The 66,207-nt window shown below is 36.5% G+C and overlaps 1 protein-coding gene across 2 annotated transcripts; it reads right to left on the minus strand.

Annotated features, from left to right (window-relative positions):
* Window positions 1-2,467: 2,467 nt before the first annotated feature.
* LOC136846500 (SID1 transmembrane family member 1-like) lies at window positions 2,468-59,729 on the minus strand. 2 transcript variants are annotated; one of them, XM_067117345.1, is made up of 15 exons: window positions 58,638-59,729; window positions 53,759-53,892; window positions 51,909-52,079; window positions 48,849-48,993; window positions 48,140-48,223; window positions 46,404-46,633; window positions 38,084-38,202; window positions 31,106-31,220; window positions 27,797-27,944; window positions 24,533-24,730; window positions 24,043-24,160; window positions 19,845-20,084; window positions 12,086-12,321; window positions 9,625-9,849; window positions 2,468-3,406 (listed from the first exon to the last, which is right to left on the minus strand). In XM_067117345.1, the coding sequence occupies exons 1-15, from the start codon at window positions 59,310-59,312 to the stop codon at window positions 3,344-3,346; spliced, it is 2,901 nt and encodes a 966-aa protein (XP_066973446.1). In that variant the 5' UTR covers window positions 59,313-59,729; the 3' UTR covers window positions 2,468-3,343. The 2 variants fall into 2 exon arrangements, 1 of the variants encoding a protein (XP_066973446.1); XR_010855415.1 differs by lacking the exon at window positions 2,468-3,406 and adding an exon at window positions 4,470-5,947 and having other exon boundaries at window positions 8,996-9,849.
* Window positions 59,730-66,207: the final 6,478 nt, after the last annotated feature.

A 66,207-nucleotide genomic window follows, 5' to 3' on the forward strand; every position in this document is an offset into this window, starting at 1 on the left:
TTTATTCATAAATATTAAAACTGATGATGCCTGGTTATCATAAGAGTTTAAAGTTATGAGCAAAAACAAAGGCTGTGTGCAAAAAAGGATGTGATTTGCTCAAAGTAACTATAACAATAATAGTTTTTCAAGCAGATTCTTTGCACTACACAGTATTTCCAAAAGAGAGCATACACTTCCTAAAGAATGTGTTTTTTATACAGTAGCACAAAACTTTTACGAGGGAAAAATTACTCTCCTTGGTAGAACAATGCAAATTCTGCACATGCATGAAATCATAACAATATAAAAGAAAAGGTACAACACTGAAAAAAATTCAGTAGTGGTACAAGAATTCAGTCTGGTAAGATCAGGAAGTCTGTAATATATAAAACAATTTCATTTTTCATTATATTTATGTTGCCCTTCTTGGTCTTAACAAGCTTTTTACTCATAGCTATAGGAGACTGCTTGTTAACTGAATTTAACATTAAGTACAGTATTCCACAGTACGTCATAGTTCATCTGAACATATTTTCTTTACCTTTTTATAAGTTATCTTATTTGCCTTAGTCTGTCCTTGCCATTTTTTGCTCAAGGTTTACAGCTATTACTTCCATACTTTGGCCAAGTTATGTCAATCTCTTCTGTGTGCATTATCATTCTGAGTTATTCACATTTCATTACCCTGGTTCATGTGTTTCATGTCTTGTGGCAATATAAACATATATAAAATACAACAACACAGACAGCACAGACACAAATTATGCACTTACACCTAAAATCTGTTTAACAAATATATCCAGAGGCTTGAGGAGGAATGCTGTTTTCAAGACCTTTCGAAAACTATCTTCCTAACTGACAGTTTAAAGTTATTTAGAAAGGGAAACGAATGTTCAAGGACTGTAAAGAAACAGCACAAATAATAATGGTAAAAAGAAGAATGATGCAGAACCATTAGTGGACCTAAAATTACAACCAAATAGCTGAACCCTTATGCAATATTTCATCAAATATTTTACACCCTAACTCATGAAAATCAGCAAAAACGCTGGCAAAACAGACCCTTCTCTATCTTCATCTATTACCGTATAAAAAAAAAAGACTCAGTATTCACAAACTTTTATCACTTGTTCCCAAGTTCAGTCCATAAGCGAGAAGAGTATCCTTTCAAATGCAAGAAGAAGAAAATATGGAGAATCACACAGAATTGCTCATTCATTAAAAACAATATATTACTTTCTTGTGAAAGCATGCCTGTTTTCTGTACAGTATATATCACTTGTTAATGACAAAAACCAATATGGTATAAAGGATTCAAGAACAGTACCATCCTTCCAGCAGACAAAGCAACACTGTCTCATGTGACCTGCTCCCAATGAAGCCCGATTAATTGTTACTTGCCTTTTGCTACAAAATGTTATTTTGTTATTTCTCTGAGTTCTGCGCTGCATCCCTTTTACCTTCCATTGGTTGTATTTAAGCTCTTCTATTTAACTGTCCATCTTCTTTAACTTTAATTGCTCAATTTTCAACTCTCATTACGGAACAAATACTAAGAGCAAGCATGTCAACTTATCAGATGCTTCAGGGGTCAATCCTTATGACAAGAGGCAAAACCTATGGTTCTTCCATCCATCACTTGGACATTCAAGGTCCCATGAAAATAAGTAATTCCATGTAATTTCTGTCCTAAGCTAGGCTTTAATCTATACTGATACTATTAAATTTAACAGAATTTACCTGCAAAATGCATCAATTTTAAAACGGCAGCCTAACAGAATACCACCAAAATAATGTAGCTGAGTAGAGAAATCTGGTAAGTTAAGAGGCTACTGCTACTGTACTGCCATTCTCACCAGTTTCCAGAACAGACTAGAGGATCCCAAGCTGAATAACATATGGACAAAGCATGGCACATACAGAATAAAGGAAACACAGGTATATAAAATTTTACAAAATACATGAATAGATGTAATGAGGGCTACTGGGACTAAAGGGTCTGAGAAGTAGAAAAAGGAGTAATTCATAATCCTCCCTAAAGTGACTAATTACTGACCTTAAACTTTCATTCACAATTATTCCTCTACAATATTGAAGTAAAGTTCGAACAAATTTATAGGGCATTAAATAATCATTACAGCATGCAAAAAAGTGGCCCCCACTAGAATTTCCGCTTTTAGTCTACCGATGTGAGCACTACAGTACAATGGACAATTTCAGTACAATTCACTCAGGGAATGTGATAGCCTTCTAAGTCACAATACTCAGTAAAATGGCCACCAAAACCTGAGAGAACCAAAACAGAGAAGACAGTAATTTCATTATATTTTTTCAGATAACTAAGGATAAAACTTAAGTTAAATGGGACTATTAACATCAGCTTTAACAAACCTGATAATTTTGCTTCCTTAAAAAAAAAAAATTATGCTTTACCCAAACATACAACAGGTTAAGTTACTTAACAATGACTGTTACCAGGAAGTTAAAGTTTTCTTTTTATTTCAGCTCCTTTCCTCTACAATTACTTATGGCTTACTGTTTGCATTTACTTTTGATCAGCAATATCAATTATTGTTTTGTATAATTAGTTTTTATAAGGCTTCGTTTTCGTATGCTCCAAGTACAGAAAGCAGAGCCTCAAATTTCTTTAATATTGGAATGTATACTCAATTATGGCAAGAAACCACAGATGCAATTCCCAAACCTTGACAAGGTAAAGATATTACCAACTTTTCTTTTTCTGCTCTTAGTAGTACTCCCTTGTATATCACTTGCAGAAATATGCTTGTCCAAACTCAGAAAAGGATTCAGATCACACCTGAAGCAAATAATACATTAAATACTAAATTTAAGGTTGGACTGACATCAATTTGAAGATTAAATAAAGTTGTAAGACCCTTAAAATGAGGTGAAGTATATGAAATGTATAGGCTTTTGCACTCCTCAGTGCTTTCTCATAGTGTATGCATTTAGATTTGCTTGCAGCCATTTTAAAATTTTCAACCTTACTATTTCATCTCTTGTATGCCATAGTTTCTCTGAAATTTTGCAGTTTTTTTCAAAGTCCAACTGAATGTGGGCAAACAGTACAAGACAAATTCACATACTGATGAAATTCATATATACACTAAATATGCATGAAAAAACCAAAGCCAATGCAGAAAAAGTCTAGCTATGAACTAGAAAAATAAAGATTGCTTGATATGTCATGTATGTACACTTGTACAAAGATCCAGAAAATGAAAACCCTCCCATTCTGGCAAAAGACTTATGTAAACAATATATTTCTGTTTTTCTATTACAAAGAAGATATCAGAAACAAATATACAATAAAAATTGAAACCAAGATGGAAAACTTAACTTAAAAGACTGGAATCTTTTCTCTGGGAATCTGAGCTCTATCATCATCCAAAGTGAGGAGAAGCTGAAAAGAGAAAAGGGCAATGTTTAGGATCTTCATGCTCTAAAAAGACAAGCCTCTCAGTGTACTTATGTTATATATATGCTTAGTCGGGGTGTCATCAACAGGCAAAAGAAATCAAGTCATTAATGGCAAGTGTCTCTCACTAGAGGGAGTTTTTAGCGCCGTTTTATCAGATTTTTGGCGACAAGTTTTTAGCCTTTTTTGTTGCCCAAATTTTCACCAAAATAAGAATGAAAATATCAAGAGGATTACATTAAAATAAGAAGAAAATTTGAATGTTCCATCAAGTCCAGGAAAGTTGATCGACCATTGTCACCAATTAAAAAGTTTTCATGCTCACCATTGTTTTTCATATAAAGTTTGTATTCATCTAGGATCTAATTCACAAACATTGACAAGATTAGGAGGAGCGAGGCTCAACTGATTTCTCCTTCTCTTTATTATTTGCATTAAATCTAAAAGAAATATACAAGAACTTATAAGAGGAAGGCTGATCTTGGCAGTCTTCAATAACTCTTTTAAACTAGTTTTGCAGCTACTTCTACACTTGCTTTATGAATGTTCATTTATTTCATTTATCATTTCATTGTCTTGAGTTAATTCTTATTTTCACATCAGTATCTTTTGCTATGCTTATCGAACACATAAAGATATCCATTATGATTTGGGATTTTTCTTAGTTTACCATTTTCTGTAGATGGGTTCAACTCAACTATTCTTAAATTTTAATTTTCTAGTTAAAAGCAGTATTTCAGATAAATAAGCAATGATTTCAGAAATTGAGAATTATTTTCTTATTTTTGGCGCCAAAAATATTTAAAAACCCTGGAGCCCAAAAAAAACCTAAATAGAACCATTTCACCAAGTTCCCTTTATTCTCTTGATTTTCAGGAAGGCACATCTAATAAAAGTATACATATATGATTTAAATCTGGTTTTCCTTTTAATCAGTATCTTTTGCTGTGGGGTCAGCTGATTCAGAAGTTAAAATACTGTTCTTCAGCAGTATTTCAGCTATAATTTTTCTGCGTAACCACTTTCCAATGATTTTCAAACAATTTCATTTTTTTTTTTTTTTTTTATTTTTGCATACTAATGTTTCTGCTATCCTTTTGAACTCTAAAAGCTCATCTTCCATCAGCACAATTTCAGTCATTACTTTTGAGACACTCTACAACCCCATTTTGGAAGCCCTGTAAGTCCAGAAATGTAATCTGTCTTCTCAATGTAATTTTTAATAATTATCAGTATTAACATAGTCCTTGTGAACAACTAGCCATAAACATCATACTAATTAATTTCTCAGGATCTCCACAATTTCCACTCGATATTTCAACTATACTTTTTTTGAATTTTCCACTTTGGTTTTTCATTATGTTTACTCAGTTTACCATACTTCAAATTTAATTATCAACCATATGGTCAAGACTGGATTAAGAAATTTAGGCTTAAAGATCTGCACTTTATTGTTAGAATTTTTTTATTTTTGTCTCCAACCTCAAGTACCTGGTTTTCAGTTCCATCAACTTACAAAAGTTGCTCAAACAAATGACATCTGTGTACACAGTGACACCCATTGGAACTGTGTGCCAACGTCAGACCATGTTTATGCATGTAAACCCTGTCCGATCATATCAGCTCTTGTCACAGCAAAGTGTGAATAAGGGACAACATAAAATTTTGGTGATTCCACCACATGCAAAACACATCACCTGAGGTGTGTCATAGTGATTAACTACACTCCCAGCTGCATGTATCTCTGCTATAATGACCACTGGCCTTCTGTGACCTGTAGAGGGAACAAGGTTTGATGGCTTGACACTATGCTCAGCCACCAGAGCCAAGATGTTCTTTATTGCTTCATTATTTAAGGAGAGAAGGCAAAGTTTTGTAAATAATCAATACTTGTTCGTCCTAAGAAACCTGAAAGGCTGCGTTAGTGTGACACTCAGACCCAGTAAGAAAACTGAATTTCTGCCACAGAGCCAGTGGAACTGACTAACTTTAGCAACTCAGTCCTTTTACATGTTCACATAAAGTGTCCACTTATGCCATGCACTTATCAAACTGCACTTTCTCTAGCCCTAACAAAGAAAAGGGAGTGTGAAAATACTTAAGCAACTTGCATTACTAACTTGTTTTTATATCTAAACATTACATGAGACACAGAACATGTATGGTTTAAACTAAGTTTTTTCTAAGCTAGCTAGGTTCAAATATGATAATGCAGTTAGATATAAAACTAAACAGTTTCATGAAGCTAAACTAATTTGTTTAGCAATTAACTGGCTTAGAAAGGGGGGAAAAAGTCAGCAACATGGTGGCCATACCAATGCTGAGTAATTATCCTCAGGCCTACATAAGAATAAAGACTTTATCCTCAAAATACAACATGCATAATTACATACAAATAGTATATTATGTATTTCACATAATACATGTGTAATACAGGTATACATAAGCTTTTATAATCACTGTATAATCTGGCCAGTTGGCAAAGAAAATTAGAGCAACTTTAATGCTGCCATATATTTAATTAACCTTAACCGACTGGATCGTATCATCGTCGACTACAAAAATTTCAACCTTCGGTCAACTTTTTGGACTTGACTGAAATGGCTGAAAAACGCAATTGTAAGCTAAAACTCTTACATTCTAGTAATATTCAATCATTTACCTTCATTTTGCAACAAATTGGAAGTCTCTAGCACAATATTTCGATTTATGGTGAATTTTTGAAAAAAATCTTTTCCTTATGCCCACTGCTGTAACTCGGCCGAAAATTTCAGAAATTCTTTCGTCATTTTGTCGTAATTTTACCAATCAGTTTGGTTTCCCCTCATCAGGGGTAGTGTTGTGAATTCCTCACCCTAACTTTCTATCTACAATTGAAGGTCCTCATTTCGGTGGTCACCTTGGAAAGTACTCCCCTTTTACAAGGTCTGTTTCTGTGTCCAGTTTTCTTCTTGCAGGCTTTTTAGACAGGACCTCCTAATTTTGTCAGGTCTCTCCTTTAAAAAGGGGGGGCACTGTCATTGGGTCTGCTTTTAGGCAGGAAGTATTTTCTTAATACAAGCCTATTCAGGTGCTGTTCTAAGCTCATGATCTTAGACGGTGACCACTTACATTATTTTCATTACATGAACTTAGAGGACCTTACTTATGTTCAGGGTAGAATTCTCTAGTTTTCAACATTTCTATTTAAGTCTTTAATAGCATAAGAATGATGTTTATTTCTCTGTTACTATTTCACCGGGTGACACGGGACCCCGATCCAGAAAAGGGATTTTGACAAAGGAAAAATCTATTTCTGGAGAGGGGCCCGTGTCACCCGGTGACCCACCCCTGTTTTTCATTCTCTCCCTCCCTTGTTAAACTTCATTCTAGTGAGGTGGGTGCTAACATGGAATGCGGCTAGTGTTGCCTTGTATACAGTCCATGAGTAGTGCATGGGCTTGTATCGGCACCTCTCGTTGGGACTTTTGACATTGGGAATCTCTATAGGATAAGGTTCCGTGTTTTGTAGTTCACCCTTTTCCATACACGACTCCATCTAGTGGAGCTCGCTCTGGGGGTAGTAACTCCAGCATTTCATTTAGCTTTCTCTGGTATCTAGCAACGGAATTACCTAGAAATAAGTGCTGAATGGACTATTTCACCGGGTGACACGGGCCCCTCTCCAGAAATAGATTTTTCCTTTGTCAAAATCCCTTTTATATTAGCCGATACATAAAAGTTTTATATATGAAAATGCGCAATTTCATGTAAAATACAGCAAAATACAACCCATGGTTGTAGCTTTTATCAGTTTGGAAATATTTTCATATAAACCACGATAACTGCCAAAATTTCAACCTTTGGTCAACTTTGACTCGACCGAAATGGTAAAAAATGCAATTGTAAGCTAAAACTCTTACATTCTAGTAATATTCAATCATTTACCTTCATTTTGCAACAAATTGGAAGTCTCTAGCACAATATTTCGATTTATGGTGAATTTTTGAAAAAACTTTTTCATATGTCCGCGCCAGAAATTCTTTAAATCCACGTTGTCGTAATGTTTGCACCGTTTTATATTAGTCGTTACATAAAGTTTTATATATGGAAATGTGTGCGATTTCATGTAGAATACAACAGAAAATAACTCATGTTGTAGCTTTTATCAGTTTTGAAATATTTTCATATAAATCACGATAACTGCCAAAATTTCAACCTTGGTCAACTTTAACTCGACCGAAATGGTAAAAAAACACAATTATAAGCTAAAACTCTTACATTCTACTAATATTCCTCTTACATGCTAGTAATATTCAATCATGTACCTTCATTTTCAACAAACTGGAAGTCTCTAGCACAATATTTCGATTTATGGTGAATTTCTGAAAAAAACTTTTTCGCTACGTCTGCGCGCATGGTAACTCGGCCGAACATCTCAGAAATTCTTTCGTCTTGTTGTTGTAATGTTTGCATCGTTTTACATTAGTCGTTACATAAACTTTTATATATGAAAATGCGCAATTTCATGTACAATACAACAGAAAATAGCTCATGGTTGTAGCTTTTATCAGTTTTGAAATATTTTCACATAAATCACGATAACTGCCAAAATTTCAACCTTGGTCAACTTTAACTCGACCAAAATGGTCGAAAAAAACGCAATTGTAAGCTAAAACTCTTACATTCTAGTAATATTCAATCATTTACCTTCATTTTGCAATAAATTGGAAGTCTCTACCACAATATTTCGATTTATGGTGAATTTTTGAAAAAACATTTTCCTTATGTCCGCGCGGTAACTCAGCCAAACATCTCAGAAATTCTTTCGTCACGTTGTCGTAATGTTTGCACCGTTTTATATTAGTCGTTACATAAACTTTTATATATGAAAATGTGCGCTATTTCATGTACAATACAACAGAAAATAACTCATGGTTGTAGCTTTCATCAGTTTTGAAATATTTTCATATAAATCAAGATAAATAGAAACAATTTGACTTTCGGTCAATTTTAACTAGACCGAAATGGTCGAAAACTGCAATTGTAAGCTAAAACACTTACAGTCTAGTAATATTCAATCAATTAGCTTCATTTTTCAACAAACGAGAAGTCTCTAGCACAATATTTCAATTTATGGTGAATTTTTGAAAAAAAAATTTTTTTACGTCCGCGCATTACGAATTCATGCATCATTTTGTGATAATATTTTCTCTGTGTTGCTTTGATCGTTTTACAATTTGTTATATACCAAAATCATCGCAATTTAGTGTACAATACAAAGAAAAAAATAACCCATTAGCTTTAACCGTTTTGCTCACAGCGCGATTTGTATAAAATTATATATGAAAATTTTTTTTTTGCGCTGTCATATATTTCAATATTTATATATGATAATGATATTTTTTTTCATTTCTGATGGTTGCATACTAAACTTCAGCAATGACAAAAAAGGAGCCAAAATTGAACTCTTAATCTTAAAAACTAAGCGTGCTGTGATTTTTGAAAAACTTTTTTCCGCGGCGCTAACTCCCGAACGCCGCCAGCATACGGGAGACGTTTTTGTAAATAGAGGCTCGGCGTTAGAGGGTTAACGTAAGCAAATACAACATCCTTTTTCCCTTTCATAGTAAACCTGAATTTACACAGTAATGATATGATCTGACTCCTATATCCTGTCATAGTAATAAGAACAAACTCTCAATACAAGCATTATTTGCAATTGGCTGTATTAAAGTAAAAAATGGTAGGCTACAAATAATACCCCTAATAGACATCTGCATCATATGAAAGTTGGAGCAGGAATGTATCTGCTATGTGACAAGTAGGGACACACTTTTTAAAAGCTTCCAACATAAAGAAATTTAGGTAAGTAGATATCAACTAAACTTTAAAATTTCCTAACAAAATATACAGTACTGTACATACACATATATAATCATCAGCCAACAAGCCCATATAATTGAGATATTCAGTGTGTAACTGGTCACCTACAAAAAAGTACTCTGCTTCCTAATTACCATAAAAATATTGACTAACAACATATCTTTCATTTTTCTATATCCATTACAATATAGTAGAAATAAAAACGAATTATTCCCCATACGACAAAATGTTAAAAAATCTTGGAACTGAGACACTCAAAACTGTCAAAGTATGTTGGTCAAAAATTCAACAATTCAAAATATTAAAGTTGAAGCTTGAAACTTCATAACATGACTTACCATAAATCCAAAGAACATTGCTCCAGCTGATAAGAAGTGCCATACATCGTGGGTGTCATAAAAGTGAAGCAGCAAGCATTCTTGATTGTACTGTCTACTATGTGCAGGCGTTAATGCCCAAGTGGTAGTGTGGTGCAAGTAAAAGAAAATGGCTGCACCCCATCCTAACAGACACAATACGAGGTACACAACTGACTGCAAAAGGAGACGTTCTCCATGACGTAACTGAAAAGACACGCATACAAACACTGTCAGTATGACAAATACAAATATCGTCAATATGAAGCACAGCTGCAGCTCTTCCATGAGTTCAACCTTCATATTCATAACAGCTCTAAAGATTAGCTTAAACCTATCAGTGCTGCATACTGAAGCACTTGGAAACTGAATACAGTATCTACGTTACTTCATCAGAAGTTAAGAAAATCAGAAGACAGGAAATCTCCAAGCAAATTATATCAGGAAGTTGTCATAAAAATAAACTCTGTGATATAATTTAATTCTCAGGAAGACTGTGACTACAAACTAATTTTTCATGTTACTAGCCTCTGTGAATATCAGAAAAGTTCTCCAACTTATGATAAAAACCAATAAAAGATAAGAAAATGACATCGTACTTAATTCTCTGACAAAACTTACCAATACCAATATTTCTCACTGCATATTAAAGCAGCTAAAGGGCTACAATGCTAAAGAAATGTAAACTCAAAAGTAGTGGCCATTTTATACTATAAATATGGAATTTATTTTAATCATGTTACAGATTATATGAGCAATATGAAGTATATACTTCATATACAATAAACAGTGCTAGTAGTCTTATAAGACTAAGAGGATTGGACATCAAATATAGGGATAAGAGTGCTTATCAAAATTCTTATGTGTCTGTACCTCTGTTTTTTCTTAATGCACATCCTGCATTAGCATATTTAGTACAACATTCCAAGTGAAACAAGAAATTCTATTTTATTTTTGGCCAAAAACTTGCATTATAGGTTGAAGGCATCCCTATCTTTCCAATGATGAGAATGATATACGACATATCCCTTTGCAAGTGGTAAAGGAGGACTGCATAACATGGTTGTTAACTTTACTATAATTCTGTCAAGCTAGTCAAATACTTGTCTTCATCCTGTCCATTGTTTCTATTGCCAACAAGAGCTCAGCTGAGTCTGCCAATTCTATATACCATCCCTGTAGGCAATGGGACCCAGATCTCTTTCACCACATCTACAGACAGTTTCCATTGTGCAGGTAACTTTTTCCATGTCCAAGTATAAGTTGTGTCTCACTCTTTTAACTTTTGCTGCTGTCTACATGCATCACATGTCTTTCTTGTTTATAAGTTTCACTGGTGAATTCAAGGCCTGACAAAGATGCCATGTCTATCTCCTTTCAGTCCATTCTACTCTGCTATGCCTGCATACTCTATTGGCCACCTTTGCAGCCAAACAATCTTGAACAAACTGCACGATCAGGAACACTGCAATGCTCCCTTCTACCATTTCCTGCCAGGCTTACAACACTATCCAAGTTACATACACAGGAACATGGCCATATTTACCAGCTCTCTTAGTCATCTTTGTTATTTACAGTGACCCATTGGTTTTGGCAGATATGTTCATCCTTCTGCCTGTCATACTTATAGGGTTCACCACCCTAGCTATGCTTCAGGAATCAGACTGCTAATACTGCTCTATCAGTCTTCATAGATTCCAGGATCCCACTTCATATTCAAAGCCTAGGCCAACAATGAAGTCTGCCTCTTCTGACAGTCATTCTACCATGTAACCAAAAGTGCCTAAGCAGGTTTGGGACCAAGATAATGTCTGCCCTTTTGCATACTCCAACAGCCATCTTTGCAAGGCTTGAGACACCAGCCACTTTGCAGTCCTGGGACAATGACTATGTATCTCTATTCTGTAAGTTGAACTAACTGTTGACATTTTGTTGGGCATGTTAAGAATTCAAATTTCCTACTATAGGCTATTCTAAACACCTGTCAAATTCTGATAGCTTATTTCCTTGTGTCTGGTCTCAGGTCTTCTATTTCTCAATTCCTTAACACACACATACACGCCATTAAATTCTATATAATGTTGCATAAAAAAAATTACAAAAACAAAACATGCCAATTTTCTATCACTGAAGTATAACTTTATCAAAATTTTCAAGATTACATGGCAAATCTCTGAAACAATTTTGAATTCACATTTAACAAAGAGTGTTTGTTCCTTCCACTGACTTTTCTTGCAAGAAAAGCACAAGTCAAGAGCATTAAAGCTGAACCAGTGTAGTTATGTTTTCCTGAAAACTTTTGAAGATGTGTCTTAGAATCATAAAGACCACAACTGCTTGTTAATGTAATATATGAGTTTGTTGTGAAGCAAGGGAGCCTTTAAGTATAAAAATAATCAAATGTTTTTAACATAATTAAATAAAACAAAAGACAAAGATTTACCTTCATGATAATATAAAATGCAATGTACAGGAGAAGATTTGTGAGGAAAATGATGAGGAGGTATGATGCAAAATCCGATGGTGTCGAAACCATGCCATAAATTGCTAAACCCCAATTAGCAGCATTTCCAAGGAGTAAGAGCACCATGCGATCACAATACATTGGGCGTAACATGCCCCAAGGGTAACTAAGCTCGCTTAAAAACCAGGACTTGAAGCGTCTGAAAACACTCAAATCTGAAACAGACATAACATTTTTAACTCTGTAATGAAAGAAAATTACAATCTGGGACATAGCTAACAGTACAAAATTATATAACTGGCACAGATACTCAGAGGCCCTTGAAAAATTGACATAAATACCAAGAAGAATATAATCAAAGTTCCAATCATCCATGAATGATTTTCAACACTACTATAAACTTAAGCATTTACTATTAATGAAATCTGATGTGACCAATTTAACAATCTTAGACTTTTCCTTTATTTACTTTTCTATTTGATCACAAAGATGAACTAATAGAACAATAAATCCATGAATGGCTGAAATCATAAAAATAGAGGACTGGTCATACAAGAAGCCACAGGAAAAGAATAAATTTTATAATACTAAAGATCTTAAATGACAAAAATAATTTTTGATTTCAAAGGGCAGTCTTAAATGGGAATAAATATTGTCACTGCAAAACAGTTTTATTTGGATAATTCCTAAAAGACCCTAACAAAAGCTAACAATAATATAAAAAAAATCAAAATTCTTTTTATCTGAGAGATACCTGACATTCACATTTATTTTGAAGCTGAATTATCTGCCAATTAGTGAGAGAAGTGGAAGTGCAACATTCAGCTATTGAAAATAATTGTAGAATTCTACCAGTGGTTACCTAAATTACCTCCTAATTAGAGGTTGGTACCTGTGCTAACACAGTGTACATCTTCTTTCAGCTGTTTGTCAGATTACATCCAAATAATAGAATTTAGAAATCCATTTAAATACAATACCTAAAACTTTGTTGCTACACAGATACAAGGTTAATTTGTATTACACTAATTTTAATACTGTACATTCTAGTTTTGAAAAGGGTTTTATGTAATCAGTTTGTACAGAAGACATTTTTTTCTAAAAAAAATTCTTTTATGTGAACTAGTATACTTCAATATAACTTGTATGGACAAAGCTAGAATAGCTTCTGTGGGCATCATCATATCAAGGGCAATTTTTATATTAATCACTTCATTCTATCTTTCGGTGGCTAGCAGAGCATTGATTATTTATGGAGGATGTATGAGAAACTATATTTTTACACAGTAAAACAAGTTCTCCTAGCTGCACCAACTTGCTAAAGCCTTTGAGACAAAGACCCCACTGAGTATGCCCAGACCATGCCTTACCATCCTAAAACTTAGAGTTGAAATGGTAAAACCCATATTTATGAAGATGTTATAATATGAGAGAGAGAGAGAGATAAACTATGGTACATAAGAAACACTCCAAAGGTCATGTGAGGAGATAGTGGTTCCAAGGATCAAGGTCTCAAGAACGGCAAAAACACTATATCTATACTGGAGACAGGTGCAAGATGTGACACACAATGGACAAAGGGAAGACCCCCAAACTGAAAATTTGACTTACAAGAGAAACAGTTCTTCATCATACACTTTCACTTACATCCGAGATGAATGATAATGTAGCTCTAGGCTGTACTGTTCACTACTTCCTTTGCAAAAATTAAAGAAAAATTAACCAAACCAATAATGTATCAGTGGGACTTATGGGGATGACATCTGGTTTAGAGGAGGATGACAGAAAGCAACTTCCTTTCAATTACCAAACAGGAAAGAACAGAGATAAGATGACAAGTCTAAGTCCACATGTTAGAGCTTACAAATGTTGGAAAATTCACTCAAATGATCATATTAGTGTCTTATCTTAAAAGCAAAAACTTATCAAATGTAGAAACCTCATGAACCAAAAGGTATCCCTCTGAAAAACAGCTGGAATTTTATCACCAACTTACAAGAGCCAATCTGTATCGAGAAACTATTGAAAATCCTCTCTACTGACTCTTTTCAGGAGTCACAAAGTGTGTCATGAACAATTAAGTTGAAGTATTTCAAAGGTATGACCATATGACTGATATAAGACTGAGAGGCCTCAGATGAACAGCAGAACTCACATGAGATGCAGAAATAATGCAAAAGACCATATTCAGTAGGCTATATGAATCTTTATATATATGTATTACATTCTTTTAGATTTTGTGTCCATTTATATACCTCCCTAATGTATTGTATGTATGTCATTCCTATATGTATCATGTATGATGTGTAATGACCAAACCTTGCCAGTCTAGCAGCAATGTTTTGCCAGTACGGGACCGCTCTGTATTCATTGTATGCACATAATTGCACCTTTGTGAATTTGTTAACACCACTTAGACATTAAGAACCTACTTTTGATATCTCTGTGTTTCTTTTATCCCCAATCCTTAGTGATAAGGATACCACATCGAACACACATACAAAAAGACCTGCAAAAGTCCTCTCTAACTCATGAGAACTTCTCAACCATCAGTGCTTCTATGAGATTAACACGAGGGTTTCCTTGCTCAAGAAAATTAACATGTAAAATAATGACTATTTCCCAGGCCTCAAGAAGAGAAGCAGCAAACAACTGAGCTTTCACTCTAATACTGGTCACAAAGTACAATAATTATCAGCTTTTTCACAACCTACCACCAGGCGCACATAATATACCATGGGAACTTCACAACAGGCTACGCATAATATACCAAGGGCACTAAGTATTACTCCCCAGACCATCCACTTGACAGGAATGATCCTGGTAATCAGAGGGGAAGCTTGTGGTTCTAAATGGGGGATCAGGTCCCCAGATGTGTTGAGGTTACAAATATAACCCTAACTACATGCCCTTTCTTAAGTCCATGAAGGGTGAAACTCAAGGTTGAGAGGCTCCTTTGTTTATTTCATCTCTCTGACATTTGTTTACAATTTCCCCCCTACCATCATCTAAAGGTATCTTTACAGATGAAAAAAGTGGAATGTCTTGCAACAATCTGGAAAACTACACTTTTCTAGAGTGAACAATCACCAAAATTCTGTAGGACCAAAAGCCTACATTCTGTTAGGTTGAAATTCAAATATGAAGAGATTTGTGTGTAGATATGTGGAATTCTTTGAAGAATACGTTACAACTTTGGCTCAGGATAAAATGCTGAATCTAATCACATAAAACAACTATTGTATTCCATTAATGGAGTTGCTCCCATATCTAAGCTGTCACAGCCAAACAAGGAGTGAGTCCTTAACACAAACATACTACTATTCTGACATCTGAAGGATAGCTGATGGGTTGAAGTGCTTAAGTCCCACAATAAACACCAATATTTTCAAATTCCAGATAACACTACAATATTTTGGTTCTTCACATCGGGGTTGTTATGAGGCTGGGAAACAGTCCCACTTAAGATAAAGCTGTGAACACTTATGCAAAGGAATGATACCTTTCAGACATATGATTAATTCAGCAAACGATAAATTTCCTCAGTACTGCATCGCATTTTGCTCAAGAATGACAAATTTTAAAACAATTTGTATTTTTCATAACACACAAACCTTCGGTCTAACGTAAGGATGCTCTCAATCTTTCAACCGCAACTGTTCTAAACAGAACGACAGTTCAGCACACAGCCGTAAACATTCTACAAGGAATGACACTCCAGCCAAAGGACGTAACTGTGTCTCAAGGATTGACAGCCCAATGAGCTGCCATGAACGCAATCCATGTCCCCAATCTCACAGCGATGGCTTTTTGATTAGAAATAGCAGCCCGCAACCAATCAAGACATTCATCTACTCATCATAGTTCATGCTCCCGTTCTCGCGAGTGAGATCAAATTAAAGACAAGACTTCTCCTCGTTCTATAGATCTACAGGCCCCCAAGAAGGTCCTGGGGCATGAACGAGCCTAAGCTCCAGTAGTAAATAATGACAATCTGTCTGCCCGACTCAGCCAACAGATCAGACCATGATTCCTGTGGCCTGGAGACTGAGGATACGGATCATCAAGAATTTATGACTACATATGCTGAGGTCGTTGAGCTTATTCGAGAGTGTAACAACCTACCTGAAGAAACTGTGACTACCTCATTGTACCACACTTCAGGCGTTGAAGCTCTTCTAGGACCTAAGAGAGAAGCTAATTCTTCCTTGGGATTGCCATGCTCTAAGCATGCTGATTTCATTCTCAGCCAGCTAAATTCTCTCGTCTCCGAGAGGGATAATTCATTCCAGAAGATCCTTTAAGCTACTTCCTTACAGCCTAAACAAGTTAATCCAGACCTGGTTCGTTTAGGAGCAGGTATTACTTCAGACCAAATTAAAGCAGAGTGTCCATCCTTCACTCATCAAGAGAAGGTTACCCTGGAATCAACTGTTTCATTAGCTTTCCAGGCTGCTTCTTGGCTTGATTTATGGGCAACAAATGTGGTTCAGGTATCTTCTACTACAATGGGCAACACTGAAGAGAGTGCCCCCTTCTTTAGGTTGTTACAATCTGGCGGTAAGATGATTTCTTACATGGGTCATTTTACAGCTAATGTGTGGGCCAACTTGCTACTAAAATAAGAGATGCGGCTCTTTCTGAAGCTTCGAAATTCATCAGTATGGATTCCATTCCAGCTTTACAAAATGGGGATATCTTAACCTCCGCATCTCTCTTCCCCAAGGATCAGCTTGGCTCTGCAATAGACAGGGGAAGAGCATACAATAATGATCGTCTCATACATCAAGCTGTCACAGAAACGTCAGGCCTTTCCTGTGCTGGCACTTCCAAACCAAGGCCTCAATCTAGTTCTTACTCATCACCTAAGAGACCTCAGAGTACAGCAGCACCACACAGAGGTTTCGAAGAATTGTTTGATCATGGAAGAGAGTCGGGTTAGTCCCTCAATCTCAACACACCGAAGCTGTTACTATTCGGCTCTGTCTTCACAGACCTTGGGTATAACAGCCATCGACCTTACCATTGAAAATATCACTTCTCATCCAGTTACATTCTTTGCTGCACTGGTATATGACCTCAATCTTACCCTCACTTACTCTGTTAAATTGTGACCCATGAAGTCTATTGCAAATTTCATTAACTCATGGCATCTTTTAGTGGGCCACTATCCTTATAAATACACTACCAGAAATTGAGATAAAGAAACCAGCCAAGTTCTTTTATTTTTGTATTCCAGTGTCAAACTCTTCTGTACAACGACAATCCTTCACCACCACCACCACCAACAACATTATGAAATGACAAATTTTTTAAGTAATTTGTATTTTTCCTAACATACGAACCCTCAGTCTTTACATATGGGATTAACTTTCAGTAAACTGGAAATCCAGCCATTAAACTTTTGCACCATGGTTATGGTAATAGCTGCCGATGGTAGGGGTGGAAGCACTGCCCACCAAGTCAGTGTGCATTCAATTCTACACCGTTTGTCTTTTGGCCCAGGTAAGAGCATGAGGGGTGGTAAGAGGTGGGCCCTTTATGTAAAGACCTCAGGTTTGCATGTTAGGAAAAATCCAAATTACTTAAAAAAAAATTTTTTCATTTGTTCCTACACAAATACAAACCCTTGGTCTTTACATGTGGGAGACTTACTCTTGGAGGGAGGATTCTAAGTAAATCTCTGAACTGGCTGGTAGTTCGGCTCACCTGGGTACTCTCTTCCTGGTCGTGAAAGAGCAAAGGAAGGAGACCATACCTCTGGTCAACTGAACAAGAAAGATGTTCAATTGTCAAACTTCTGGGCATTTCGAATTAAAGGAATGAAATATCCCTGATTAAAAAAGGTTTGGATAAATCCATAGTGTTGGAGACTATAAAGCTACGAATAACCAACTGGTTTGCTCATAGTCAGCCCATCTCTCCCCTTGCTAGAGAGAAGGAAGGCTCTGCATCTACTAATCCAAATGGAGCTAGATTATAGATAGGATACTCAGTTATCTAGATCACCTGCATGCACGCCCATCCAGCACATGACTGCTCATTCACTGTTCCTCTGCCCAATGGAAGACGAAGGAAGGCAGGAGAAAGGGAGGACAGTCCCCACACACACACACACACCTTCTCCTTGCAGCCATACACCTTAGGCAAAATGCAACCTGTTCCTCAAGAGCTGGGTGAACTACATGACTTGTTGAGCATCCATCATAGGATCCAAGGAAAAGGAGTCCAAGGGCCTATGGACAACATCCCGAGGTAAAAGGAGATGAATGTGATCTGCATGATTACATTCTTTCCTAGTACTCGACCGACAGGTTCTTCCTGAATGCGATGGACAGACCAATGCCCCTGACCTCAAAAGATCTGGCCCGAATCGATTGATGTCCACCAGGAAGTTGCAGGGTACGTTCGTTTCATCATCTCACTAGTCAGAGAAATGACAATTTGGGCACCATTTCTCAGCCAACTCCAAGCTAACGAATAAGTCACTGGCATTGGGCTGAAAGTCTAGTCTTTACAGAGGCAACATAGACATACTGTCATTGGAACCACAGGATCATAGAAGTGTAATGATCCATCCCACTGATCACCTTCGAAACATGTAGAATGGCGAAAGGCGTAAGTTTCCAGACATAAATGGATACCAAAGATGTCTTAATTTAATCAAGGGTGCAAGAAGACAGACCAAAACAGCGCCAACTTCAGTAAGTCGAGACAAGAAGGACTATGATCAATCTTCTTCAGAGGTTGAATGAATTTCCAGAAGTCAAGGTGCCAAGATCAACCGTCCCTGTTTCCTGACTTTAGCGAATGAATTGGTGTAATTATATCCATCTTGCTTGGGATGTGTCTGTTGGCCAATGTACTGAATGTTCTTCTTCAGAATCTTAAGCAGAAAGAAAAGCTTTCCAAAGAACTTCTTTGATTTGAAGTTTGAGAGTGAAAACACAAAAATGAAAGTCAATTATTCTTAAACAGTAGGCAGGTATCAACTGTCTAACAGTGAATCTTTGCAGAATTAAAATACTATACAGTAAGTCAGTTTTCTACTAACAACTTCTAGCTCAGTCATTCAGAGTGAAGATATACACGATATACACATCCAAAATCCATCATCACCTAAACTGGGCATCAACTGAGATATAAAACAAACAAATATCTAGAGTTCATGGACAGGCAGCCTCACTGTCACTGAAAACAGTCACCAGCATCTAGACCCAACATCAAACACTCCAATTCTTATATGAGAAGACCTTTCAGCCACAGATATCTGTGAACCATTGTCGTGAAGGATAGTCTGAGGTTATCACCCAAATCCTAGGTCATACTACTGTGTTCATCACACTCGATTGTCTATGGCACTTGTTAAAGATCCTATCATGGGTGTTGAGGAACAATCTCATCTTTTTGAGTCTCTTGGAGTTTTCTCAACACTGGTAGTAGTGTGGACACTCAATAACTAGTTAAAGCTGAGGGCACAGTGGTAAATAATACACTTGGTAGCTACTGAAAGTACACCAACAATACTTTGCAGTCATTCAAAATGGTCTACTTCCTCTAACAATGGCACATGATGCAAAAAGAACACTTCCTTTTCAATAAATCCCTAACTGATGGATTACATGATTAACAGGTCTCCTGTTTAAACTCACAGACTTAATAACTTAAGTCACTTTCATATTACTTTCTCACTCTTATACAGCATAAATAAAAATGCAAAACTGTTGCTTACACTTACCACATTTCCATCTCCCCATATAATATATATGTCCAGACAAAAGAAGACATGAGGTGACATGGATCAACCCAAATATTATCCAAAAGTAAACAGTTCCAGCAACTACTCCTATAACACCCAAAAGGACAGCAAATGCTAGGGCTGAATACACAGCACTGGCACTAGCATTTATGTCTGGATGTCTGGTTTGATATATCTTCAGCATGGACAGCACAGATATCACATACATGAAAGATGTATCTGCAACAAAAAAAGAACATCAGAATCATTTAAAAACTACTGTAAAATGTCAAGTATGTATGAGGGTTGTACATAATTGCAAATAAATTATAGTAATACTAATTTTTATAAGATACCTTTCATAGAAAGAATTTTATCATGTGTACATAATTCACAACTGATAATGACAACATATTTTACAGTACATAATACAGCATCCTTCTTGCACTTACAACTTTTTACATGTTTACAGTGCTTTATTCATTTTCCTCTACTGTGCACATTGTTGTCTTTGGTTGTTAAGTATGTGTAATCATTAAAAAGTTAAACTTCACATAACAGATTTTTCTATTTCAATAATAAAACAGACTAATTTGTATATATAATTTATGCATTTAATGCCTGATCAAGTTTTTTAGCTTTCTACACATTTCAACTGTACATGAATGGTCTTCAGGTTTATGTAGAAGGCTGCAAAATTTCAAAAACGCTTCATTTAATGAATGATGACAAACTACAAATATGCAAAGGGGTAAACTTGCAAACCATACATTTGCAGGGTCAACTGCACATTTATGACTTTCAAATAGAACCCGACACTGCCATTACAATAACTATGAATTATCATTATACTTCTCACTACTGCATGCATAATTTAATTCTGTTTTATCATCATAAAGTACTTTATTAAGGCAGACAAGTTACACTTCTACTCTCAAAGTGTTCACCAGGATGACCTGCATTTAAATGAGAGGTGAAAAGTGGAATAAGGCAAAGTTAAAGAAGTTATAGCAGCTAAGTAGGAGGAAACTGGCAGGACAAAAAAATTAAAAGATGGAAAGCAATGTAGCTGGAGCCATGAAGACACTGCAAAGAAGCTTTAGTAATAATAAGCAGGCTCACTTGAGTAACTTTTCATGGTTTGACTATTTTATATCAACTGTTTTCTTTCCTGTGATCCTTTCCCTGTTGGCGCCCTATGGCTTGTTGCATTCTGCTTTTCCAACCAGGATTACAATTTGGCTAATAATAATAATAATAATAATAATAATAATAATAAATAGGTCTTATTAAAAAGGATGGCTGTATTATGTTAATTTATCTTATATAGTGTCTTTTCTATATCCTTATGATTCGCTTTTCAGGCTCAGCGATGTTAGTCAGTAACTGGCACGATATTCATGTTGGAAAAGGACAGTGCGGAATATTGGAAGTCTTTATTACAATATTCAATCAGAAATCGTTCGTCTGGGTTCAGGTTCTATTGTAGGTACCGTCGACATGTTTCGACCAGCTCGTTGGTCATCCTCTGGACGTGGTTGCAGGAGGTCTGAAGAAACGATGTGCTCGGGTTGGTATTTATAAGGGAGGTCATGATCGGTGCTGAATTATGATTGGCTGCCGGGGCATGTACCCTAACGGTGGAGCCTTCCCATCCAAGTTCTGTTTTCGTCTTGCGTGCATGCGGCGTTGTAGTGCTGAGGATGAAGAGAAGAATTTCAATCTCGGATGTAATAAGTTTTGATTTGCTTTCAATCAGCTATGGGGATCGCTCGGTGCATGTCTCCTGGCTGCCGTGGGGAGGAGAAAGGTTTCTTTGCGTAATGTTGAGTGTTGGTTTCTCCTTTCCAATGTGCAATGCTTCCAAGAGGCAGGCAGCGGTGGTTAATTTGGTCAATCACTTGATGTTCGTGATTATGTCTTTTCTTGCTATCCTCTGGTTATGGACGGTCCTGGCATGATTAAAGATAGCCCCCTCTTGGGCGTGGCAGGAAATCCCTTTTCTTTAAATCAGAGACTCCCATGGTGGTCGAAACCGATGTAGGAACCGAGGCATCCTCGGACGGGCATTCTGTACCGGTATACCACGTTGGTCTTCTTCAGGTTGTCCTGCTGAGGGGGCTGGGTTGATTTCTTGCATAACCAGGCTGCTCGTCTTTCTGCTCTTGTAATAGATGACCAGATGTATGTTTCTGTTTAGTCAACAGGGCTGACATTATTCTTGATGATGTTTTTGAGAGGGAAGACGTTCGTAGTCTTTATATTTATGAAAGAAATTGCCCTTTGTAGAAGAGTCTCTATCGTTCAGGGCATTGGAGAAGGTTCCTGATGGTACCATCTATCGATGTTCGCAAATTGATAGATTCTTCTATATTTTTTGGGTGTCCATTGATATCGTGTCGAGGGTTTGGGCTAAACGTTCCATTTCTCCGTGGGTTCGTTCCAGGAGGAGCAGTGTGAGAGAGCCCTCCTGGCGTGGCGCTGATGGTGGAGCGCTTATACCTCTCGGTATCTCGGAGCAAAGGGTATTCAAGAAATACGCCAACCAAGGATATGCGTCGCTACATCGGCGACACCTTCGTCAGCGCCAATTCGCAAGAGGAGATCGAAAACCTGAGGCGTGCATTCCACAACCACAGCTGCCTCAGTTTCACGATCGAGCAGAGCCAAAACCGCTGCCTCCCCTTCCTTGACGTCCTTGTGGAACAGAGGGAGGCCTCTTTCTCCACGAGGGTCTACACGAACAACACGAACCTGGGCATGTGTATGAAAGGCGATTGCAGAGTGCCCGAGAGGTATAAGCGCTCCACCATCAGCGCCCTCGTCAGGAGGGCCCTCTCACACTGCTCCTCCTGGAACGACACCCACGGAGAAATGGAACGTGTAGCCCAAACCTCGTCGACAATGGACACCCAAAACGGGATATAGAAGAATCTATCAAGGCGAACATCGATAGATAGTACCGTCAGGAACCTCGCCCGATGCCCTGAACGCATAGAGCTCTTCTACAAAGGGCAATTTCATCATAAATATAAAGAAGACGAACGCGCCCTCAAAAACATCATCAAGAATAATGTCAGCCCTGTTGACTCCAACAGAAACATACATCTGGTCATCTATTACAAGAGCAGAAAGACGAGCAGCCTGGTTATGCGCAACAACCCAGCCCCCCTTCAGCAGGACCCCTTGAAGAAGACCAACGTGGTATACCGGTACTCATGCCCGCCCGAGGATGCTCGGTTCCTACATCGGTATGACCACCATGCGTTTCTCCAAAAGGATTTCCTGCCACGCCCAAGAGGGGGCTATCTTTAATCATGCCAGGACCGTCCATAACCAGAGGATAGCAAGAAAAGACATAATCACGAACATCGGTGATTGACCAAATTACCGACCACCGCCGCCTACGCCTCTTGGAAGCATTGCACATTGGGAAGGAGAAACCAACACTCAACATTACGCAAGAAACCTTTCTCCTCCCCACGGCAGCCAGGAGACATGCACCGAAGCGATCCCCATAGCGCATTTGCAAATCAAAATTCGGCATCCGAGGAATGAAATTCTTCTCTTCATCCTCAGCACTACAACGCCGCCGCACGCAAGACGAAAACAGAACTTGATGGAAGGTTCCGCCCGAGGGTACATGCCCCGGGCAGCCAATCATAATTCAGCACCGATCATGACCTCCTTATAAATACCAACCCGAGCACATCGTTTCTTCAGACCTCCTGCAACCACGCCCAGAGGATGACCAACGAGCTGGTCGAAACATGTCGACGGTACCTACAATAGAACCTGAACCCAGACGAACGATTTCTGATTGAATATTGTAATAAAAGACTTCCAATATTCCGCAGACTGTCCTTTTTCCAACATGAATATCGGCCAGTTACTGACTAACATCGCTGAGCCTGAAAAAGTTTAATCATAAGGAGGATAGAAAAGACACTATATAAGATAAATTTCGCATAATACAGCCATCCTTTTAATAAGACCTGTTTAAAAGAGGGTCTACTCCTTCAAATAATAATAATAATAATAAATCTACATTGTCCCAAAGAAGGGCATTTATTTTGTAGTAATTCAGTTTTCATATGCCTACTGTAATGAATGATTACACACAATGACTATGCATGGTCAAATACTGCTAAAAGCAATTCCACTCAAACTCATATTCTAAAAAAAAAAAAATCCTTACCAAACTGATAGTTGGAATTATTTGGGCATATGTGATAGCAGGCACTAAGAAGACCCTCCATGATGAGTGAACCCCCCATAGCATAGAATATGCCAAAATGCTGGGGTATTCCATAATACTGTGAAAGGAAATAAATCTTACTATTGTATATTACAAGAAATGGCAATGTTAATAGCTTGTGAACTCCACGAGATACAAGCTTAATAATAAAAAATATATACAGTATATGTCATATGGAGTAATAGTTGCAAGATATCAAGACCAATACAGCAATGCTAATAACTTCAGGAATACCTGTGAATATAGTAAAAACTTCAAAATTTAATAATGGAAGAAATAAACAAAATTGCGCAACACCCTTGTTGTCTAAATAAATTATAGTCGTTTAATTTTCAAAATAACCATAATTTTTATTTCCACATAAGCCTCTCAGGCATAAAACATAATAATTTAGCTATTTTAATTTAAATAGAGATATATGGGTGCTTACCTTATCAATTTTGTAATCAGCTTGAACTGCCAACTTATGATGGTGGTTTCGACGAGCACACACCCCAATAAACAGAATACCAAAGAGAATATAGCTGATGTTTGAGAACACATGATTAAAATCACTGAGAGGTCCAAGTGGATGAGCACACCAAAAATTGTAGTAGCACAAGTCTTGATTTCCAGTTTCGTCCAGGACCTGGGAATGTAAGATTAATGATTCACAAAATTTACCTGACACCATAAAACCCTTGACATGATCATACACAGTAACACTCAACATTCTATATTATATGATCATACACAGTAACACTCGACATCTAATTAATATAGAACTGCCTTGCAAGAAAACCCTGAAGCAGCTTAGATCTTGTTAATAACTTAAATATAATAGAGATCAGTGAATCACAAGGTATCACCTAACATCATAAAGTAACTGACATGATCATACTCAAACAAAAATGCACCACAAATATAAAAGCAATAGCATGAATATTTTACCCTATGTGCCTCTTACTCCTACTAAAGTATTAAAAACAGCATGGCAAAGCAAGCAAAGATATATACAGCAGGAGTGATAACTTATTACCCTATTATAACACATTATCAGGAAAAATTACATTTTTGTGATAAAATAAAGTTTTATATATACTTACCAAGTAACTACATAGCTATTGGTTTCATTTAACCGCGGCAGCTAAAAAATGTGAAATTCGAGGTAGCGTTCTATATTTTGGTGGTTTTGGTGTCAGTAACTCGGCCCTGCCCACTTTTGGGGAAGGATAGGTACAACACAGCTGAAGAGCTCAATTCGTTTGTGCCCTAGGTCCACAAGAGGGGAAGAGGGAGGGGTCCAATTATGTAGTTACTTGGTAAGTACAATATATATAAAACTTTATTTGACCATAAAAATGTAATTTTTATATAAGTAACTTAGAAACTAACTACATAGCTGAATCCCACACTGACAGGTTGGATACATGGACATATACTACTCAAAAACACTTAGTAATGGAAATGAATTGGGAACAGCAAAGCAGCTAGCATTGGTACAATGCTTGTTCTAACTTTACCTGGTGAGAGAGCTACAGTAGGAAGATACTGCCTCTGGTCGGTGCTCATCTCGACCCGTAGTGGTGTGGCGGTACAGCCAGGTGTCGCCTCTACCTCAGTGGGTGCTTTGCAGCTGAGGAGTAATCCGATGGCCAAAGTGACATAATAAAAACAAAAGCCCTTGCCCTGGGTGCAGTACCACAAAACAACCAGAAAACCAAGTTACCCATACACCACATAAAATCATTTAAACATTACCTATCCATTAAAAACCACAATGATTGGTGGGTACTCCAGGTACACAGTACCCCCTAAACTTCCCAAAACTCAACATCCTGTAATCAGGGCGAGTGGATAGTGGAATGGAAGTGATACCTCCTATCCTTCTTCCCCCAATACCATGCCAGTCACGCAGATAAAAATTTGCAAATACTGACTTGCATCTCCTGAAGGTGGATTGCACTATTGTGGAGAGATATAAGTTTCGCTTGGAAGCCAGCGAAGTAGCTACTGCCCTGAATTCGTGGCTCTAACTTTACAAATGGGAAAATTCTCCTCTTGAGTCTTCAGGTGAGACTCGGCTGAGGGGGCAACTACCCTTGGGCAAACCCCACTGACCTCCCCTGGACTTACGGTTTGCCTCCTCTCAGGTTTAGGGGAGTCTGACAGGGACTTTATCTATCCAGTAGTCACTTTCTCGACTGGCACTGGACCTCTTGATCACTGACATTAATCTTATCCCCTCTTTGAAGCCCCTATTTGAGCTACAGTATTAACTAAGAGACCAAACTTATGGTCTATCCTGGCTTCCAAACCGGCAACGGTATTGGTTTCGAAGGCTGGGAGATGGGTAACGGACTTGTAGTTAAAGTTGGAGGACTGGTGATTGGGGAAAAGGCAGTCACAGGTGTAGAAAGGGCAGGTAAAGCAGGTGAACCTTGGCTAACAGAACCCTTAGCTTTGGCTCTAGCAGCCGCCTTCCTCTGTCTATTCTTCTCAAGTTTGTCTAAATAATTAGTCAAAGTCTTCCACTTCCCCTGATCCCACTCTCTGCATTTGTCACAAGTTAAGATAGAAGAGCAAATTTGTCCCCTACACTGACAACAAATGGTATAGGAGTCATATTTGATGGACATGAGCTGGGTATTGCAGCTATTGCTGCAAAACTGGAGGCCAGAAGAACTAGTCAGACATATTAAGTCACAATCAGGAAAAGTCCACACTAAATAAGCTAATCTAATTAGCGTAAACATTACCAAAGCAAGGAATACTTCACCAAATGTGATGAGAGTCAAAACCATCTGGTGATACAACATCCAAAACTCAAACCAAAGCTGCTTCAACAACCAATGATCAGTCACTGACCGGCAGAAACAAACTGAGCTCTTCAGCTGTGTTATACCTATCCGTCCCTGAAAGTGGATGGGGCAGAGTTACAGGCAGTACCTGGTTGTTGGTGGTGGTTCTGTTCCCAACAGCATGACGATAACTGAAAATTGGTGATAACAGCACCTATCTCCGGTTATCGGCAGTTACCGATGCCGATAACCAGGGATCAAAGCTGCCAATAAGTGGGGTTGGCGCCAATAACTGCAGATGGGGGCATATTGACGCAGAAAATCCAGTTATCATCGTCGCTAAACAAGTGGCATAAAACCAAATCGCCAATAACCAAGGCCACCAATAACCAGGGGCTGCCTGTACCAACACCAAAACAATACAATGCTACCGCAAATTTCAAATCTTTAAGCTACTGCAGTTAAGTGACACTAATAGCTGTGTAGTTACTTGGTAAGTTACTTATATATAAATATACTATATATTCATAACATCTGTCACAGTAGGAGGTTCCTTGGCTCCAAAACTGCTCATACAATTTAGTAAATACATACCACTAACAAAATTTTGTCATTATTGAAGGGGATATAGAAGTACACTTCAGGTCATGGCACTTCATCCTGTCTGTGATCAAACAACACAGAGTGAAGGCTTACCACATACAATGGGCTTGCTATATACCGTGAAGGTTTACTACATACAGTGAAGTCTAGTTTTATATATAAACCTTAGATTGTAACAGACCTACACTTCTTTAAAAATGTGAGAAATCAATTTTGGAGCTGTCTCAACTTACCTCTGATCGATAATGTCAATGTAATTTTCATAGGTAAATAGTAAAAGCCATTAAAAGCAAACTAAAGCTGAATCTTACCCTCTGATAAGTAATTACAAGTTGCATAACAGGAACAGCATAAAAAACACCAACAGTTACAAGGCCCCATATGTACAGTTCCGACTTCTTGGTGAGAACACGCATGTCCTTCCTTGCCAGATCACTAACATACAAAAAGGCCTTAGTTCTGAAAGCAAAACATTAAAAGATAAATCAGGTATAGTGCTAAAAATTTTAGTTTTTCACCTATAAAAAGAAAATATGACTGTATGACAGAATAAGAGAACAAAAATATTTTAGATTTAACAATATCTTATTGCATATAAATACACCATTTCTTTTAAAATGCATTTAATTTGACAATCCTGGGAAGCACAGCTACCAAGAAACAACTCTGTTACCAGTGACAATGGCTGGCTTGATCATTTCACCTTCATAACAATGCTAGATTACTGCAAACATTTAAAGAAAGCAAAAAACTAGGAGATTCTTCAAAAACTATATCATACAGCTACAGTACTGAGATTGGGGTGAGAAGAGAATGCTCCTCAGCCAAGGACACAAACATACAAATAAGCATGATGCAGCAATAACAAAAGAACAAGCCATTTTTAGGATGCCGCCTAAAAAAACCAATAATCTTTAAAAATTGATTTGCTGAAAAAAATTCTATGGCTTCATATAGGGTTCAAGAATGTGTCCACGAAATATTACGCTAAAATTTGCCGTATTTCTCTAGTTATTAAAATGTAACAATAACTATATACCCATAAAACACCAGTAATGCAAATGATTTAGTCTGGTATAGTTTTTGCGATATATATTACTTAAAACTTCCTTTGAAATGAAATGTATAATGTCAATAATGACTCAGCACCTTTTAGTTATTCCTAGCCATGACAACGCACACGTCATACCATGATTTTTAGATTCCAAGCTAGAAGGACACGTTTTCATGCTCGCTAGCCTTGACTGAACTCTGTATTTTCTTGCGTGTTTTTCACCGTGCCTAAAAGGTCCAAGAGTTCACTTCATGCTTCTAGAATGCGGAAAAGCCAAGTGGAAAAGTCCAAGCGAGAAGTAGAAGAAAGAGTTCAAGAAATTAGTGCCATAGAGGGGAATGGAGCGACGGAGAGAGAGAGAGCTGTCGCCCATCAAACGGCGCAGGCAGCGATCTCTGCTGACCAGAGACCAACCACATCCACCCCTAAACGCCTTTTATTTGTTCGTCACTACCAAAGGGCAAAGATATTTTAGAAAAAGAAAGCAGTAGCTCGGAGGCTGATATTATAGACGATCCTGAAAATAAAATGATCATAATAAGTGAAGCAAGACTTGATGAATTACTTGAATCACGAATCCCTAATTGTGAATGTAAAGTAATTTCCAGGATCCATTTGGCAAGGGATGGATTCGAGACACTAATAAAAAAAAGTGTAGGCAACTATGATACCCTAGAGTAATACCTTGTAGCAAGATCAGACAGGGGACCAGGAACCTAAAATTTATACAAGGTACATAAATAATCAATTAATATTCTTATTTATAATCATTTTGCATTAATTAATACCCAAAAATAAAAATTAAAACCATAGAATTAATTGTAACACAGTCTTTGAAGTCCTTTTACTTTTTTTATGTAACTAAAACTTTGAAGGCCCATTTCTCAAAACATAAGTTTTTGCCTTTAAAATGCATCTCCTCCCTTAGTATTGGACCAATCTAAATGAAATTTTAAATATAACATGGGGAAACATGGTAGATTAAAATGATGGGGATTTTTAATATTTTGAGTTTCTGAACCGGGAAAATTTCAAAAAAAAAAAAATTCATATCTCGAAAAATAATTGAAAATCAAAAATCCCCGGCTTTGTATCGAAGGTCCATATGTGTTTTATTCGTGGTTTCTCATCCCTTAAAACCAAAAAGCAAAGGAGGAGACGCATTTTGAAAATGGCCATTTTTGGCGAAAAATGCTCTGGCGTCACAAAACCTAAGGTCACTGAACAAAAATTTTTTCCCCAGAAGTTCCACACAATATCCTTTAACAAACCCCCTATATATCAACAACCTGTCGTTAAAAAAGTCGGAAACCGGCCGATCCCCTTAAGAAATCATACAGGGATATAAACTACAAGAAATGCATAACTGGTTTTCCTAGAGGTAAATACTCTGTAGATTTGAGACCTGAAAAACTAAGAGGCTACATAGTTATCAACCTGCAATGATGGAAAAGAAAAAGCTCAGACTTAAGTCAATTAGGGATTCATCAGCAAAGAAATCAGCATTATCCTTTTAGTATAATATTTTTAAAGAACTTCATTAAAGGAACATTTTTTGACAGAGTTCAACTGGACAGTTATTGCAAGATCCAGTAACTTAAGAAGTAAAAGAAAGTAATAAACAAGAAATACAAAAAGTACCAATTCCTTTGACTGAAAAGTCACTCAACAAAGAATCAGCTTGGATGAAAACATCATGAGAGATGGGAGTTAATGGTTTACTCTCCAAGGTTATTAACTCCACAATAACAGATGACAAATATACAGTGCACTTAATCATTGAAAAATTATTCTGTGTGAAATAAAAAAAAAATCTGTCTTTCAAGTTTGCCTGGTGAAATGTACCACAAGAGATGATCTGATGAGAGAGCAATAAAAGCAAAAGTAATATGCATGAAAGAACACTGAAAAATGAGAGGAGTTTATTCCAAAATAGTATGAGGGATTACCATTATGAAACCAGGAACATGCATCAAGCATTTTTTCCTTATCATACACTATGAAGGTAGAATGCCATACACTTAGGTCTCTCATTCTCTTACAAACCTCCAAATTGTATGAGTTAACACTAATTATGGAAACAAATAAAATGATTAAATAATGATCATCCAGAAAAGTTACAGGGTAAGAGCAGAAGAACAGAATAACACCTAGAACCACTATTTTCAGGTACCTCACAAGAGAAAATTCAATATCTATTAGCCAACCTTGGTTTGTCAATGTTACATTGAGTACATGTCCTGCTTTTGAAAGGATGAGACTTTAAATTACTTCAAAAACTTAAGAGTCAAGGAAAACATTAATGAACAACTCAAACTTTGTAGAATGCTGAAGATTGGAGGTCAGACACCAATGAATAACAAAATCGATAAAACAAGAATTTTGTCTAGCAAGGGCAGCATTCACACTACCATTAGGTAATGCTGTAATTATTCATTCTAGTCAACAGAAAATAGTTAAAATTGCTGTATTTATAAGATTTTCATCAGTAACAATTACTTTTAAGATGAAACATAAAATCTTTAATTATCCTACATTACAATACAACAGTCAATCTTACACTGACCTGTAAATTTCCTTCTCACTTTCAGCATCAGTGAGCATATCAATATCATCTTCATCCAAGGAAGAATCTGACACAGTGCGAGGGAGAGGTGAGGGCAAGTCCTTACTGCCACTCTCTGAAATATAATATTTCTGTACAAATGAAAAGTGTTTCATGGCATTCTCTGCAAAATAATATTTCTGTGCAAATAAAAAGTCCTTAATGTCTCTGCAAAATAAAGATGTCTGTGTATATGAAAAGTCCGATTTTCTGTAAAAAAAGGCAAATGAAACAGTCAAAATATTACTCTAGTTTTGTGACTAAGGCAAGAGAAAGTTAATACAGTAATAATAAAATCTCATTAAATGGAAAAAAACATATGCTGTGCACAAGACAAACCATTATGCATTAAGTAGGTAACTGCCTGTAATCTTGAACACTTTGCTGAAATACTGTACTCTTTCTCCACAAAAATAAATACAGGAGAATCATAAAGTAAAACTATTATAAATGGACAGGACCATTTATAATGTTGAATACATTACAGGCATCCATAAAAGTTTAGAATACTTTTACGAACAAAATATGCTGCCATATATTTTATTAAATATTAGTTCCTTTGCCCAGGCATGGAAAAAACTGCTCAAGAAAAATCAGACCCTACCTAAACAAAGGCACAACCTATACATGTCTGGTACCTCAAGCTGTTAATCATAGTTAATACCATCATTTATGCTTTACCTCTCCATCAATGAATAAGGCTTTAACAAATTCAGCATTAATAACTTTATATTATCTGCAATTAAATAATAAAAGCAGAATAATTTCTTTGAATGAACATCACTTATCCCTTTTATGTTTAATCTCTTTACAGTTTCATGAAATCTCAAAGTACCCCTTGGTCTATTAAGTTCCTTTTGGCTTTATGATACAGGATACATGTATCCATGACCATTCCTTCTTATGCATCTTATCATTCACAACCTTGGCAACTTCACAAAAATTTTCATCAATCGGGACTACATCTCCTCCAACAGCATTTATGATGAGCTGCTGACATCTACTACCCATAAGTCTCCGTAAAGCTTTGTTCTCTACACCACTACAGTAGTACCATTACAAATATGGTTTTTACCTGTCACCCAATATTGCACTGAATGTATTAAAGAATTTGTTTCTGTCTTGTATTATGACAGATTTCATATGACAGCTGTCCCTGCTTTTTTTTATTACTATACTTCTAAATTCTCATGGGTTCATAACCCACAGATGCCAATGATTGCCCAAAGATATGCAAAAGCTTCAAGTTCTAATAACACCTCTGTACTAATAAATGAACTGGTGGGGTTACTACAGGTTTCCAATCTCAAGAAGTTTCTATTTGCAAGAGTCAAACAGTACAGCTATGTATATTTATAATTATGATTTTAATCAAAATTGCTTTGCTTAATGTAACAAATTACAGTTCAGTACATTACATGTAATATTATCACATTACAGAAAATAAATATTGCAATCATGTACCATTTGCATTCTGGTAATGTTTATATCTCAAAATCTCAACTGACTGAGTACTACTGACATTCTCATTGCCATTAGTTGCTAGACAAAATTTAATTCGAAGATACATTCAAAATGCAAATTACTTTATCTTCAAAAGCAATAAATTTCAAGAGAAGTAAAATGTGATTTCATCAGTTCCTGACATTACTTTCACTTATTACAAAACATTTTGCAACCTGAACATAATTAGTTTTATTCAGCCGCAACTTTCTTAAAACCTTCACCATTGTATGATGGATCAATAAAATTTTGATTTCATTTTTACTTATAGAAGTCACCTTTGAGAATTGAGAAGTTTTAACAAGTTGACAACTTTAACGCAACTCCTAATAAATGTGCAATGGTTACAGCAAATAACATTTGCAAAACAGCTGTTCCTTGATTTAGTCATTTATGTCAGTACTCACTATTAACACCAGCGTTTTACAAGAAATACTATGTAGTTGTCAATTATAAAAAATAATAATGAATTATCAGAAAAGCCACAAGTTTGGTGAGCCTGGTTGAATGTATGGCGATATGCGTTTAACATACTGAACTTTAGCTACTAGGCCTACCACATAGTCAAAAAGCTAACTTAAATGTAATATGCATGATCAATGGAATCTACCAAAACTGAGATTGGCAAAGAATGCCTAGACTAGTATACTTAATCAAAATGCAACTTGTACATTAAGTATAGCCTAGTGTAATCTACTAAAAATACAACTCACTAATACATGATTTATGTGATGAAAAACATGTGTTAGCAACAAAATTTTGAGGGTCAGCTACAAAAGATCAGATGATACAAGTAAGTAGGTTAATTAGGGTTCTTTTAATGCTGTACATTTTTGAGTTTTACAAAATGTTTTTGTTGGAAATAAAATGTCTGAATTATTTATGGAGCAAGATTCAGTTCCAAAACCAGAAAAATCTGAAAACAGAAACACAGCTGGCCCCAAAGATTTCAGATGAGGGATTGTGAACCTGTACTCTCGAATATTTATTAAGTCTGTCTTCTATACCTGAACGAAAAGCCATGGCTTATTTTCCAGTCTGGCCTGTTATTTTGAACTCTTGTATAGCTAGTCAACCATTCTCCCACAATAGTTTCCACACATCGCCTACACGATTCTGAATGCTTAAACTTTATTTTACAACTCTCCATTGAATCACACAGCTTCTTTATTCAGGCTGTGCATAGCATTAAAATTGATTACAAAAGAATATAGGAAACAGTCTTACTCCTATGGGATTTCACACTTTAGCTCAAAGGTTCCAGCTGTATAAAATATTTTTATGTGTACATTCATACAGATATCAATCTTCTGATAGAGACCTTGAATTAAAAAATTTTTTATAGTGCTAGATGACAGACTATCAAAAGACTTTCAAGATACACAAAACAAAATTAACATGACTCATATCATTACATTACTATAAAAGCAACTTGGTGTTAAAAATATAGCATGAAAAACAAACTGTATGTTCTAAAAGCTCCAAAGATATTCTGCTCGACCTTATGACTTAAAATCTAAACCAAACATCAACACCATAAATTCACAATTGAGAACAGCATCTGGTTCAGAATCCTCACTCTTCTCTCTTTTCCTGTCATCCATTTTCTACACTAAAAGGCTAGATAATATGGGGTATTTGTCAAATATCCACTAGTTTAACGAGTGTTACCAATTTGAAGACGAGGCAAAACTACTTCAGTGTAGCAAGCGTTTACAAACGAAAGTTCTCATCTCAAAATATTATTTTGTTACTATAACATTCATTGTTCCAGACTCTTTGCTATTCATCAATATTTATGAGATATATAGCTGATCTTATAATGTCTCGCATCATCAATCATTTCATCATCATCTTAAATTATTGAAGAGGTCTCTTCAATGATGCAAGATGATGATGATGATGAAATGATCAATGATGCAAGACAATCATTATAAGATCAGCTATATAGCTTTCCTTAACAGCAAAGGTCCAAACACAAATGAAATAGGAAAACGAAAAAGAAAGAAAGGAAGGCTGGGGCTTCGTCACATACGAAACAATTAACCTTCAGCCTCTTCAAGAAAGGAAGTTTTAAGGAGTCATGAAAAACATTGATTTCATATGAGAAATTTTGAAAACCAGAAGCTGAGCAGCCTCCACCAAACCCCTGGATGAAAGGACCACTGCTCAGTTACCTGATAAACCTTCATCAGTCTGTCAAGACACTAGGGCATGAAGGAATGAAACATGATATATGAACTCCCCCTGACAAAGCCAAATAAGACACAGTAGCTTTATCCCGCAATAAACTAAGGGCTAAATTCACCCTTCATTACTGAGATAAGCTACCTCAGTTGCACTGTCTGTCATGATGACTAGAATATAATACTGATTTCATCTTGGAAGGCTTTCAAAAGGAGAAAACTTGCTTGGAACTAGAGTTACTTGCCCTAGCATTATAACACCTGACAGTAAAGAAATTTGCATAACAACGTAAAGCACCTAAAAAAATCTAGAAGAAAATAAGAGAATGATATAATGGAGTCCATAAACTTACAGTATCATCTTAAAAAGAGATGGAAAGTAACTGCCAGCAGGTGAGAAAACAAGAGACATACAGCCTCCTCACCTACTTTTGATACCTGACAGTTTCATATGCACACTTTCTCTTCGAAAAAAGCAACAGTTATTCCTGTTAAGGGGATCGCCGCCTAAAAAAAACCAATAATCTTCAAAAAATTCGATTTGCTGAAAAAAATTCTATGGCTTCGTATAGGGTTCAAGAATGTGTCCACGAAATATTATGCTAAAATTTGCCGTATTTCTCTAGTTATGGCCTAAAATGTAACAATAACTATATACCCATAAAACACCAGTAGCACAAATGATTTAGTCTGGTATAGTTTTTGCGATATATATTACAAAAACTTCCTTTGAAATGAAATGTATAATGTCAATAATATCCTACTCGGCACCTTTTTAGTTATTCCTAGCCATGACAACGCACACGTCATACCATGACGCCGACTGTGGCCGAGAGTTGCCTATAAACTTCCAAGCTAGAAGGACACGTTTTTCATGCTCGCTAGCCTTGACTGAACTCTGTATTTTCTGCGGTGTTTTTGTTTTTTCACCGTGCCTAAAAGGTCCAAGAGTTCACTTCATGCTTCTAGAATGCGGAAAAGCCAAGTGGAAAAGTCCAGGTGAGAAGTAGAAGAAAGAGTTCAAGAAATTAGTGCCATAGAGGGGAATGGAGCGACGGAGAGAGAGAGAGCTGTCGCCCATCAAACGGCGCAGGCAGCTCTCTGCTGACCAGAGACCAACCACATCCACCCCTAAACGCCTTTTTATTTGTTCGTCACTACCAAAGGGCAAAGATATTTTAGAAAAAGAAAGCAGTAGCTCGGAGGCTGATATTATAGACGATCCTGACAATAAAATGATCATAATAAGTGAAGCAAGACTTGATGAATTACTTGAATCACGAATCCCTAATTGTGAATGTAAAGTAATTCCCAGGATCCATTTGGCAAGGGATGGATTCGAGACACTAATAAAAAAGTGTAGGCAACTATGATACCCTAGAGTAATACCTTGCAGCAAGATCAGACAGGGGGGGACCAGGAGCCTAAAATTTATAAGAATGTGCCTTAGGCACATAAATAATCAATTAATATTCTTATTTATAATAATTTTGTATTAATTAATACCCAAAAATAAAAATTAAAACCATAGAATTAATTGTAACACAGTCTTTGAAGTCCCTTTTACTTTTTTATGTAACTAAAACTTTGAAGGCCCGTTTCTCAAAACATAAGTTTTTTGCCTTTAAAATGCATCTCCTCCTTAGTATTGGACCAATCTAAATGAAATTTTAAATATAACATGGGGAAACATGGTAGATTAAAACAAAGCCGGGGATTTTTAATATTTTGAGTTTCTGATTTTTGGCAATTTTTTTCTGTAATTTTTCCAGGAAAATTTCATAAAAAAAAAAAAAAATTCATATCTCGAAAAATAATTGAAAAATCAAAAATCCCCGGCTTTGTATCGAAGGTCCATATGTGTTTTATACGTGGTTCAAATCTCATCCCTTAAAACCAAAAAGCAAAGGAGGAGATGCATTTTGAAAATGGCCATTTTGGCCGAAAAATGCTCTGGCGTCACAAAACCTAAGGTCACTGAACAAAAATTTTTTCCCCAGAAGTTCCACACAATATCCTTTAACAAACCCCCTATATATCAACAACCTGTCGTTAAAAAAGCCGGAAACCGGCCGATCCCCTTAACAGGAATCTATGGAAATAAAAATCCTTTAAGTCAAGGGTTTTCTGTAACCTGCAACAACCATTTAACTCTATTACCATAACTTATTTGGGTTTGTTTTTTATCTGCTTCCACTGTTTTCCTCTCATCTAGTTATCAAACTTCTTCAACTTCAAACTTGTTTTCATCTTCACCTCTTGCTAAAGAAAATATCCTTAAGATGAGCCTTACAATCCAATATTATTTTAGAGCACCTTAATCACACTACACAATTATTTCTGAACTCTTTCACAGGCATGGTCCATGAGAGCTCAGACGTGATATGGTCACCTTACTACACCACTTGATAACAACTTGGATTCATTCAAAATTAGATTGCAGCCATGTTTAAAATTTGACAATACGACAAACATAATCCTTGATTTCATCAAGCACTGAAGAAAATCACTTGTAACATGAAGTACAGAATGGAATTGTGTTTCAATAAATAACATTTGGTAGCATTCTTCCTATTGACAGACTCTAATTCTCCCAACAAATCATTCAGGAGAGAATGTCAATAAAACTTGTTTGCTACCCAACTATCAAAATAAATTTCCACCATTCTTCTGAATCTGAATTATGAATAAAAAAATTTGCAATATCGAATGGTCAGGACTAGTGCATAATCATAAAACATAAGAAATCTTTGTGGAATAGTGCATAATCTTAAAACATATAAAATATTTATATGTGAAAATGGGTGAGTCCTCATAAACCACATGGTCCTCATAAACCACATGTTGCAGTTATATAAATATTTCGAAGTAGGGCAAACTGCATAAGCAACCCAATAGCTTTTGTTCCATTGAATCAATGAAATATGTTACATAAAATATAACTTTTAAAAACTTCATATACATTTTCTTACAATCACCCTTAAAGAAAATAGGATTATTAATACCAGGTAATTAGTCCTCATTCAATACTAAAAATATGTTAAAAATCTTTCTATACAAAACAATGTCATACTTTTGTATTCAGAAAAAACCACAATCATTCATGATGTTTGATATTTGGTCAAAAACTTATCTACATACAGTGCTGTTCACTGTTCATACATGTAATCTCAAAGGAGGAGCATTTTATATGCTTTTGGAAAAGCAAATTTGTGTCAGAGCATAGTACTAGCACAATGTACATCTTTACCAGCATGTCCACTAATGGCAGCATATGAAGGTGAAGGCCCTGCTGTAGCAATATCTTCTGGGGAGCCAAGGATTGAATCATCCAACATGCTCCTTTCTCGAGGCTGCTTACGCTTAGCTCTGAAAAGGAAAAAGAGATAACTTGCCATTTAAGAAAATTTAAACTGTTTTGAGTTTTCATTAACGTCCAAACTCTTCAAAACAGTAAAAAACAGCATTTTGTTGAACTCCAACTATTTTTGTACATGAAACTCATAAATCTTACAAATAGGGACAACTGAAAAAGAAGTTTTCTTAAACAAAAAATAAAAAAGCCTCACAATAGGTAAGAAGACAATGCAGTAATGTGTCAAGAATGCCCTGGCATTCCCGACAGTATAAATAAAGGAATAAATTCAACATCTGATATTCAAATTCCAGACCGACCCAGAAATATGCTAGTGTTATTTTCTAGATAATTATTGCTACCTAATACTGATAATAATAATAATAATAATAATAATAATAATAATAATAATAATATCTTTTTTTTTGTCTCTCTTAGTCATCCTATTCGAGTGGGGTATTTATAGTGTGGGGTTCCGGGTCGCATCCTGCCTCCTTAGGGGTCCATCACCTTTCTCATTAAGTGCACTGTTTCTAATAGCACACTCTTCTGCATGAGTCCTGGAATTACTTCGGCATCTAGTTTTTCCAGGTTCCTTTTCATGGATCTTGGGATCGTGCCTAGTGTTCCTATGGTTAATGGTACAATTTCCACAGGCATATCCTATATCCTTCTTATTTCTATTTTCAAGTCTCGATACTTATCAATTTTTTCTCTTTCTTTCTCCTCTACTCTGGTGTCCCATGATATGGCGACATCAATGAGTGATACTTTCTTCTTGATTTTGTCAATAAATGTCAAGTCTGGTCTACTGGCACATATCACTCTATCTGTTCTGAAACCAGAGTTCCAGATGATCTTTGCCTGATAGTTTTCTATCACTCCCTCAGGTTGGTGTTCATACTACTTATTACTACACGCTAGCTGGTGTTTCTTGCACAGGCTCCAGTGGAGGGCTTTTGCTACTGAATCATGCTTCTTTTTGTACTGGTTGCTATGCAGTTTATGGTCTCGTCTTTCATACTGCACTTTCTGCATATGGGTGAAATGTTATTTGGACATATCTGAGTCTAAGGGCCTGATCTTGTGCTGCTGTTAGCATTCCTTCTGTTTCCTTCTTGAGTTCTCCCCTCTGTAGCCATTGCCATGTTTCATTGCTGGCCAGTCCTTACACTGTCCGTACACTGGTTTACTGTGCCATTCCTCTGTTCTGTTATTCATTCTCCTGTCTCTGTATATTTCCAGGTCTTCATCTACTTTTATCAGTCCTTCTTCCCATTTACTCCTTAGCCACTCACCTTCACTGGTTTTCAAATATTGCCCAAGTGTCCTGCTATCGATGTTGACGCAGTCCCCTATGCTTAGTAGACCTCTCTCTCCTTCCTTTCGTGTTATGTATAGTCTGTCCGTATTGCTCTTGGGTGTAGTGCTTTGTGCATTGTCATGTTTTTCCTAGTTTTCTGGTCTATACTGCGGAGCTCAGCCTTCGTCCACTCCACTACTCCTGCACTGTATCTGATTACTGGTACTGCCCATGTGTTTATGGCTTTAATCATGTTTCTGGCATCGAGTCTCTGCATATATTCTTTCCTGATCTTGTCTTCATCTCTTTGTGTTTCATATCCCCTCCTTCTCTTATTCCCAGATATTTATCTCTTGTCTCATCCATGTGTTTGATGGTATTCCTGTCTGGTTGCTTTATCCCTTCAGTCCTTGTCACTTAGCCTTTTTGTATGAGAACCAAGGTGCATTTTTCTATTTCAAACTCCGTCCTGATGTCCCCAGATACAATCCTTACAGTCTGGGTTAGGGTATCTATTTCCTTGATGCTCTTACCATACAGCTTGATGTCGTCCATGAAAATCAGATGGTTAACTCTGTTGCCTCCTTTCTTGAGTTGGTTCCCAGCATCCATCTTCTACAGTACTTTTGTCATGGGAACCATGGCTACTACGAAGAGTAGTGGGGTGAGTGAGCTGCCTTGAAAGATCCCTCTCCTGATGCTAACCTCTGCTAGTCTTATCCCAGAGCTTGACAGTATTGTATTACAGTTATGCATTATTATTATTAATTATTATTATTATTATTAATTATTATTATTAATTATTATTATTATTATTATTATTATTATTATTATTATTATTATTATCTGCTGAATATGATCAATGAGCCACACTGCCTTACTTTAATCCGGCTTACCTGATGGATTTGTCCTCCCATGAGAGGTAAAAAAAGTAACATGAAAAGAGTAAAGAAGTTTGATAGCTAAATGAGAAGACTGAAAGAAATAACTGAAAAAACAAAAGGCAGAAAGCAAGGCAAACGACAGTGACTTTCAAGAGAAGCTGCAAAGAAAAACATATATGCAAGGTACACTGAAAGCTTAACAAAATTGGGACTATGCTCTTGAATTTCTTTTAGTTTCTGATTTTACTATTCCTAGGAATACACTCTTAAGTTCAGTTGAAATCTATTTTCCTTGTTCTTTCTGCAAGGCTTACAGTCTAAACCATGCAGCATGAGAGAGAGAGAGAGAGAGAGAGAGAGAGAGAGAGAGAGAGAGAGACTGATTCACAATTGCACATTATGCACTGATGGACATAACTGCATAGCTGTTGCGAGAATATAAAATTTAAAATATACAGTATTTACTGTGTATTCAAAAATACAACACATTTTATTCCACCATGCAATACTGCCTGAATAGGGTGGTGCTAGCGGAGAAATTATCAAGGGACACGTCATAGCAAGAAGTCTTGCTATGATGTATCCCTTGACAAATGGAGGCCCTACTCACTATGCCCAACTGCAATAGCTGCCTTAGCAAGCCATAGCAGCATCAGGGGAGAAACCAAATGAAGCACAGTATTCTCATGCTGTGTTGCTACTTAGGTGGGAGGCAGCCTGCAGGTTTAATGAAGACCCAGCAATTTCAAGTATCTTGGGGTTCCTTAAAGTACCTCCAGGGTTCCTAGAACAGGTAAGGTACCTCCAGAGGTCTCATGAACATGCAAGGAACCTCGAGGGTCCCCTGAAAAGGTACAGTTCCTCCAAGGTGTCCTAACAAGTAAGGTACCTATTTTTACTGAAGAGTTAACCTACCTTCAAGGTCTTCTGAACAGGTAAAGTACCTCAAAGGTCATTTAAGCATGAAAGATACCTCTAGAGTCTTTTATGCAAGTGTGTTACCTCTAGAATCTTGTGTAACATAACCACAAAGTCTTGTGAGCAGATAAGGTAACACTAGAGTTTTTTGAGCAAATAAGGTACCCACAATCTTCTGAGCAGGTAAGGCACCTCCAGTCTTTTGCACAGGTACGGCAGCTCCCTTGTTGTTTGAGCAGGTAAGGAATTTCCCAAGTCTTGTTGAGCAGGTAAGAAATTTCCCAAATCATTCGAGTAAGTAAAACACCCCTTGGTCTATTCAGCAGGTACTTCCTCAGTATCTTTTGAACAGGTGAAGATGGATGGGTGGATGTACGATCCCGGACCAAAGTCAAGGCAATGGAGCAAAGGAGACCCTGCAGCACCATAATTAATCATGAAATCATAGTGAGAAAAGATTAATAGATCAAAATGTGCTTAGTTTAAATCAAATTAAAATACTGATGAATATGCTGGCAGATTAATGACAGATAAATATAAAATTTGAAAGAATATTACTTCATCAAAAATTTACATTATCTTTTAAATATGAAATGAGATCATCAACTTCACCTTCAACTCCCTGATTATCAGGCAAGGATTTGAACTGGTTATAACTCCTGCAGGTTGAAATAGATGTCTTCTACTGGATAGTCTAGTTAATAAATGGCACCTCAACTTAACCCTTTTGTAGTGGCATGCATCCTTTAATGCATAATAATGACACAGAGGACTACCAGTGTGCATCATATGATAATCTTCATTTCTCGTCATGATATTCGATTTTGCAAGAAAACATTCATATCACTTGAATGGGCCTTAAATGACTATATGGCAACTCTTATGGCAACCCTCATAGTCTCAGCTCAGCCTCAGTGACACAGGAAGAATAGTCTCCCATGAGATTTCATGGGGGAAGGTACATCTCCCCATCCCAGTGCATCTTGTAAAAATTTGTCCATAAATATAATCTGGAATTGTTGCTTGTTTGAGTGATTATCTTTAATGATATTTTGTGAGCTGTAACTGCAATTTTGCAAAGTAAAAAAACTGTTAGGAAGAACATGTATATCTTGCTGAAACGTACACATCCCCATCACAGTAGGTCTCATATACTGTATATTTCTCCATAAATATACTCAGGAATTGTTGCTGGTTTTAGTTCTTTTCTTGTATATTATGTGAGCTGTAACTGTAATTTTGCAAAATAAAGTATAGAAAAATTTTAGGGCATGTATAACTCACTAAATTTAGCTAGTATTTTTATGAGCGTCCCAAGAAAAGGCCTGTGCAGGGTTGAAAATATTGGTTTTCAACTTCCTGAGGCAGGCACAGAAGATTTGTCCAACAGGAGCGTAAAATGTACATTTTTGTAATAGTAAACTTTGTCAAACAAATTTAAATCTTACTGATACTGACTTTATATAAATTTTGGTACAATAATTTTAATAATTAATCATTTTAATTATGTACCATTTAATGTAGCCTATAACCTTTACCTGGTGATTAGGAGTGGAATGATTAAACAAAGTTATAAAAATGTATAGAAATAGACTGTATGGGTATCCAATCAGTTTTGTCTTAACTGAGTTTAGAAGCATTTGTAAGAAAATACAATTTTATTGTAGTAATTATGAATTAATATTTTAATACTTTACAAATGTGGTATGGATATTACCAATTGATCATGACACCTAACAGCATACCATAGACACACACTTGTGTCCAAGTCAGCCTGTTTTAATTTCAAGTGTTTGCAGCCTATACAGTGATTATAGGTACCTATCACTAGGTAGTTTCTAATAAACACTTGTTCCTTTTGTCACTAAAGGGCTGCTTTTACTCAGGACCCACAGATCACCTGCCCCACAGCAAATTGCTCAATCCACTGTTTGCTGTGGGGATGGCTCATACCACCTGCCATGAACACAGCCCCTGTAGAAATAAAGGAGAATCTGGTTGGTCACCAGTTATGTATGAAATACGTAACATGCTCCTGACAGAGTTTAAATGGTGAAAGAGCTGGATTTAAGCTGTCTCTATGGGTCATATGCTTCAGTAGGAGTACAGGAGGCTACATCTTTCAGCAGAACTCTGGCAGTGTGTTTACATCCTTTTCTGAACAGAATCCATGTCTGGGCCAATATTCCAAAGCAGTGGATTCTAGGAACCCTCGACTACAACTCCTCAGATGGAGATGATGAGTCTTTCCCTGGGAGAGATGTCACTAATGCCCACAATGAAGTAGGCATCACTGCTGAATTTTCCTTTCTGAATCCAGAAAATCTAGGGACACAGTCTTCTGCTTTACATGAGAGAGATACCTCAGATGAGAATCTGTTCTCTCCCATGCAACCATCAGATATTGAAGGGGACACTGATAGGGTCCATCTGTACCCTTATATAAGGGGTATAGTGATTTATCTGGGACTTCCATCCTGGCAGGCAATGGTGATACAGCTGCCTTGATCTTCTTTCAGGATTCTGGAAGGAAATCATGAGCAGTATCAAGGATGTCCTTGCTACTGAGCTTCTTTATATCAAGACATGCTATCCATGATTCCCAAGAGGAATTCAGGTCAGTCCTGAATACTGAATTGGATGTGATGTGTAAAAATTTCTCAGCCTTTAAACGAGACAATAGAGAGGCTGCATAATCTGCCCAAAAAAGAAGTTGAATCCATTGTCTAAATCCCCAATGAAATTAGAATAGTTACTAAGAGGTAGCCTACCCATTCCCTGAGCTCTGACCGGTAACAATAATATGACTGGTAAATCTAAATGTAGTACAGGCACAATATCTGCCCCTGAGAATGATGCTGATAGCCCTTGGCGTGATTCTGCAATGTGCAGCCCCTTCACTAGATAGAAAATACTTCAATAATGAAAGGAAAACTATAACTGAGATTTGGCATACACAATTTTGGGACAGAGTGGCCTTTCCCTAAGCTGAATGGCGGTTGGTGCCTTCTTCAACAGGAATTCAGAAGTTGCCGAAGGAGACGGTTATCTTGCCTATTAATATAACAAAAGCCACAGAAGTAATACCCAGCCTTCTGTCCCTTCACTTTAAAATCAATCATGTGAAGACAGTCTGAGAGTTTTGTGGTGACTGGAAAGCGAGAGTAATGGCAGAAATAAAGTCATTTGTCTTCGCCATCCCAGTATCTGATGATTCTACAGAGGAATGAGAAATGCTTGTCCTTCCTTTTGAGAGGAAAAGTTCCCACTGTATGTGGCTACCCAACAATTTGGGACCCCTATGAGAAAAATTTCAGATGGGACAGCCATGGTTGAATTTCATGCTGGGCTCCAACTCCTAAATATTCTAACTTCTACTACTATGCATGCAGTAGCTATGAGAGAGCTTCCAAAGTCTTCCAGAACAGTATTCAATGCAGCAGCCACAACATTTGTGCAAATCCCATGGGGAGCACTCTATGACTTTATGGAGTGTCACATCAAGACTTGAAAGTAAGCATTGCAGGCTACAAAATGTCGCTCCCCAATATAACCTCCCTATTATATTCTTCTCTCTACTGTCTGAAACTTTTGAAGTTTCAGTTGTTGTACAACTTGCTGAACAAGCCTGACAACAGAGGTGCACAATATACACAATATATGCTCCTCTTAGAAAAGGGGAACCTAGGAAACAATACTCCCAAGAGTTTCCTCTTCCTAAGCCTAAGTGCCTAAGAAGGCTTAATATGACTCAGAAACATATAAGCCTCCAATCACTACTATAGGATCCCTCAAACAACAGAAGAGGAGACAGGCAACAGGAGCAGCACCCCTTTCGAAGCTGACATAGTACAGTTTAGCCAAGATTGGCTATTACCATATTTCTTGGAGACGAAGATGTCCTGGCCCAGAAGAGGTCCCCCAATTTTGTCTACCAAAATTTTGAAAGAAAAAACTTAAAAATACGGTTGACAAACTTGCACTAGTTGATGGCTTTGTTTTGGCTTTTGTACTGCACACATTCAACTGTCTCAATGCATTGAAGTAGCACGGCTTCAACTGGTACAGCATACTGAGTATTGTAGTTTCTTCAGGTCATTTACTTTAAAAATTCAGTGATTTAATTGTTTAATAAGCTTTCCTGAAGTTGACATACCAGCCAACTGGACAATTGAACAGATTACCAAGTAATGTATATGGTATTAACTGCTCACATATCCTGTTAAAACAGTTTTTAGCTAAACATTGTCACAGTGAGTACTGTACTAACAAACAGGGCTACACCTGGTGCAATATTTCAAGATTTTCATAGTATCTGATGTAGGCCTATGCATAAATTTCTTTTTTATCACAGATAAAAGAAACACTAAACAACATACGATAACAGGAAATATTAAATATGGAATAGCATGTTACTGCACACTTCCACTTTGTGAAAACACAGCACAAACATGACACAAACAAATAGAACAAAATAAAAACAAAGATTAAGATCTGCACAATACATATATCAAAAATCAGAAAAAATTTTAATTTTCAAACCTGAAAATATTTTGCACTGTTACCATTTGCAAAAGTCCCAGACAGTTATGTTTGATGATGATATTCTTGCTATATTAACATTAACCTACCAAATTTTACTTCTGTAAGCTAGTTATGTTTCCATAAAGTTAGGTTCCTTTGAGGAGAGTAAAAATACTAATAATAGTAATAATACATAATCATTTACGTTACCCCTCATCCGTCAATTCGTCTACCATAATCTACCAGTTACAAATGAATTTGTTACTGTATATGTTTTCTTGTTTATATTTTTACTTATTATTTCAAAAAAAGTGTAATTTATACATTTAATTCAGAGGTCATACATAGGAGCTCTGATTACTATCACACAGTAAATTCCAGATATTTCTGGAAAAATATTGCACCTTTGACATCAACAAATACAGTAAATGGAACCACTATTAGCTGTGGGAGATCTTGGATGTTCAAGGGTAGGCTACACTATAGGTCTTTGTTACCACAGTTCTCTACTCAAAAGACCAGACCCTTGAAGAATCCAAGGTGAGACATGCATTAGTAATTACTCTAAAATAAAGAAGAGACATACCTTATGTATGATATACAGCCTAAGACAATGGTGACAATGTAGAAAAAGGCACAGAATCCTAAACCAGCAAATATTGCAGCTAAATATTCCACTTTTGTTATCTTTTCCTCCACAAGCAAAGTGACATTCTTCTTACGAGTCCGGTACACATGCTGGTAATTTGAAGAGCAAGGTTCATCATTTGATAGCATTACCACAACAATATAAAAGCCATTGGGGTAATCACTTTTCTGAAAGACCAAAAACAAAGATTCTATTAAAATCAGAGGGCAAACCTCACACATAGAACCTTACCAAAACACGATACAGTACCCACTACAGGAGCTTTTATGTCGATATACATAAACATACATCCAAACAGTTTTACCACCAAAGATCTCTTCAAAAGCAATACATGTACTTCAAATACCAACCTTTTTTCTTTTTATCAATGATTACCTAACGCTGTCATCCTCCTATTAGCCTGAAAGCCTCACCAGTGGGTAATGCTTACAGTGTGACTTATGGAGTGCATTGTAAAAAATATGACAAATTTTTTAATAATTTGTATTTTTCCTAACATATAAACCTGAAATCTTTACATGGGATTTACTTTCAGCACAAACTGGAGCCGGTAGTTGGCTACCAATGGAAGGGGAGCAATCCACTGCCTCGTGACTTTTACTTTCCTCTGCTCTCTTAGGTCTCTTTCCACCTAGCTGTCTTACTTAATTTTGCTCTAATTTACAACCATCATTTTATGTTAAATATGTCAGGGAAGAATTTAACTCCGAGGTCTGTGCAGACAAATTTATAATTTCAATAAATGGACTATATGAAGGAAAAAGTTGACCCAACATGTGTGAATCCTTCTCGACAGACAATACAAGGTAACTATTAACTCCAAGATTGCAGATTGTGATCGAGCTTTATGAAATATTTTTGCTTCATGATCAACAGAAATGTTTAACATCAGGGTTTTGATTTACTCAGGGATATTTAAAACACACTATCCCCAGAGTCTTCTGTAATTTCACTGTGATTTTCTCTCTTTTCTTACTGGACTTGGTCTTCCTATTTTGCTGAATAGCTGCTCCTCATCCCTTCTCTTCTCATGACCAAGTCAGTAAGTCTCAGTTTCTTTGTGTAACAACATTATTTTCAGTAGACAGGCATCACCTTACCATGACATATACAGTATACTATTGAAAGAGGAATCTACAAACTCCTTATACTGTACTATATGAATTTAAATATAAAGTTTATTATTAACTACTTCAACTGGACTTGGGTCCTCACGACTGGATATGACCTTGCTGTTATGCTTCTTTATTCTTACTTAGGTAGTCTCATATCTGATAAGAAGTCAGTTGAAATTATAAGCTGAAGCAAAGATTTGTAATTTGTTTGACAACCTACATTTCACATGTATTGGTATTATTTATATCTCATAACCACATCTGAGACTTTCAGGAATTTTATAGTGGTAGTAGAAGAGAAAATATATATTTATAAATATTGCAAAGGACCTGAAACCATCGCACCATGAATACCTGTAGTCAATGACACAGTGTATAAAACCTAAATGAAAACATATAGGTTGACAGTAATCACCACGACACTTACTGTCATTAAGTAACTCAGACCAGATCACTGCTTGAAATTCTCAACATTCTAAAGGATTGGCTTTCCTCTGCATAAAATGCCATAAAAATAAAGAGCAAGAATAAATAAATAAAAAAAAATGGTATACTAACCCTGACAGTGATCCCTGCTTGGTATGTCATGGTCTGATAGAAATTTCCATACTGAACATTCTCTTCACTGTCAAAAACAGGGCACTGAAAAAAGAAGGCCAATGAATTAACTGTCTATATAAATTTTGATAAATGACAAAAGCCTACTGCCAAATGTAAAATGATTAACTATTCAAAGTTTTCTCGTATTACAATATCTGGAAATGTCCAGAACAATAAAATCTAAAAAGAATAAATCTTAAGATAAATTATAGTAAAATATTGAAATTGTAGTCATTTTAAACTTGAAACTATTTTTCTCTGCATTCCACACACCTAGAAAATTAAATAACCAAAGGGCAAGATGTCAAATCTTACACTGACCTTTGCTTTACACTGTCCAGAAATTTGAAACTTTAAAAGAGAAAAATCTGGCAAAAAAACTCTATGATGATATTTATGAGATACTAATTTCCAAACACAAAGATGAGTTATTGATTGGCTATATTTTCAATTCATAGAAAATTTAAATTTAAGGAGGAACATGAGAGCTAGAAGGCATGGTAAAATTGCAGACATTAATCCAGTATTCCTTATTCACAAAGGCACTGACAAGCTGCAGGAATTCACTGCAAATCCCATCATCAGGGTTAGTTATCTATAAAAATGACATAAAATAAAGTGAAATAAAAAACTATACTGATGAATTAGATATGAGCAAATAACTTACTGTTATGTTCTGAATGGCTACCATAGCACAGAAATCATCCTGGGCATTAGCTTTGACCAAAACCATTTCCACATCATCAGGAAACATAAATTCATAAAATACAGGCTGTGATGGAGTGGTTTCAAAAGTCTGCATTTTGTGGAGTCTGTAAAGAAAAACTGCCATGATATAATTCCCTTATGGCTGAGTTTGATGTAAGCATAAACTATAAAAGGCTATAATCAAAACATAAGTTATTTCTCTACAAAAAATTTCTCTCCTGCCATTTTTCACCCATTTTTAATATTATTCCACATATAACATGGCTAGATATGTGTGAATAAGGGTATGATCTATCTTTTTATATTAAGGAAGGCTGAAATCTGGCACTTTTATATTTTCATTAAGAAAATTTACTACTATATCACACAACTGATTTTAACTAACTTCTAAGATGATTTTTTGAGGGCTTGGATGTTATGTAAGCCTTCAAAATTTATCTTAACTACCCAAAAATCATTTGTTATGTGATATATAAATTTTTAACATTTTAGTGGCAAATTTTCTCAAGTAAAGAAATTATTTTAACTAATATTTAAACAATTTTTGAAGGCTTATATAACATCATTTTACTGATTTCACTGAAAAAGATCAGTAAGTAGAGAAGATAGATACAGAAAGTTCATTTTTGATAGAAAGTCTAATGGATCAAAAGCCCATGTGTCAGAAGATGTTTTAGGGGCTTACACAGATAAATAACTGGTATAAATATTGCATGACATAGCCACTGGAAAAAACAAAAGAAAAAGTAAGGAAGCAGCAGTAAAAGACCAGTTGAAGGGCCCAGGAAATCATGGAGAAAGGGCATAGAAAAGACCAAAACTAGTTGGAAATTCTGGCAGAAAGTGCATAAGATAAAAGACTGTGTAGAGAACCAATTCAGTGTCCAACCCTGCAGAGGGAAAACCTGACATGAGAATGCTAAAAGATGATGGAGCCTGCCATTACTTGAGGACACTTTTCACCTGATGAATTCTCACTCCAGTACCTACTTTCTGACTAAAGGAGTATGATGAATCACAGTTAGCAGGGTGAAACCACCAGAATTGGATTCATGGAGTTATGCTAAAAACCAAACACTAGAACAACTTCTGCCATTCAGCACTAAGTAATAAGCGAAAAGAGGGGGTGTGAGTGGCGAGACATTGACCTACAAAATAAAAGATGAAGTAAAAGAGCCTAAAGGTGAAACTGGGAGAAGACCTTACAATTCCACTAAGAGGTTAAAGTTAGACAGGCTGGAGAGCAAGAGAAAGCAGGAATAGTGGTAAAGCAAAAGGTTAAAACTGGGTGCAGCTAGGGGACAAAAGGGTGCTTCAAACACCCTTTAATACTGCATGCACTGCACTGCATGATGCCAATGATGGCACTAACCCCTCACAGCGACAAAGCACCAGGCAAATTTGAGGGTTATAGTTATGGGTAAATATCCTATCTCTCATTTTAATTATGCTACATCACCTGGTATGGTGTCAGTCAGGGACCAACAATTAGCTAAAAAGTCTACCAGTTATACTCTCAGGTTAAGAGTTCTTCACTAGACAGTGACCCTTTACTATGTCACAGAGGGTATATCCCCTATTACATATGTCACAATGTCTTTTCTACTCAGTAAGATGAAGTGAATTCTCAAGAAATTAACTGTAATGGCTGCTAAAAGGCCTCACACAAATTTGAATCTAAGGATCTTATTTTACATCTTGCAAGTGTTCTTACATGTTTCAGCTTAGTCATTCATTGGGTGGGAGGCAATTTCTTGCAAAACAAAATTCTTCTAATTGACTTCAGCTTGATCATTCATTAGATGGGATGCAATGTTGCAGCTTTTTAGCAGATAAATGGCAGACATACATATACCAACTAGGAGATAAAAGTTGGCAGTAAGTATAAGTATACCCATACCTATGTTTACAAGAAATGAGAGTAACTTATACATTGTTGAATATCAAGCGATCAATAAGTGAAAAGGGCCAGGATAGGAATAAAATTTTTGTAGTATTGGCCAAACAAAACTTCTTCCTCCTAGTAATGTGAATTCCATCAATAATAAAACTGCTACACTCTAAACAAGCTTAGTTATAAATACGTGTAAAAGCTGATCAGTTTTCCCTCATGAACTGAGATGATGATGGCCTGACCTTATCAGCACTGATCTTCTTAAGGGGATAATTACTATATGACTTAGGCAATAACAAGAACAGACTGTCCTCTTTAGGTATTTCCTTAGGGTTCTCCACAACACACGTTGGGTGACATGGTCCCTTTACCAGACAAATATGATAAGGCTGAGATAGCAAAAAGAGATATAACCTCACGACAATCAACAACTGACTGGTTCTTCACTATGAAGTCCGCCATGGACTTTGGTAAAAACAAATGATTAAGCCTTGAAATGGATGGCCAAAGCTGCTCATCCATACAACTTTCTTCTACTGGTGAAAGGACAGAGTCTTTGTAGAGCTGAAATTAAAATTATTCTGTGTCTCCTACACAGAATTAATCTACTCAGTGCCAACTTCTGAAGTTAGTGTTTACCTTCCACTGACAGTATGATCATATCCCCCATGAGTTTATGTGTAACTGTTCATACTTTAATGGTGGCTAAATCTTTCCCATTTATATTAGAAATGATGATGATTACAAAGACCATCAAAATATCAAGACAGGAAACAACCACTTGATGAAAATACTGTTCATACAAAAGCCAAAACCAACATTTTAAAGATCAGTAATAAAAACATGAAAAATAAGCAATAATATACTGTAAAATAAAGTGAAGAATTTTCAACAAATAATTTTACTTGTAAGCAAAATTGTCATGAAGCGTGAGCTTTTAGTAGTTGACACAGGAGCCACCCTGGCGGGGGGGGGTTAACAGTGTTTTACCAATGTTAATGAGAATATCAGCACTACTTATCTGCCCAACCAAGTTTTAAGGCTTCAGTAAAAGTACATAGGTTGTACATTTGAATCAGTACAACAATTATATAATTACATTAGTAAAAAATCTTCATTACTTACTCAATGTGAAAATTATCTTCAAATTCAGCTGTCACACTATATGTTATATTTTTTGGTGAAGAGGTCGACAAGTCAATAAACAGTCTCTGCTTGGTGTCCAAAGAGCCTTGTAACATGACTTTGTAGTTTTTAACAGGACAAAGTGTTCTTGAAACTGTCCGATACTCTTCACTGCAAATAAAAGATACACAATAAGTTTTGGATGCTAAATTCTATTACCTTAATAACACTATTTCTGTTAAAACAACCCTTGTATAAAAATAGAAAATAAACTATCAGCCCAACAAAGCAGAAAGAATAGATAATAAATTTTAATTCTTAAGGACAAAATACACTAAGAATTACAGTTTTGTTCATATCTTAGTGATGGTTGCATTACCCATTTAAGCCTTTTTTAAGTGATGTACAGTACTCCACTTTTCAGTTTAAGTCAAACCAGACCCATGAGACTAGAAACATTAAATCTCCCTTGGCTTGCTGGTTTGGAAAACAAAATAGGAACAGCATACAGGATGGCAGCACAATTTTACATGTCAAGTTTAGAATATGAATATCTGTCTACAACCTTGCATTAACACCATATACACTTATCGACACTAGGCCTGTTCCAAGGCTATTACAACCCAACCTTTAACTTTACCAAATCAACTCTTCTGCAAAAATCAGAGACATGCAAGTCTTCTCTCACATATTCTCAAGAGGTAAGATACGTTTTGCAGTATGTTATAAAATCAGTTAGCACACTTCAAAACTAAAGTAATTAAAGACACAAGAATTTAAAAACCACACTAGTTCTATAAGTACACTTATCATACAGAACCTTCAAATTAATAATACTATACTTAGCAAAAACAGTCTTTCTGACATGCGAACAATGCCACTAAATTTCTAATTTTTATGTTGATTTCCATGACCATCCATATGAGGAAATCAATTATCATATCCTCTCATATCACTTTAAATTACCAACAAAGGGTAAAATTCTCCTAAAGGAAAGAACATTTTATAATTCTTGTCTGACAAGTAGCCAAATGTTCTCATCACCAACTGAAAAATCCTTATTCTTCTACACCACATAAAATACATTGACTAATGACAAAATACTGGAGTTGCAACATGTATATACAGTATTCATAGCTACTTCCTGATTTTTTTATAGTTAAGATGAAGAGTTCCTACCATTAACAGAAGAAACACAAGGTTATTTATACCAATATGGTATTGTCTGAACTGCTGGAAGAAAATTACTGTATTCACATTCTTTAAATCACCTGAAGATTACTTTATGCTTTTTTTGATAGATTCATCCATTTACCAGCTAAGCAAGTTTGATAAGTTAGCAATGGGGCAATTAAAATGAAACACAAGATTCAATATTTCAAACAATAACACAGCTCAACATTACAATGAACAGTATAGACACCCATGATGAGATTTTAACCTACTGACTAGGCATTTCTAAATGTGGCAAGTAAAAAAACAGTTAGTTTTTTACTCCAAGCTAGCCTTTATCAGAAAGATCTGAAAATTTCCATTCATACATGAAAAAAAAATTCAACTAAGAGCCTTCAAGAGTGCTAATCACTATGATAATTTATTTATACCTTATCACCCAACACTACTGATTTACATGGTACCATACACAATAAAATGAAAAGCATAAAAGGCTTTATAATTTTTTTTCTTAAATATAGCACCAAGAAAAGAACAACTTCAAAAAGATAAGAAATTCTGGTGGGTCACTAAAAAAAATGGACAGCATGCAAACAAAGATGTTGGATCAACTCTGAAAAGAGATAACAAACCGATGTAAAACATACAATGTGTGGTCAATAAAAAGGGATACATACAGAATAACATTGCTGGATGGGGGTTCCAAAGGAAGCTGCCAGGAGAGGACACCTCGCTGTTGTCGGACCACCACCAACAATGGATTTGTATAGTCACAATCAGCACTGCTTACAGTTACACGTACAGCATTTTTCTGCAAGAAAAAAATTAAATTAAGAAACTGAATGCATAAATTGAAAATCAACATCAGAGGAATACACAGTGTAGGTATTTTAGTACAACTTCCCATTAGCTGTAGGAAAAAACAGGATTTTCCAAGATGGAAACCTATACAGAATTAACATTATGTGGTATTGCAAATCACTGCAAATTACATGTGGCATATCAGCCAACTCCTAGAGATAAGCTACTGTCTCCATTCAATTTATCTAGAGGGATGCAGTCTAAAACAATGGTACAGAAGGATGACAATCCTTGTAAATTCATTTCAGGTACATAACTTTAATAAGGTACACCTTACTGTCACAGAACTTCCAAGTGGCTAAATCTACCATACCTGAAAGATAAGTATATTAGTAAGTACAGTATATTGGAGAATGATACAGCTCTTGTGCAACTGCCAGGAGATATTACATATCTGATAAAAACAAGTATTCAGATCAACAAGGAAAAAACAAACTTAATTCTTTGCAAGAAGTCTTATCTGACTGATGGGTTTGAATAATCACAATACAAACACACAGACAAAAACCAAAATATGCAAGGGGATATTAAAGTTTAATCATCAAAAGTTCAAATGGCAAAAGTTGGGCAGTGAGTCCTGAAAGACATCTAAACTTCATGGCAGCCAAGCCGAGTAGAATGCATACTGGCTGATGGGCTGGGCTTCCCCTACCTCTTGGTAGTTTACAGTTGACCTCCGGAATTCAGGGGAGATGAGTACCACTAAACCCCAAGAATGGCTAAAATCCGCGAATACTTAAAACCCCTCTATAAATGCTTATACCTGAACATTTAAAAAGCTTTATCACCAAAAGTGCATTTAGTCACGAAAAATATGAAAATAAAGTAATTTGTGAATATTTTATGATGAAAAATACTGCAAACACACGAATTTTCTGCGAATAATGTGTATGTATGTTCCACAGAGAAATCTCCAAATAGGTGAAGCCACAAATCTGGAACCTCAAATAGGAGGGTTCCGCTGTATGACCTTGCTAATAAGTTTGAATGGTCGTTCCAGCTCATGTTTACCAGCTAAATTCCTATGTAAAGAACAAAGGTCAGTATTTCTGTAAGAACAAATAATAGTTACCATGGCATTACATAAAATACACATGCAGAGTCCTCTTTTGCATACCTAAATGTTCATAAATATTCACGTTAAATTTCAATAAGTTTACCTCACTTCTGCAACACTAAATATAGGCCAGTCTTCACAGTAGTACAGCAAAAGCTTGCTACTGTAGTCTATAAAAAATGGGCTCTAGACATGAAATGAGTTCTCTCCACTCTCTTCTGTCTTGTGCAATTTCTGTCCCAATTCCTTTCTGGTCTGCATCTTTTTTTGCTTTTTTTTTATCGTTTCTATGATTTTCTGTGCCTTTCTACAGGTTTCCCTGGTACTTGCACATCTAATACTTTTCTGACTACCTGTTCCTTTTACTTCTTGGTACAATCTTTGAGATCTTGATTTATTTTACAGACGTTGGATACCACATCTCTCTGCAATGTCGTTTGCAGTGAGACTGTACCATCACACTGTGGCTCCAAATCCCCCATTCCCTTGGTCAGTGCCCATATCTCTACTGTGCAGAGTAGTACAGAAACAGGAATATTGCACACATTGCCCAGTTTTGCTGTTTACTACTGGGATTAATTTATTTACTTCATCCCACCAATGTCCCCAAGGCAACAATACTATCCCGCCTCATCTAAGGTCTGTCTTCCCATCACATTATAAAGTTCTGCTGCCCTTCTCTTCAACTAACAGACTGACCCACTCTTACATCTCTCAATCTTCTTTCTCTCTGCTGCAAGGTGGCTTCCCTGTCATTTCTATTAGTCCTATGTTTACCTATCAGGTAGCCTTATAACATCAATCTAACAAACTCCGTGGAAATCAATGATCTTCAAATGCTCTCTCCATGAACTTAACTTCTGTCTGCTACCAAACTTTGAAATTCTCTCCCTGCTTCAATATGTTCAATTCTCAAAACCTCTCCTTTAAAAGAGCCAATAATATCACTCTCGTCATAATTGAAGCACTCCCTTTCTTCCTTCCTTGACCTTTTTCCTGCTTTTTGTAGGCCACAATAACAGAAAAAACTTGTTGTCAGTTACACAAAAGAAAAACAGAATAAAAAAATTAATATGAGCTCAATTTCCCTAATACATGAGTTGATATGCATATAAATTACAATAACTAAAACATAATCAAAACTATATCAATGGTGCTAGAATTCCTCAGCCCTCTTTTATAACCTACTCCTACAGGTGTCAAGTCAAATCGTATTGGCTTGTAGAATAAAGGGCACTTCCCACATGGAAATATTCTATTACATCCTCTCTGACAGAAAGCCTGCATGGTTGTAGATGCATCAACTATGGCATGATGAATGAAACATTCACAGGTAAAGTCGTAATCTTCATGATATTTAGTTGTTTCCTAATCATGCTTTCTATTTATTTAGGAATACATGTACAACATAACTTTGAATTCAAGTCTTCTTTATTATTGTACTTAAAAGGATATCAACTAATACCAACAGATCACTAAGTATTGTTATTACTGCTTTAAATATGTACACAGACAATGGAATTAATACTTTTGTTTCACTTAACACTGAAATACTGCTCTGGTGCACAACTGTCCCCAGACTACCTGAACTTTACTTCTTAAAATTTTAAAAAGCAGATATTTACTTACCTAAATACTGTACAATAATTCCAATTTAAATCACTGTCATGTCCCGTCTGGCCATCTGCCACATACTGTACAGTATCACCTCTGAAGCCTCAGTTTTAATTAGCCTATTCCCAGTAAAAGGAAATAGGCTGGTCAGTGTTTTACCAGCACAGAACAAAGGAGTTACTCATTATTTTTCAATTTCTAATGTTTTCTATGGCTGAATGGTTTACAAGTACATTATCTGGTGTCCCAACAACAAAGGCCATTAACACCAAAATATATGGTAATAAAATCAATTCTTATAAACAGTTATACACACATTCCCACTAATTATACTCACTTCACAGACAACCAGCAAAATGTCATGCCTAAATCTTTATGGGTGACCAGATATGAGGAAGAATGAGATACAGCTCTTCAGATGTCATGAACATCTATGATTCCATGTCTTGTGAGATTAACCAAAATAAATTTTTCCATACAGCACTTGTTACACAGTGGGCATCATAATACAAAGACAGGCGGTTTTCATAAACAACAATGGTAAAGAATGCATAAAACATAAGATCAACAGTCAGTAATCTGTATGGTTCATTTCTTGGTAATAAATTAATCCATGATATTCCAATATAACAATTACCTTGATTAGAGCAGGATTTATATTTTTTAGATTATTTTTAAAAATACAAATAAAAATACTTACATTCTACATTTATCTCACTCGTGCACCTTATACATTAGTTATACATTCTTCCTTTTAAAAAATATGAAAATTACACTCTACAACTAACACTTTATGGTGAATGCAAAGGAGACTGCCGCACAAAGATCACGTTTATTAGTATAATTTTTTGGTTAAACAATATAGAAAGGGGTGTATACAATGCAGTACAGGTGAGATAATCTGAGAAATGTAATGAGATAATGAGAAATTTACTGTCTTTTGTTCATATTTTTACGTTCATCCCCAAGGGGCTGGAACTAAACGTGGCAGAAGCTCCTCAGGGTGTCATGTTTAGTACCAGCCCTCAGGGATAAAAATAAAAATATAAACAAAAGAAATTAAACTTCTCATTACCTCGGTACACCTCTCAAATTAACTCACCTGTACTGCATTTTATACACTCTTTTCTATATTCTTCCATAAAAAATTATATTATTAAATGACACCTTCACGCTTCCGTCTTCCTTACATTTACCACACTTTACCATATTCGAGCACATGACTGTAAACATTAATTTTCCAAAATAACAATACTAAATGTGAAGTGATGTGACTTTAGGGGAATAGCAGGAGGGGTGACTCAGCAAACAAAACCTGTGTTCCCCATCCCCACCACCAAAAAAACAAAACCCAACTTCTGCCTTGCTTATAATTACGACAACAGCAATTTTCCCAACAAGATGATGTAAGAATTCCAACTTTTACAGTGAACTGAATTCAAGTAGGCATAATGGACCTAACCCAAAATTGACCTAACCTGCAAGAACTTGAATCTCCTGCCCACTTTTTACAATCATGACAAGAAATTAAATTAACATTACATGAGAGGAACATCATTTGCCACAGTTTCAATCACCTCAAGTCATATGAAAGATTGATAGGGTAGGCTATGTAAAACGAGTTCGGGTTGTTTCAACCTTAAGTCATTTAGGCCATAAGCATGTTTATGTGCAAAATGGGTGCTGCGTTTAGTACCAGCCCATTTGGGATGTAAGTAAAACATAAAATAATGACAGTAAATATCATAAGCATCACGGTAATTACCATAAACAAAACCTCTTACGTTATTTTGGATGTTACGGCCTAAATGACTTACGGCAAAAACGACCAGGACCACGTATAGGCTAGTCTACTTTGCAGCCTTAGTCTGGTTTACAAAAAAGCTAAGAAATTTGTACATCCCAGATTAGGCTTATTTCTTACAGAAAAGATAACACTGACACTTAAGTGTATATGATTGAAATAGGCTGAGTAAGGCCCAGTCTAGCCTAATCTAGATGGATGAATGTCGGACAAAACTTACCTCCAACTGAGAAGTGTTGTAGAAGAATTCAAACAAATACTCTGTAGTCTTGTTGATCCTCCCTGTGATGACAGTCCCAAATTCACCTTTGATAACCACAGAGTTTATGATGTCAGTGACATTGTCTCTCGCATCAGAAGACAACGCTGCACTATGAGACATCACTGACATACCTAAATTATCTGGCAGCAACAGGTGAGATGCCCGGTCAAGGACACGCGAAGCACTTAGGGTTTGTCGGGTAGGTCTCGCGACCAAGTCATCGTTCCTTCCGTTGTGGTGTACTTTGGCGTAACTGTGGAACCGAGGCCTCGGTGGACCTTTCGCCCTTGACATACCACCAGACTCTGAGGTGGCCTTTAACCTCTCTGCCCAGAGTGTGAGGGGATCTAAATTCGCGCTCTGAGGGTATAAGTCCAGGCCCAAGTGATTTCCTTTCTGGTAATGGTGCGACCCTCCGCTCTTCTCTAGGGCCAGCGTTCTCCAAATCTCCGAGTGTTGGCTGGGGCCTATCTTGCGGAGACCAGAATGATGGTGCTCAGCTGCAGCCACATTTACAGATAGGCCTAAAAGGTACACTGAAGAGAACAGAATAAGAGAAATGTGGGAAAGCAGGCCTGGCTCTACCCTAGGCTTCCTCCGCCACAGAAGAGACGTCATCTTGGGAGAAAACATTTTCTCTGGCCTCCAGATTTTGCAGAATGAGGCCAACACCCAGCCTACGAAATAGCACTAGGCCTACGCCCAAATATTCACTTCCATGCACCTGCACCCAACTGAAATAAAGCCAATCAAATTTCGTTAACTCCAAGAGTGAAAATCGTCCAGGAAAAAGAAAATTACACCATCTTGAGAGCGACTGCGGATGAGTGGTCCGAAGGTTGCGTTATCGTTCTTTGTTGTTGTTTACCTCTGACGTCATCATAAATCTGCAGACTATAGTACTTTGGTCATTTTTAACAATTACGGGGCAAGTTGAGCCTTTTCTTATGATCAATATGATTTTTTTATTTGTTTTAGAACGTCATTCATAGCAAATTTACTCATTTCCTTGAAAGATTACAAGCCAATACTAAGCTGACTGTCAAACTCGCACGTTTCCCATTTAAAAATTGAAGAATGGGAAAATAATGGACAATAATTGATATATATATACAAAGAGAACCTTATATATATATATATATATATATATATATATATATATATATATATATATATATATATATATATATATATATATATATATTCAACTAGAGATAAATGGTTCAATGTTGCATAATTTGAGGGCCTTCATGAGCTGTTAACAAGCTATCCTAGTGGTTCTACGAAGTTGTTCGTTTTAAGGAAGCTTCATGCACAAAGGGCTAGCAACCTCATCCCTTGGAAACTCTGTAAAGTTGGAGGCAAAGTTACGCGTGTGTGTGTGTGTGCTCAGAAAGAATTTGTACTGTAGGGAAGTAAATGCAGGGAGAAAGAATATTTAGCAAACAGACCTTGGAATAATATATGCACAATATAGAGAGATGCCATTTGAGCAGTGTAATGTAGCAGTCTCAAGTCAGCAGAGAATGTCTCGAAGATATTATGTTGAATATGAATGACAAAAGAGAGGCAGAGGTAAGTGTCTCAGGGGTGGGTGTTAGTGGAATGTTGAAAATACTTGCAGAAGAGACTTGAGATATAAGGATGAAATTAGAGGCTGACGAATGGTAAGGCACTGGAACGTAAAGTGACATTCATTAGACTGTTTATGTGATCTTGCGTTACAACGTCGATGGTCTGAAGCACCAAGTTTGAAGCGGATGGTGCAGTGTGTGTTGGAGATTCGACGTACTGCTGCGAGCTTTCACACAGGTGTATAAAGCAGCTCGTCTTGTGGAAGGTGTCTGCATATGGATTCATCCACGCTTCAGCTTAGAAAGTACGAATGTGGCAGTGGCTTGTTTTTTCATTTATCATATGCATATATATATATATATATATATATATATATATATATATATATATATATATATATATATATATATATATAACTTAACAGGGACTGGTTCGGATAATGACCAAAAAACTGTCACTGCCACGCTCATACTTTCTATGCTGAATCGTGTACGATTTACACACACACACACACATATATATATATATATATATATATATATATATATATATATATATATATATATATATATATATAATTAGGAACAGTGTAAGATTAGGCAAGGAATAGATTAGATCAAGACGATTAGTATGAAACATTAAAAAAGAAATTTGAGGATAAAGAAATCGGCAGACTTACCAGAATCTCATGATAGCACTGTAGAGATGGGTATTAAGTATGTTCAAGGTTCAGGAAATAATTTGCTGAATTATTAAAAGTTTTTTTGCGGCAAAAGTGAATGATATAAGTACAGAGGAACTGGTTTTATGTGAAAATCACTTTTAGACAAGGATGAGTCATCATCTGTTAGATATCTTTATTGGTGGAGTGGTACGAGAAGCCAAAGACAGTACACTAGATTCAGACACGTTCTGAAATAGGGAAATAGGTTACTTATTGCTTGTGGAATGGCTGTTATTTCCTGATAACAGTGCGTTGACTGAGAATAGTCAGGAGAAACTGGAAAAGGCTAGTGGTAATGGCTGAAAGTGGTTGTAGGGGAATAAAGTTGCCAATATCATGATAGTTTTCGGCACCTGAAGTTCATCCACGATTTTGTGGTTAAATTATGAATATCCCACAGGACATTGTTTTGTTTTTCGTTAGAGCCGTATTTATGTTAGTTGCTTAAAGCTGATAAATAACGGAATTAGGTTTTTTTTAGATATACTTTAATCAGCCAACTATCGATAGTTTGGAGATAATGAAAAGTAAATGGATTGTCGGATTTGACGTGTTCTGTCGTTATCTTTTTAAATTTCTATAAAAGAAAATTATTGTGCCAGCTTTGTCCGTCCGCACTTTTTCCGTCCGCCCTCAGATCTTAAAAACTACTGAGGCTAGAGGGCTGCAAATTGGTATGTTGATCATCCATCCTCCAATCATTAAACATACCAAACTGCAGCGCTCTAGCCTCAGTAGTTTTTATTTTCTTTAAGGTAAAAGTTAGCAATGATCGTGTGTCTCGCAACGATATAGGACAGGCCACCACTGGGCCTCGGTTAAAGTATCATGGGCCGCGGCTCATACACCATTGTACCGAGACCACAGAAAGATAGCTCTATTTTCGGTGGCCTTGATTATACGTTGTACAGAAAACTCGACTGAGCCGAAGAAACTTCGGCCTATGTTTTCAGCATAAGGGTGTTTTATTTTATTGTTAAAGTCAGTCTATTTGTTTGCTTTTTGAGAGACCTCTTATTGTATATATTGTCTACTTACTGATAGCTTTCGATGTACTATATACTTGATAGAGTAACTGCATTAGATTTTAACGAATTGTCTCAAATTCTAACATGAACATATCCTGAATGCTCTGAGAAAATTTATTGTAGCCAACCATGGACTTTACTGAGACATCATGATAATTCTGTAAACCAATATATAGTAAAAGCATTTTTTGTCTAATCCCTTGAAATCAAAATGTTTAATAAAGGCAATTTTCAATCTTTTTCCTAATCATATATGACTTTACTTGATGGGAGAGCTTCGATGGCCGAATTGGTTAAGGCAGCATCCTCAGACTTCTTAGAGCTCTGTGGCGCGGGTTCAAATCTGCAGCCGACCAGCCAGTGAGGCGGACACTTTGCTATCCGTGTAGACACCCCGGGATTATGTATGTAATCAACGGATAGGTTTGCTTAAAAGCAAATGGGTGTTACAGACTATTACACACACAAACAAAGCCACTCCAACATCTAAAAATATAACAAACACCTCACACGTCTCGACTGTCGACCTCACCGCATAACGACTCCTCGCTGCTGGGAGAAAGAGCGTTGGTGAACTGGTACAATACATGTACACAATACCGGGGTCTAAGCGATGTCAGGCAGGGCAGCTGATCGGGACTAGAAAGTCTACCCCAAAGCCAAATGAAAGTCCTTCAAAAGAAGGCATCACAGCGACCCCATATAAAAATGGGAACAAGCTGGAAGAAGAAGAAGAAGAAGAAGATTTGAATTTACTTGGTGGCAACCAGAGTAATCAGTCTATTAAAAAACTGAAGTTTCCCTTGCTATTGTTTCAGAACGCGGTTATATCATCAATGCACTTTAGTCAGATCATGTCCTGCGGTTTAAAGAAAGCCAAGACGACTTTCTGTTCAGAATTATGCCATGCAGGGACCCAGAGGCGTCGTGAGGGGGTGGGTGGGCTGGGGGGACATATGTCCCCGGGAGTAGCATTGAGGGGGCGCCAAATTGAAGTTGGGAAGACATCTATTTTGGGGGAAATGGGGGTGATGAAGCCAGTAACTTAGAATCTTTAAGTTTTTACGAGTTTTCGGTACATACTCTATATTTAATGAAGATTGACTTCCTTCAATGTTCATTATATATACATGTATCATAATGTGTTAATTACTATTCCATCAAATTTTATTAAGTACTTATACTGTAAAATAAGTGGTTCAGTGACTGTGAGTCAGTGCAAAGATATTGGATAGGTACCCCCTTTTCTTTGTTTAGGTTTTCTGTTATCAATATCTGTCTAGTTATCTTTACATTCTAATACCTTTATACCGTTTTATTTCCTTGCATTTGGTTGATCCTAAGCAACTATCGCTTTAATCTTTTTGTTTTCATTATTTTGACACATGTTAAAATTAAAGAAAAGTAAGGTTTATAGTTAGTGAACTAATTCATCTTTGTTCTTATCAGTTTTCTTTTCAGGCATTATAACTATTTAGTCTTTACCACAAAATCTATTTTTTTCTAGTATTAACTTCTATGCTGGCAACAAATTGTACATTTTCATGATTTTCTCAGCCCCCTGTATTCCCTAACGTTTAACTCCTTTTTCAGTCAAATTTATTTAATTTGCCATTTGTCTTTGGTTATTAAGAGGTACTAGTACTGTGATGCTTTACTATAATCTACATTTTAGTTATCTTATCAACATTTTGGAATTTATTTATGAGGGCTAATGATGAATTAATTATAGTATATCTATTATATGTAAAATAAACTATTTCAGTTTGCAAATTCGGTTTGTGTTCTATCATCCCAGAATATTATTATGAAAATTAGAATGTTTTGTTGTCAACACAATATATCTAAAATAATGAAGGCAAACGTTTCCTGCCAAGATTAGCACACTCAAATAAAAATAGTCCTCCCCCCCCCAAAACCCCCGCTTTGGGGGCGCCATAAAAGACTTTGCCCCCGGGCGCAAGCAACCCTCACGACGCCACTGTTAAGGGACCTCAGACTGGAATGAGGCCAAACTTTTTTCAGACTGCGAATCTGAATCTTTCAGGGGCCACTAGAGATTCAAACACACAGGTGATTCCAGTTCAAGACCCGTTCTCAAACGGGTACCTCCACGGCTTCACTCCCATAACCCATGTAACTGCTAATTAGGACCAAAATAGGATGTCTTGACCCCTCTCATCGTAGGAGAAGAAAGATTACCATTACATTTCTAATCAGTTCCTCCTTGGACGGGTTGGTATCGTTCTCGGCTAGCACTCTGCTGGGCCCGCGTTCGATTCTTCGACCGGCCAATGAAGAATTAGAGAAATTTACTTCTGGTGATAGAAATTCATTTCTCGTTATAATGTGGTTCGAATTCCACAATAAGCTGTAGGTCCCGTTGCTAGGTAACCAATTGGTTCTTAGCCACGTAAAATAAATCTAATCCTTCGGCCAGCCCTAGGAGAGCTGATAATCAGCTCAGTGGTCTGGTTAAACTAAGGTATACTTAACTTTACATTTCTAATCCTGACGAAGTCGTTATTCCAAACCTACTTATTACTGTAAATAAATGTTTGAGTCACTTACCGCCTCTTCACATTCACCAGTAATCAGGGTTGAAGTAGTTTCAACAGAAAGAGTTGTATGTTTTTTTTTTTTCTGTTCCTTTGAGCTTTTTCTTTTCACTCACACATATACACAAACAGGTGAAGTGTCATATTGCATTTTTGTTTTAACAAATTCGCTCTCAATAGAGATATGAATTTTTTTCTGGAATAAAATTCTGTCAATTGAACTATCATTTTTTTTCCAGAATCAGATCGCTCACAAATAAATCATAACACTTTTTGCCGTGAAAATAATTTTTCTTTTTCAACTGAATCATCAAATTTTGCTGCAGAAAATTTCACGAACAGAACTATCGAATTTTGCTGTGAAAGAATTTCTCTGAAATGAACTATCACATTTCTGGCACAACAAACTTGTTTCCAAAACGACTACAGCATAAACTTAATCTAAGTCCAAGTTACTGTGAACAACATTACCGAATTTTTGCTACACCACAGTTAAACCAAACTGAATAGTGAAATTTTTGCAGCATGACAAATAAAAAAAAATTACCTCTAGGTTACATGCCAAAAATTATTGCAGCACACCGAAAACAGATCCTAAATGATAGAAATTACTCAAGTAAGGCAGGCATAAATCCTATGCATCTTTGGAACTAAATATAATTGCTATTCGCCGACTAGTACCGATATTCAAGATCTATGAAGCTACGGGAGGGTTCAGAAAGGCAGAACTGATAAGATCTGTGAAGTAACTCTGTAGACAAAGCTGATCAAATTTGACTAGCAACCCTAAATAAGCTAATAAAATCTGTAAAGTAATCCTAAGAACAAAGCTGATAAGATCTGAGAAGCAACCCTAGACAAACATATGAGATCTGTGAAGCAACCCTAGATAAGATCTGAAGAGTAATCCTAAGGACAAAGCTGGTGAGATCTGTAAAGTAATCCTAAGGACAAAGCTGATGAGATCTGTGAAGTAATCATAAGGACAAAGCTAATGAGATCTGTGAAGCAACCCTAGATAATCTAAGATTTGTAAAGTAATCCTAAGGACAAAGCTTATAAGATCTGTAAAGTAATCCCTAGGACAAAGCTGATAAGATCTGTGAGGTAATCCTACAGATAAAACTAATAAGATCTGTGAAGTAACTGTATGGACGATGCTGATAAGATCTTTGAAGCAGCTTTACGGACAAAGTCACTAAGATCTGTGCAGTAACTGGAAGGACAAAAAAGTTAAGCATACCTTAGTTTTACCAGACCACTGAGCTGATTAACAGCTCTCCTGGGGCTGGCCCGAAGGATTAGACTTATTTACGTGGCTAAGAACCAATTGGTTACTTAGCAATGGGACCTACAGCTTATTGTGGAATCCGAACCACATTATAAGGACAAAACTAATAAAGATAAGACCTATGAAGTAACACCCAAGCATTAATCCTAAGGACAAAGCTGATAAGATCTTTGAAGCCACCGGAAAGTAAAGACGATAAGGCCCAATGGATGCTTCATGGTACACTCCTACTCTTATTGACGGACATTTCCTCTAGTTACTTTAATCTTCTGCTACTTTTCAATGAATTTTGGTGTTTATTATGTGAACATATGCGTAAGTGTGTTTGCAGGCATATATTGCAAATAATAAA

This window comes from Macrobrachium rosenbergii, chromosome 15, assembly GCF_040412425.1.
Source record: "Macrobrachium rosenbergii isolate ZJJX-2024 chromosome 15, ASM4041242v1, whole genome shotgun sequence".
Lineage (NCBI taxonomy): Eukaryota > Metazoa > Arthropoda > Malacostraca > Decapoda > Palaemonidae > Macrobrachium > Macrobrachium rosenbergii.

Bases quoted from the DNA above. Each gene is read 5' to 3' on its own strand.
- LOC136846500 (XM_067117345.1), bottom strand. From the start codon at position 59,312: ATGTTTTCTCCCAAGATGACGTCTCTTCTGTGGCGGAGGAAGCCTAGG. The intron at 27,945-31,105 runs GTCAGTGTAAGA...TTTTGCTTTCAG, and splicing joins AGTGAGAAGGAAATTTACAG to AACTAAGGCCTTTTTGTATG. The intron at 3,407-9,624 runs GTAAGTCATGTT...TTCTCTTTTCAG, and splicing joins CAATGTTCTTTGGATTTATG to CTTCTCCTCACTTTGGATGA.